The sequence below is a fragment of the Scleropages formosus genome, chromosome 9 (genome assembly GCF_900964775.1).
Source record: "Scleropages formosus chromosome 9, fSclFor1.1, whole genome shotgun sequence".
Classification (NCBI taxonomy): Eukaryota; Metazoa; Chordata; class Actinopteri; order Osteoglossiformes; family Osteoglossidae; genus Scleropages; species Scleropages formosus.
Window position 1 is genome coordinate 7,036,373 of NC_041814.1, and position 71,832 is coordinate 7,108,204.

Here is a 71,832-nt window from a genome sequence, read left to right on the forward strand (position 1 = left end):
CCCTCCCCCTCCGGCCTTACGCCCTGTGTTGCTGGGTAGGCTCTGGTTCCCCGTGACCCTGTATGGGACAAGCGGTTCTGAAAATGTGTGTGTGTGTGTGTGTGTGTGTTCTGGTACTCTGGGTGTTGTGTTTTCATTTTTTTCCCCCCCCTCAGTAACTAGAGTTAATCACCAAAAACATGGATTAACATGGTAAAATACTATCGGTTACTTGTCTGGTCTATAAATTATCCTGAAGTGTGTAATAAGCAGTATTTCTGGAAGCTTCAGCAGCAGTTACACTGGGTCTTGTACTGGGTTTGGACAAAAAGTCTGAAGAAGGATCCCGGTTTGAATCCTGCTCTAGTACAAATGAGCAACTTATTTACTCTGACCTGATACAGTGAGAATACCCTGCAGTTTACACGGGTAATTCACTGTAACGTGTAAAGTACCGAAGGATGCAACCGCTTAAATAAAGGTAAATTACTGTCTACCACTAATACGATGTTGCCTCTCCTGGTACCACATCCCTTATGCACGTAGTCTCCCCACCAGCTCCCTCATCTCGTCAAAAGAGGGCGCACGCGCCCGTCACACTTCACATTTGCACCAGGGTGCAAAAAATACATCGCAATCTATAACGCGGTATCAGTGACGAGAAGCAAACAAAAGGTATTTGGGAGGGGAAGAGGAGGGGGCCGGTGGGAGGTTGCTGCGCGTGAAGAGACGAGCGAGGAGCGGCTGGACGTCGTGCGCGCGCACTCCACCCTCGCAGCGCGTGCAGAGGAGCGGCGCTCCCGCGACCACCGGAGACGGAGAGGAGGAAGGACATCGTCAGGCTGAGCTCAGCGCGAGCGCGGACACGGGCCGAGGAAGGGCACGCGGACACAGCGGCTCGAGGGCTCCTTCAACACTGTATCAACAGACAGTGAACACAAAGCGAGCGGGCAGCGCGCAGGACACCGGCACAGACAGACAGACTGAGGACGGAGGGCTGCAATGGAGTGAGTGTACACACACGCACACAAGAATTCGCACTGGCGGTGTCCTTTTCATTTGCTTTTTTTTTTTTTTCGAAGAAAAAACGGCGACATTATGAAAATGACTGTGTGTTTGGGCGCCTCAGCATCATCATCCCGCAATGCGAATCCCGCGCGTGCCGCCCCGTCGTCTGCTCGCCTCTCTGCTCTGCAGCTGTGTGGTACAGACAGAGAGAGAGGGGAGCAGACGCAATACATAACATATACACGCGCGCGCGCGCGCACACACACACGTACGTCAGTGAGCGGAACAGATTTGCGTTTGCACGGGTTACATTTCCAGCACGCGCTCGTCGGTGTGTCAGTGCGCGTGTGGGTGTGTGTCGTGTCCCCTGTGCGAAACGCCGCACCGTTTCCAGCGTCCCGCGCGCATTGTGTAACGAGCGGGGCTGTGCGCTTGAATGTGCGCGTGAGAGCGAGACGCGCGCTAACGTGTTACTTTGCGCAGGGAAGCAAGCTGCGTGGTGTGTGTCGGTGTCACAGAACGGACACTCCGCGCGTTTTTGGGCACTTTAATCCCACGCATGCGGTGCGTGTCTGTAGTAACATGTTACGGACGTTATCTGAAGGCACGCGGAACGCGAGCGGTGTGTGTGTCATTCATTGATCGCGAGCGCTATTACTGATCGATCCGGGGCTTCCATCGTGTTGTTTGGGTTCACGGTGTGAGTGTGCTGTGTGCCCACGGGGAACGCTCTCCACGCACACACTGAAACATATTTCCAGCGAGTCTCGTGTTTTTATTTTCATTTATCATCATGATGATCTTTTTGCAGTGGGCTGAGTGTTTGACAGGGAGCAGTGAGCTGGGGACCATTCGTGTTTAGCAGCGCTGCATTTCGTGTGGGGGTGTGTGTGTGGAGGTTTCCACAGCAGGCATTTTCTGATCACCCTTCACAGCAGTGGGGCTGTTCCAACATGGCTGTGCACAAGGCTCTCCATCCACTGTGGCTCCACAGCCTCTCTCTATGTGTGTGTGTGTGTGTGTGTGTGTGTGTGTGTGTGTGTGTGTGTGTGAGAGAGAGAGAGAGAAGGAAACAGAGAATCACCACACACATCAGCGTGCGCCTCTTCTGTGCTGCTGTCCACCCTTCAGCCTGTCCTGAAGCTCCGTAGCCCAGGCGTTCCCCACGGCTGCTGAGTGCTGTTTTCTTTGCTGCAGGAATGCCATTGTGTGATGCTCGACCTCTGTTCCCCATCACAGCTGCTACATCCTGTACACACATGCACACACACCCCTGCTGCAGCCTGTGTGTTTCACACACTCTGTGACTGGCCCAATTCATTCTCTGCATTTATCTGACCAGTGTGAGTTTGTTTCCATATTTTGGTGTATCATTATATTTTTCGAGTGGGTGGTGTGGTGGACTTGACCGGGTCCTGCTCTTTGCCGGGTCTGGGGTTCGAGTCCTACTTGGGGTGCCTTGTGATGGAGTGGTGTCCCATCCTGGGTGTGTCCCCTCCCCCTCCAGCCTTATGCCCCGTGTTTCCGGATTAGGCTCCGGCACCCTGCATGGGACAAGCGGTTTCAGTCAGTTTTTCTACATTATTGTCCTTTCTAGGCGTACCTGTAATGTGGTTATTGCCTTCAGGCTCAGTGCGGTGACGGTGGCTCGATGCTGTGGTTGAACCTGTGGCTGGAACTGGAGATATTAGAGCATGAAAGGCTTTCGTTACTCATTCAAGTTGGTCATGAAGGAAAGCGTGAGAATTTAGTTCTGGAAAATAGAATGTTTAACGTTCACTGCTTGTGCAGAACCACTTTCTTTGCACATCCTAAGCCAAAGAGTCTCGATTCGGTAATTTACATCCGCAAGAGTTGTTTCACACTATGAGGTGCACACTGGGGGCAGCAGGTAGCCCAGTAGTAACTGTTGCCACCTTGAGAGGGTCCAAGGTTTGACTTCCTGGTCCTGCTGTTGTGGTCTTGATCAACTACAGTAAAACTGTATTTAAAAAAAAAAAATAAATAAATCATACCAAGTAGCTTAGTAGACAGACCTAACATTGTGAATCTCCTCGGACAGAAGTGTCCACTAAATAAATATTTGTAAATTCAGGAGGCTAGCAGTGGTTTGGCACCGGAGAGTTTTGTGCCGCGTGCAGTTTTCCGTTTTTTCATTTAGTTTGAAACTCGTTTTAAAATTACCCCTTTGTTGCGTCCGGACGGGAGTCCGACACGGACGCGCGTTGCTATTACGTCCAAACACAGACGAAATATATAATGACTTCACGTGCAGTGTGAGGTTAGACGTGTACGGTGAATATTGTAAGACACTCGGTGGAAGTGAAACAAGAAACACGAGACCAGGAAACACACACGGTGTTGGAACTACGGTGAACAGTGAAACGCTAATCTGTGAGTCTGACCGCAACCCTGAGACGTGACGAAATACCGGACAGGAACGATGGACCAGGACTGAAGAACAAGAGGCAGGAACTGACGGGACGGGCACTCGGGACTGGAACATGCACACCTAGAAAACAAACTGAGGGAACAAGAGACTACCAATCGCCAACGAAGCACAAGAGAACTGCTGATTAAGAATCCGCGACTAGTTCTGCTCCGCTGGCTCCTTTTATACCTCCATGTCCTACGAGCCTGTGAGGTGATAGGTGAGCGTTAGCTAGCGGCACTGAGTGGCGCCGCCTCTGACCAGGAGGGGCAGTGACCCCGTGGGATGTGACAGTACCCCCCCCTCCAGGGGCGGCTCCAGCCGCAGAACGCCGGCGGGTAGGCGGTCGCCCCCGCCGTCGCGGAGCAGGCCGATCTGGATGACACTCATGGAAGTCCTCAATAAGAGCTGGGTCCAAGATGTCCCGTGCTGGTACCCAAGACTGCTCCTCCGGCCCATAGCCCTCCCAGTCGACCAGATAGTACAGCGTACCCCGTCTCCGTTTGGAGTCCAGGAGGGCCCTGACGGAGTAGGCAGGAGAACCATCCACATCCAACGGTGGAGGTGGAGCAACTGCTGGGCTCTGCAGGGCGGAAACACAATGGGGCTTGAGGCGCGAAACATGAAACGTGGGACAGATACGATAACGCGAGGGCAACTGAAGACGGTAAGAAACCGGGTTGATCCTCTTCAGGATCTTGAAGGGGCCGATGAAACGGGGGGCAAGCTTCTTCGAGGGCAAATGCAGTTTGAGATCCTGGGTGGACAACCATACTCTCTGCCCTGGCTGGTACAATACAGTCCTACGCCTTTTGTCGGCCTTCTCCTTTTGGTGGGATACCACCTCCTGGAGACGGACATGTGCGGATTCCCACACCGACTCACTCTTCTTGTACCAGTCGTCCACAGCTGGCAACCCACTGGTCTCCATCGTCCACGGGAACAGCGGAGGCTGGTAACCGAGCACACACTGGAAAGGAGTTAAGTTTGTGGACGAATGGACCAGGGAGTTCTGGGCGTACTCTGCCCAGGGGAGGTATCTGCTCCAATCCGCTTGATTCTGAGCACAATAACTCCGCAGGTAACGTCCAACCTCCTGGTTGAGGCGTTCCACTTGCCCATTAGACTGTGGATGATACCCAGAGGAGAGGCTGACTGAGACTCCTAAGCGGGCAAAGAAGGCCTTCCAGACTCTTGAGGTGAACTGGGGTCCCCTGTCCGAGACGACATCCTCTGGCAGGCCATACAGCCGGAAGACATGTTGGAACAGCAGTTCCGCGGTCTCCAGGGCTGTAGGTAGACCTTTCAGAGGAATCAGTCGACAGGCCTTGGAAAAGCGATCTATGACGACCAATATGGTGGTGTTTCCATCAGAACACGGAAGATCAGTAAGGAAGTCCACCGCTATATGGGACCATGGACGGTTGGGAATCGGGAGTGGCTCTAAAAGCCCTGCTGGCAGCTGCCGTGGGACCTTGGCCTGGGCACATGTGGTGCAGGCAAGGACGAAGTCTCGTACGTCCTGTTTCATGGATGGCCACCAGAAGCGTTCAGCGAGAAGCTTCAAGGTTCGGTTGACCCCTGGGTGTCCTGTACTTGGACCATCATGGGCCCAGTGTAGGAGCTCGGACCGAACAGTGGACGGGACGTATTCTTTGTCTTGGGGCTGCTCGTTGGGACCGGGTTCTTGACGTTGGGCTGCTTGGATATCGTCCAATAAAGCCCAACGGATAGGAGCCACAAACTGCGTCGGGGACAAGATGGTGTCTGGTGGGGAGAGCTGAGGCGATACCTCGAACAAACGGGACAGGGCATCGGCCTTGCCGTTCTTGGAGCCAGGACGATAGGTCACCGTGAAACGGAACCTGGTGAAGAACATGGCCCACCGCGCCTGTCTGGAATTGAGCCTCTTTGCCTTCTGCAGATACTCCAGGTTCCGGTGATCAGTTAACACTAAGAATGGGTGCGTAGCCCCCTCTAACCAATGTCTCCACTCTTCTAAGGCCATCTTTATGGCTAAGAGCTCCCTGTTTCCTACATCATAATTCTGTTCAGTAGGCGACATCTTGTGTGAGAAATACGCACATGGATAGAGCTTCAGGGGACTTCCCTGGCGCTGTGAGAGCACTGCCCCTACCCCGGCCTCAGAAGCATCAACCTCCACAATAAAGGGCAGTTTGGGATCAGGGTGCTTCAGGATTGGGGCAGAAGTAAAACGCTGCTTTAGGTCTTCAAAGGCCTGACTCGCCTCAGGAGTCCAGGTCAGGCGCCTAGGGGCTCCTTTTAACAGCGCAGTCAACGGGGCTGCAACGGAACTGAAGTTCCTTATGAAGCGCCTATAGAAATTCGCAAAACCTAGGAACCGTTGCAGGTCCTTTACTGTCTTTGGCTGAGGCCATGACAGAACTGCCGAGACCTTCTGTGGATCCATCGTGACCCCGTTGGGTGTTAGGATGTACCCCAGGAAATCCACAGAGTGCACATGGAACTGGCACTTCTCCCCTTTCACGTACAGCTTATGTGCTGCCAGCTTTTGCAACACCTCCCTGACATGTCCAATATGCTCCTCACGGGACCGAGAAAAGATCAGGATATCATCCAGATACACTAATACTGAGCGATTAATTAGTTCTCTGAGTACTTCATTAACAAAAGCCTGGAATACGGAAGGTGCATTCGCCAGGCCAAAAGGCATGACCAGGTACTCATAATGGCCGAGGGCGGTGCTAAAGGCGGTCTTCCACTCATCCCCTTCCCTAACGCGAATCAGGTTATATGCACTCCTAAGGTCCAGTTTAGTAAAGATGGTAGCACCGGAAACCTGTTCGAGGGCCGACGTGATAAGAGGCAAGGGGTGCGGGTACTTCACAGTAATGGCATTTAGCCCCCGATAATCAATACAGGGGCGCAAACCCCCGTCCTTTTTCTCAACAAAGAAAAAGCCAGCGGAAGCTGGAGAGGTAGACGGCCGGATGAATCCGGCTTCTAGTGCCTCCGTTATATAAGCCTCCATTGCCTGATGTTCAGGTTGAGAAAGAGGGTATACCCGCCCCCTAGGGGGTGTAGTGCCCGAAAAAAGATCTATAGCACAATCCCAAGGTCTATGAGGAGGCAGTTCTGCAGCCTTGTGTTTGCTAAACACCGCCACTAGATCTGCATACTCCCTTGGAAGCTGCAGGGGAAGATCTGCATTAGGGCTCTCTATGGATGTGGAGTTACAAGACGTCTCCAGGTGTTTGGGACACTGCTGTCCCCAAGACAGCAGTTTCCCCTCACTCCAAGAGATAATAGGGTCATGGGTGCATAACCATGGATATCCCAAAATAATGGGGTTATCAGGGGACTTAATCAGATAGAACCATATCTGTTCCTTATGGAGTGGCCCTACCTGCATAGTAACGGGCTCTGTGCGCTGTTCTACACGCCCCGACCCGATTGGAGCGCCATCAATAGCTTTAATAGCCAGGGGTTTTGGGCATCGGGCACAGGGCAAGCCCCAGGACGCGGCCATATCATGATCCATGAAATTCCCTGCAGCGCCGCTGTCTACCATAGCTTCCGTCTGCTGCTGCTGGAAACCCCAGGATACTGTAACTGGTAATGTCAACAGGGAGGTATGGAGAGATACATCACTCACCAGTAAGTCGGTCCGTTGGGATCCACGGGGTGGCCGCACTGGACAGGAAACCTGAACGTGATCCGCAGCTCCACAGTAAAAGCACAAGCGTTGCAGAAAACGGCGCCTCCTTTCCTCCTCTGTCAAACGCCCGTTACTGAGTCGTATTATTCCCTGTCTGACGCACTGTTCTTCGAGCCCTGCACAGCTGACAAGGTTGCGTGCTTGAGCCGGCTCACTGTCCACAGGGCTGTAGGGCACCTGCTGCCCTGGCGGCGTCGGGGTCCGGCTGGACCTGGAGTTGCTCCGGTAATCCGGCGAGAACTCCTGAGAGAGTGGTCTTGACAATCGGGGGCTGGATGTCTTCTCCACTGGAGACCTGGAACGCACCTGAAAACTCTTGGTGCTGGGGAAGAACTGTCTCTCTGTCTTTCTGTCTGGGCTAGGGGGTGACTCTGGAGAGTAGGGCCCTGGGAACAGAGAGGCTGGACTGGAGATTGAGTATTCTGTGTAATTCTGGTTCTCACCTCTACTACCTTGCAAAGCCTCCGGGAAGGGAACGGACAGCTGCTCAGTAGCGCTGATCCCATTGGTCTGCACAGGGCTCGTGGGCTCCGCGCGAGGACCCGAGGAAGCATAAAGACGATCAAAAAGACATGTCCGCCAATCATCATGCGTTTGCGAACTGGTCGGATCGGCGCCCCGCCCACCGCGACCGAGGAGTCGTGTCAACCGCCCCAACTGATCTGTGAGGCGGCTAGCGGCATTTGCGCAAACCAGGAGCCGTTCTTGGTTCGCCTCTGTCAGATCCGCCAGCTCACGCCATTCCGCTGAAGTCATATTAGCAGGCGGATTCTTCTGTTGCGTCCGGACGGGAGTCCGACACGGACGCGCGTTGCTATTACGTCCAAACACAGACGAAATATATAATGACTTCACGTGCAGTGTGAGGTTAGACGTGTACGGTGAATATTGTAAGACACTCGGTGGAAGTGAAACAAGAAACACGAGACCAGGAAACACACACGGTGTTGGAACTACGGTGAACAGTGAAACGCTAATCTGTGAGTCTGACCGCAACCCTGAGACGTGACGAAATACCGGACAGGAACGATGGACCAGGACTGAAGAACAAGAGGCAGGAACTGACGGGACGGGCACTCGGGACTGGAACATGCACACCTAGAAAACAAACTGAGGGAACAAGAGACTACCAATCGCCAACGAAGCACAAGAGAACTGCTGATTAAGAATCCGCGACTAGTTCTGCTCCGCTGGCTCCTTTTATACCTCCATGTCCTACGAGCCTGTGAGGTGATAGGTGAGCGTTAGCTAGCGGCACTGAGTGGCGCCGCCTCTGACCAGGAGGGGCAGTGACCCCGTGGGATGTGACACCCTTCCTAATCTGTCCATGCTTTTCATTCCAAGGAGGCTCCCTTCTGAGCCTTGCTCTTAGACTCCATAAGTTGGCAAAGAGGAGAGATTCAGTCCTGTGGGGATTATTCTAAATTTATCCAAGTGTGTTCACACGTTACAAAAGCTCATGAATAATCACTGCTGCTGACGAACACTTAGACTTCTTTTTGTGGAGACCTGGGAACAGGTTAGGTTTTTCAGAACCCGTGCCAAGCAGGCTAGTCCTAATTAACGGACTAGTGTGGTCAACTAGCTCTGTGGCTGTCACTGGGGCGTAGAGATGTCTACCACGGTTTCCTTCACCACCCGCTGTCTGCTACTGGAGTCCTGGGTAGGGCAAGCTGGGCTCGACTCTGCATTGCCATGGGAACCTGGGAGAAACAGTCCCCCAGGGTACCACGTGTGACGTGCCCAGATGTGATAATGAGCGGCAGAGGTGGCAGGGCTGGAGACCTAATGGTGGCTTACATTTTCTGTGCATTGTTGTTTAATAGCTTCGCCTTTTATCATTATTTACAAGACATGTTTCTGTGTTTTCTTGATTCCTGTCTGTCTGTAAACTGGTTAGCCTTTTCTATCGTGTCGTGTGTGAGTTACGATATTTTCGGTTCTTTTACAGCAAAGGGGCGTATTTTATTGCTGTGTTAATATCTTTAGGAACTTTTGTTAGGGATAAGTGTGCTGGCGTCAACTACCACCACAAAGATTTGATAGGTGTTCTTTTTTTTTTTTTTTTTTTTTTTTACAGAATTTAACAGCTGCTAGTTTTTTTTTTTTTTTAAATCTGAAATTGTGTCCATTGGAACTAACTACATTCTTTGTTGACCAAACAGTTTTGTCTTGTTTTACATAAAAGATGCAAAGAGCACAAGACAAAAAGTTGTTGATCTCAGCATAGCTTTTATACAGCAAACAGAGCTGCTGTCTCTCGCACGGAAGTCCAGCTTTATGCTCCAAAACCTGCAGTCCAGCAAGCCAGTTTCCAAAATGCTCGATGCTAAATGTTCAACAGTCAAGTGGCAAAGATGCAAGAAAGTTAAATGAGCACGTATTGAAAGAGAATTTCAGTTGCAAAGTGTTTTGAGTGGCTAATTTAAAATATTGAAACCTTAAGGGTGACAGCAGTCGTCTTCATCAGTGTGACGTGCAACAGTTGAAAAGCCGCTTCGCTGTGGACCTTCATTGATGTGCATGAATGTCAGCTCCTGGCTCCACCGCATTTATCTCAACAGGCTTCTATTTTTATGTGTTTGTAATATCTATCTTTTCAAATGAAATATTTGTTTTATACACTATGCAAGTATGCTATTGACAGCATTAATTTCTAAATTTACACTCTGGTGAGAATCCAGACTGAACCTTTGGGATAGCGCTGCAGGTGCTTTCACAGGGGAGGATGTCTGTAGAGGACAATTAGCCCATGTTGTCACTACTGAAATCAGGATGCTGGCTGGCACCACCTTACTCCTGTTCCAGGCAGATATATTAAGGTTATTGATGTGAATTACGTCGCTGAAAATGTTCCATTTTCCAGATTAAAATAACTAAGACAGTGTCTTTGACAGCAGGAGCAGGCAGATGGATTAGAAATGAAGACATGACTCAGAGGCAGCATCTCTGGCGGCAGCAATGTTTCAGATGTGTCAACAATACCTTACCTCCATCTCCTATAAGAAGCTAATTTACTTGTAATCTGTTATGTGATGATTGAGAATAAAGAATTATGCTCTGGCGCCTAATTAATTGCATTATAATTTTGCAAGGGTAATGTCAAATCAGTTTTAAAATTCCTACCTGTAGAATAAATCCAGCAGGTTAAAATTTATTGTGAGTTAAAATTTGGTACATTTAAGACTGTTCCATTTTCAATCAAAGGACATTTATAAACATTTTTTTCACATCTGGGTTTGAAATATGTGTTTTTCTCATGTTAAGATGTTACTAATGTTTTTAACCACACATATATATATATATATATATATATATATATATATATTATATATATACACATGTCTTTATTTTTCATCGAAAATTTATTTAGCTTTGTTTTTCTCCATCTCAAATTACAATTTTAAGATTCAATTATTTACCTATTTATTTAGCTTGATAATTTATTGTATGTACCTTTCTCAAGCGTAGTCTTGCAGAAGGCGGGATTGAAACCTGGGTTCTTCAAGTGCACATTTTGGCCACAGCCTAAAACATATCTTTCATTTATGTTCTATTAAAACAATTACATTTACATTCTTCCCCCACCATACAAAGATAATGTTTTTTGAAAAACCATTCTTAAGGTGAATTCTTCTGTTAGAAACACAGTTTTTTTTTCATTACTGGGTTCCAAAGTGACATTTATTTATGTAAAATATCACCAAATCTCATTAAAATGGGCACAATTAATTTACAATTAACTTCTCAATAATTTACATCGCAAAGCCGTGTCCGCTCATTAATTTCTCCGTGATACTGCATGGCTTCCTCCATGTGCTCCTTCAGCTCTTTTGTCAGACACACCTGACAAATGCTAACAAATAAATCATACATACATATGGTACTCAGCATTTATGCAATTTAACCTTTGATACAGAAATACCATTAAAGACAAAAATAAAAGAATGCACATTAATTGAAACTCTGCAAGTAAGTTGAAATTCTTTGGACACGATGGGGGCCGTGATTATTGATTAGGGGCCGTAATTACTACAGTCATAATGAAACTAGCAAACAAGGTCTAACAGAAATTGAGATATTAATACAGCACGAGCCAAACACTTACTGCAGAGACGACCATATGATGGCATTGGTCTCAGGTCTCGGTAGCAGGGTGGTGCAGCAGACGGGGCTGCTGCTTCACAGTGTCTGGGCTATGCAATTGGGTGTAAATTTGATCTCCATTCAGCCTCTGTGGAGTTTGTGTTTTCTCCATGTATTTGCATGGGTTTGTTCTGCGTCCTCTTGTTTCCTCTCACAGCAAATGTTTCAGGTGATCTGGTGACTTGTCACTACTCTTGTAGTGAGTGTGATGTACTGCTCTGCTGTATGGAAGGGTGGATGATTGTAGTATTGGAATTTACTTCATTGTATATAGCAGAGGAAGTACAGCTGGGGGCAGCTGGTAGTGTAGTGTTTAGATTTGCTGCCTTGAGATCCAGAGGTCGTGGGTTCAGTCCCCATATCTAGTTGTGGTACCCTTGAGAAAGGTACTTACTCTTAAAAAATGCTCCATTGAAATTATCCACCTGTATAAATGGGTAAGTAATTGTAAGTCGCTGAACATTGTAAGTCTCTTTGGAGAAAAGCATCCGCTAAATGAATAAATGTACATAACATTGGGTGAAGGTGTCAGCTAAATGATACTCTTTGTACATCACTTTGGATAGTCTTCTGGAAAATGAATAAATGCAAATGTCTTGCGTCGCTCTGCTGTCTGGAAGCATGCAGAATCCATATTAAGTCCTTCATTATGACATTGCATGGTTTTAAATGGTTTGCACAGAAAACACAAAGATGAAGTCTTCAAAACTCTGCATGGTTCTCATTGTAGTTCTGCTGGACTGTGGAAGAGGGGAGACTGCCAGTGTTGTTGTCCTCTGGTCAGGAAGATTACAGCTTCCTCTATACTTTCTTTGCCTCCACACTATGGATTCCAACCGCTGCAGCTCCAAAGCATGGTTGACTTGTAAGGTTTGACAGCCAGATTGCAGGAAGTGGGTGAGGGATTGCGGCGTTATTCTGCGAAAGCGCAGTGCCTGGGTTTTCCAGCGTAACCACATTAGTTCAAAAGGCAAAACCAGTGAGATGATTGAAACCAGGCAACCTCTGTCATCACCAATAGAGTGTAACCCATGTTACTGTTCAACTAAGAATAGAATGCCTTTGGAACGCCTGCTTCCTCTCCCAGTTATTTTAGTCACTTGATTTCTTCACGGGAGGTGTTTTGCGACGAGAAGACTGCCTCTTTTTTTTTTTTGCCTGGATGTTTGCAAGATAATAGGCTTGCCCCTTTTCTCTTTTAACCATCTAACACCTACTGCGTGGTAGACTTTCACTCTTGCTTTTTGGTTTAGTAGATAGATAGAGATTACGACCATGTCCATAGGTGCACCCTTGCATTTCTCCTACTGCTGTGGTTGCTCTTCCCATGTTTAGCTTAGTTTTATTGTTGCTGGTGCTTTATTTTAGACTACTGTAAGTGTAAGCATCATCGCCATGCCTACTGTGAAGAAATCAGTGGTGTCTGTGTGCTCTTTTCCCAGTTGGTTCCTGCATGGCCGATGGCTTTCTCACCACAGGCCACAGTCTGCAATGTATTTTACCTCGATTCTATAGGCCTTTGGCTACAAGAAAAATTCCAGTGCCTTCACTGGTTCTGGTACAGCAGTTGAGAAAAAGCCTTCTGTTTAGATCCCCCTCTGACCACAGTGAGAAAGCAATGTTCCAAGCAAGTTGAGCCCTTCTGATCAGACCACACCTTAGTCCTAAGCTATGCCTGCTGCTTGTGACTAGGAGATCTCGCTGCGACATGACATAACTGGAATTGTTCCGCTGCTGGACCAAGAGCTTCTTGGCTGAGAGAGGACAGGGTATCTCGTCTGGCCGCCACATAAATGCCTACTACAAACCTGCTGGCTCCCGGGTGCCAAACGCCGTGTGACCTGTAGCGTGTAAAAAAAGCAATGAGCTGGGCGGCGAGTGCACTGGAGAAACGTAGAGGTGGCCTTTGAGGCACTCAGGCAGGTGTGGGGCTGTTGTGGATGGCTGAATCGGCTGCAAAGTTAGAAAGAGTACATTAGGGCAAACTGGAAATCCCTGAAAAAAAAAATCCATCAGACATGCTGCATCTACATGTGTAATATGACTGTGGTGCAGGAGAGTCTGAAGTTTTTTCCGGAGTTTAAGTTTTCTTCCTAGCCATAGAGTTTTATGTAAATCCTGAATGTAAAATGTGTATGGTACTTTTTAAGCCCTGAAGTCAAGAGAATGCACTCTGATAGTGCATGCAGCACAAATTGTCATATGATCATCAGTGTTTTGTACGTTGTGGTATTGGTGAACTATGCTTACAAAAGGCGCTTTCACACGAGCACCGTTCAGCCTTGAGGAAGATCAGCCCTGGGGTGTCTCCAGAGAGACTTTAGCTCTTTCTGGTTTGGCCCGATTAAAACAGGAAAGTAATGTACTATGGTGAAACTCGGTAAGGATCTGATCCCCTCCCTACTACATGTGGTGGACTCTGGCCATACAAAGACATTGACTGACTAAAGCACACAAATTATCAATATTCTTCTTGGGGTGCCTTATGCAAATTTCAGGAAAAGAAGCAGAAGACAACATGACTTCATCTGACTTGGCACACTGTATTTCCTTCTTTGCTTTGTTTTACAATGCAAACCTTTTAAATGTAAGGAACTTCCATTGTGTAAGACATACCTATTGTCCGCCCCCGCTTACCATACCAGCGTTTCAGCGTCGTTCTTAATACACTGATGCACCGCTTCTCAAGACGTGAAAACTGATCAGTTGTATGTTGGAATGTAGATACGCACAAGATACACAGATGAAAATGGATGCTAGAACAAAAAACATTAATATCGTAGGCCACGCCTTTTCTTGGCTTCCCACAACACTGTTCCATCCCGATCCATAGAGTCTCTGAGAATCAACAGGAAACATCCCAAGGGTATTTTTTTTTCTGCCTTTGGTTCTTGTTCCAGAGTATAGAGGAGGTTTGAAATGCTGCAAATTTATATATGCAATGCAGATGTATTCTTTGCAGCATTCCTGAAGCATAGTCTTACTCCAGCTGTCAAAACTATGTAGTCTGGTTTTACTCTAATGGTTGGCGACTTTTTATTTTAGATTTTTTTCATGTCTTCAAAAGAAACTACTTAGTGACACCATAATTTGTCTTAAAGGTGCTGCAGGGATAGTGTTTTTGTTGCCCTTATGTGTATGTTGTTTATTTTATTATTTTAATTAGAAAAAAAATGATACACAGTAATATTGTTAGTTATATACATAAATATAGAGCTTTGTATGAATGATAGAGTTCTTTTAGTAGTAGTACATCTGTGAATGGGTCTTTGATTTCCTAACAACAGATTCTGTGTCACACAAGGTACCGATTAGAGCAGTCGCATGGTTTGCTGTGCCTTTTTCGCTAATGCATGTGATTAGACTGTGGCTTTTGTTAGTGGTGCTTCAGCTTGTGTCTCCTAATTCTGTTGCAAAAACAGGATGAGACCAAGGAAATGCGTACGTGAGTGAAGATTCACTCGTTCCACCCAGATCACTGGACACAAAATGGCAGCAGTGCAGAGACATGGATACACACTTAATACAGTGTTTTATTAATTTTTATTTTTAAAGAATTTCTTAACTGTTTCTTTGATAGAATAAGGTTATTATAAGTCCCAAATCTGACACTTGTGTGAGGTTTTAACTGGTGTGTTTTTGATTATGTCAGTGCTCTTTGACAATAATCACGCCAACGCTCACTACTATTAATTATGTGAGTGCCCGTTTTGATTGGTTCCTTAGGATGGCGAGCCTTCTTTGTCATCACTGAGCTGATACTGCTGCCCTCAGAGAAACGGAGGAGCGGCCCAACATTGGAGCTGAGCTCAACAGCGCAACTCGACACTCATCACTGGCAGTGGTTAAAAATAATTGTTTTACCAGCATAGTACAGTTATTCATATAAATTAGGAGCAGTATTTATTATGGTTATTTTTTTAAAGAGTATGGCAGATAACCACTTGTAAGTACAAGAAACTGTCTGCATATGCAAAATTTTAGGCGAAAAGCATTCTTTGTGTTGAACTTTCAGAAAAAATGCCAGGGTGACGTCTGCACCATCCATATGCCTAGGCAGACTTTCTCAAGGGGGGACTAGTGTGTAGCCCAAAATCTAACAGTACATTCTCCTGCTGGACTCTATTAAAGGCATATGGCCAAGACACATTTTACTGTGTTTATTCTGTATTAATTCTTAAGCTCTCCCTCTTGCCACCGCAACCCAGAAGGACAAGCGGGCATGAAAATGGATGTATGGATGGATGGATAATTCTTAATTTTTTTGTAAACGTATAGGAGTCAGGCTGTTACACAGAACCATCCTTTAACCAAGTTTGCATCCATCTCACACAAATCTTTATCAACAAGCGAATAAGACCATAATGCTTCATTCAGATAAATTAAAGTAGACTTAGGGCCTACATCTGTGTCCCAGGTCAGCCATGATTTAATGTGATTAATAATTAATAGAATAACAAGGCAATCTGTATCAAATATTTATTTTGTTGCAGATGTTTTCTGAAAGATTAACTGTTGCACAGCTCTCCAAATATTATGAGGAACACATTTCCACTTGAATTTTGGCTTTTTTTTTCCCGCCCACATGGAAAATTCCACACAATCTGTCTCACACTGTATTGATTTCAAAAGACCAGGAAAAGAATTGGATTAGAAATGCAAACCTCCCATGTTAATGTTTCTTTTTTTATGATATTTAAATATTAAAACATTGTGTTACTTTTGTTACATACTAAGTATCAGTTGGCTGAAGATCATATTAACATGTTTGTTTAAATAGAATTGTGAAATTTTGCTTATTTAACACTCACTTCATCCCGTATGACCTACATTTTTTTTCAAATTTATCACTTTTTTTGTTTAAGATTTTCTGTGCTGTCATGTGCCAAGATCTCTGGTACAACAGATCAAGGTAGCAGAGATTTTTCTTTGAATCGCAATATAGTCAATTGCTGTTATTGAAAGGCAGGCTGCAGTGAACTGAGTTGATGTTTACCTTGAGGGAAGAACTGTGGAATGAACTCTGAGATGGAGGTTTTTCATTTATTTTTTCATTTATATCTGCACAGCCAAGGCTATTAGATGCCTTCAAACATTGTGTTGTTTAAATAACTCAAATGTTAAAGAGCAAAACTGAAAATCTGCGGTTTTGTCTGAATCCCAGTGTTTTCCTTTTGTCCTGCTTTTAGATAAAGCCTTCCGACCCGAGTAAATAAATATTTTACATCTACTGAAGTGTGTATATTTTTGGGGGAGTTAATAATGATCTAACTACCTCCATCTTTTCATATAAAATATATTTGGTAACTCCTTGTGAAAATGTGATTAGTTATATTTAGTTACACTCTGCTGTCAGTGTTCCACAAAATTCAAAGTGATGGAATGAGATTTTTTCAGACAGAACTGACAATTTCAGCAACATTCTTTATTCACAAAGTGAGATTTTATTTTCAGCCATGGAATGACAACTTTGCTGGTTAAGAAGTCTCAGAACTTCTCTCTTTCTCTCACCATTGACAGCGCAAGGCTTTCACATCTCTACTTCTTTTTTTTTTTTTTTTTGCTTCCTTCAGGAGCCCCTGTTACAGCCAGTGAGAATAATAGGCTCTAATAGACCGTCCAGGGTGTCGTACTCTTAGTTTAATTAGAAAACTGTATCTTCTAGTTAAGGTACTTATCTGATGTACGTTCTGCAGAATACAAAGCGGATGCTGTACTCTCCTTATTTAAACAAATGTTCCCATTATACAATTTAAAGTAAGGTTTTACTACTGTTGCAAGCTAAAAGTGTAATAAATGTGGAAAAAAGCCCAAAGACTACAGGCGAATCAAGCAATATCTTTTTTTACATGTAAACTAAGATGTGTGACAAGAAGACATTTTCAAATTTCACGTTGTAATGAGTGGCAGCTTTAAAGGCTATCAAGCGCAATTACATGCTTAAAAGAATCCGTTTCCCTTTTTCCCGTGTTTATTATAATCGTTATGGAGTCTCCCTGCTGTAGTCTCTGCGCTAAGCAGTCTGTTGTGAAACAACACTGTGTGGCAGTGACACTGTGGGCTGTGTTACTAGAGTAGTAAGAGTCAGCTGAGGGCAGCTCGTGGCATGCCAGCGGCGGGTGTCCTCTGACGGACTGATCTGTGAAACGAGCCGTGTGGTCTGCTCCAATGGTATGTCTGCGCTCTTTGCATTCTCCAACGTAAAGCAGCACCTGTGCTCGCTTCAGATTATTTTCTCATCGACCGGCTTCATCCAGTGCTCACCCTGCCCAAATAAACCAAATAAAATGTGCCTCAAACAACTGTCAAAAACAGAGCTGCCGTCTTCTACTTGAAGGGCCCATACTTGAATCCCACCCTCGTGCTGCAGTAGAAGATACTCACCTGCATTTACTCCATTAAAACGCACCCCGCTGTTCACATGGGTAGAGAACCGTAAGGGGAGTACGTCTCTTTGGAGAGAATCGCCAGCTAAATGAATGTTTAGATTTACCTTCACATTTATTTATTTAGCAGACACTTTTCTCCAAAGCAACTTCCACTGAACTCTATGTAGTGTTATCAGCCCACACACCTTATTCACCGTGGTGACTTACACTGCTAGATACACTACTTAAACTAGGTCACTCATCCATACACCAGTGGAACACACACACACTCTCTCTGTTACTCGCACACTAAACTTTATGATACAAGAATGTGTAAGAGTGGTTTGAGCGCATCTTTGCTGCTGTTACAGAATTTCTTGGACAGACTCAGTTTACGAGCAACACCTTCAGTACACCCTGAAAATGTGGAAACCCATGATCAAAATTCACTGACTCTGAGACATCATTTCAGTAGTTCAGACACGGTGATTGGAAACATCTCAGATAGTTCTAGAACTGATTCGAAGCAGTGGTGAGGTGAAGAGGAGTACTAGAAATCAGTAGAGATCACAAAATCAACTACTTCCTCCCCGAGGAGCCATTTCTTGTTTCTCGTCTTTGTTCAATTCCTTCTTTCCCAATCAGCTGGCATCGTTCACACCCATGGCCTCCGTCTCCGTCTTGCCTGTGTTGAGCAATACAGCGACACACAGCAGTGGCCACCCGCACTTCTCATGCTGCAGCCCCTTCTACATACGGACCACAGCAATGCGTGTCTTTTCTGACCACGTGGTGCTGTGAGCAGCTCCTCGCTTATGACCGTCACACTTGACCACACTCTACGATCTCATAGTAGAGCTTTGAGTGCGACGCGTCTAAGAAATGCAGGAATGCTGAACACTTACAGGGAGATTGGATGTGCTCGTTTAGTTTTCTTCACGCTTCATTATTGCCATCTCATTTCAATTTCCAGATGGTGCTTCAAAGAGGAGAACCTCAAGAAAACAGTGCGCAGAAGGCTAACTGTGATATCGGTGATGTTTTTCGAAGGGACGCTTAAATGAGCGACGTACGCTGCCGCGCCTTCTATCAGTCGCGTTGAAGGAGTCGAGGGCATTGCTGCGTGAGCGCCGTACAATGCTGAAACCTCGCAGTTGTTTGTGTTCTCTGAAATGCGCATGTGACAGTGAAGGCATGAGGCTGTGAATGCCGTGAGACATCTGATCTTCATTTTTGAGAAGTCAGAGCTTCAGAAACATGCATTGACTGTACGCCCCGCAAACAGCTGGATTTGCAAGCGCAAGTCACAGAAAACAGGCCTGCATTCTGACTGCTTGAGCAATAATGCAAGATTATGTAACTTAAAGTATGACCCACTAACCTCGAACATGGCTCTGCACTGCATGCTTACGTTCAGTCCTGCTGTCTCCACAGAGAACCAGAGATAAAATTATGACAGTGTAAGTAGAAGATAGTGTAACCTACTATACTGGGGAATTTGGGAGGGGTACTTGTGTTTCCCAGAATGCCGTGCATAGTGTCCTTGTGGCTCCATGTGGGGTGTACTGTGGTGACCGCACCCCCTAGTGTCCCTCTCACCACATGACACTAACACACTGAATTGTGTGTCACCAGGGACTCGCAACTATGTGGCCTCAAATCTGGTTTGTCACTATAGAGCAGAGAGAGGCTACAAGTTTAACATCAGACAGAGAGATCTTAGAACGCAAGACTTAATTGCAAATCTGAAGGTTTATGATTTTGTGTAAAGAAATCTGCCTTTACGTTCAATATGAATTTTGAGTGCTAGACTTTCTGAATGGTTGAAGTAAAAAAAAAAAAGAAAGGTTGCTCTTTTTCGTGTTCACATTTTTTCCATACTGGTGAATTGATAATGTTGCAGAATTTTAGTTTCCCCTGTTTGATGAATTTGACTCTAAGTAACCTCTGAGTAACCCTGCTTGACAGGTTAAAGGTTTTTGGATCACATGTCCAGAATCCTGGATACTCCGTATTTTTGCAGGTGGTGTGTGTTATGGGGCGGCTCCCAGGGGATGGGAAACACATGTTGTCCAGCCAGTGTAGCACTGAGAAGGGGTTGGGCCTTTCTGGAGTCCAAGCATTCCTGCGCTCCCTCATGGCGTACCTTCTCATCTTTCAGATGGACAGTCCGAGGAGCTGTTTTTAAGCCTGCTTTCAGATGCCAAAGGGACTGCCTTTTACCAGCAGGTTAAGTAGTCTGAATCCAAGTGGCGCGTACAAGCCGCTGGTCCTGTGACCTTTCTGCAAATGTGTGCTGGGACCTCAGTTAATTTCATTTAAATGCTAACTAGATGTTGCTTACTGCATACAGTATGTATTACTGCATATGTCAGGGGCAGTTTGTAATGTAGTGGTTAGAGCTGTTACTTTTGCTCCCAAAGGTTGCATGTTCAAATCCCACCTCCAGCTGTAGTACCGTTGAGTAAGGTACTTACCCTAAATTGCTTTAGTATAATTACCCAGCTGTAAATCATGGTAAGTAGATTAACATAGTAAGTCACTTTGGAGAAAACCGTCAGCTAAATGAATAAATGTTTTTCTTTTTTTTTTTCATTTTTGTAGTACTTTTCCTTGGTCAAGTGCACTGTTCTTAGAGGATGTTTTTCAGTAAATTCTGAAAGCCTGGTTTTTGAGGAACATCATGGTTATTTGAACCACTGTCCGTTGATCTTGGAGCAAGCTGAAGAAGTGTATGTGTTGAATGAGAAAAGTAGGGTAGAGATATTGTTAAGTTCTCTATCTTTGGGGAAAAAAATGATCATGTATATAGAATAATGGATAATGATGTGACCCTTTATAGACTTTGCTCAGCCACAGCTTTTGAACTTACCATGTGACAGTTCCCTGAAGCTTTTTCCAAGAAAGCAATGGCTGTTTTTTATTTATTTTTTAAATAAAATCATAGCATGGCTTTAAACCAAATCCTGATTAAAGGCCCGATTGTGTTGTCCTCTTGCATTGTACCATTGGCCTTTTGTCTCATCCCCTCTCGTATTTTGAGTATATGTGCCAGTTCACATGCCGGCTGAGGCTAGCGATACGTTGAATCACCACATATGCAGAAGCTGTGGATTTGATTTTGTCTTGTAATCTTCCTGCTGAATTCACTCAAGGAGAAGCTTGTAAGAGTTACTCTGTTTTACATGTACTGACTCTGATGTCAAACCTCCAGAAAATAGAAACGGGACTGAGCAATTAGTGGTGGATTACAGAAAAGCAGCCAATTCAACTTCAGCTGCTTCAGTTACGTTCATTGCATGAGCAAATATAATTTCATCAACATTTAGCAGATGTTTTCCTCCAAATCTACTTACTCTGAAAGCTATAGTGTTTAGCTGATCGTACTTCTTTTGTCCATGGTGATTTAGTTGCATATACACTGCAGCAGATTGCCTACAGTTAGTCGCTTGTTCATACACCAGAACTACACGCTCTGTCACACACTGCAGGCAATTTAGAGTTGCCAATTCATTCGAAACACATGTCTTTGGACTGTGGGAGGAAACCAGAGCATGCGGCGGAATGCCACGGACAGAACATACAAATTCCGCACAGACTGGGTAGAGATTGAACCGGCATTCTTGCGCACCACCCAAGTGCTGTGAGACAGCAGCACAATTTGCTCCGCCTTGTAAAAAATCTGCCTTATAAAAAATACTATATTTTTTTGCCCCTAAAGATCAGGTATCGACACCGAAGACACCCAGGTCCATATAAAGATCAGTTTACTCTGAATTTCTGGAAACAAAGAGAAATACATGAGTGAACATATCGTCCAGAATTTTACAAGGAGCAAATGTTATTCATAATATCTATTTACTGAGCTTTGCATAGTTTTGTTTTCAGTTCAGATTTCTGATAAATTATCAGATGAAGAAAAAAATATGTTGGTTTAGTACCAGAAACCTCTGAGACTGTTGTTTCTCTTTTCCAATCATGTTCTGTTCTCCAGAACTCCTCTGAAGAAATGAAAAGCTTCTTATAGGAAGATCATTTAGATTTTCTTTTTGGGTAGAAATGAGAAATTGGAGAAAACGTTACACATTGGGTGGGGGGGTACGATGGCGCAGCGGCGTAGTGGGTTTGGCTGGGTCCCACTCTTTGATGGGTCTGGGGTTCGAGTCCTGCTTGGGGTGCCTTACGATGGACTGGCGCCCTGCTCTGGGTGCGTCCCCTCCCCTTCCGGCCTTGCGCCCTGTGTTCTGGGTTAGGCTCCAGCTCGCCGCGACCCCACTGGGGACAGTTGGCTTCGGGCAGTGTGTGTATTACGTGTTGTTTCTTGACTTTGGTAATCAATTCCTCATCCCTGGACTCAGCCAGGGACAGAGCCGCAGATAGCCATCCAAGTTTGGAGTAAATTGTTGGGAAGTTGAGCTGAATGACTCCAGTTGTCCTTCCTGCTGATAAATGCCACAATTGCTCTAGTGGACTCTAGCCAGCAATTGTATTTTAGGACTTCTTGTTTTAATTCAGCTCTGTAGCTCGTGTCTCATGGATGGCAACGTTAACAGAGAGCCTCCCTGTTTTTAGTCAGCAGAAAATCGCTGTCCAAAGGCCAAAACACATACCAAGCATGACCCATGAGATCCTTATGTATTTTTTTTTTAACTGTAAACCACAATGTCCAACATACAGTGTCACGTCAGAGGCTTAAAACATTTTTGGAGCTCATAAAATAAAGAGTTTGATAAATAGCCCTAGAGATTTGTGTCCAGAAAAAAAAGTGTGAGTCTGGGATCCGCCAGGCACACAGTACAAATAGTTTTCAGATGTAGGCATATATGTACATATGTGTCTGCCCATGGACAGCTGAGCGATCATGTGGGGTGCATGTTGGGGTAGCGTCAGTCCGTCCTGTTCCGTCGTGGAATACAGGACACTTTTAACAGCTGTAAGAGCGGGGAATCTCTGTGAGCATGCATGTTGGGCACTGACAGACACTGTGTCCATGGGGATGAATTTGTAAATCATTAATTTTTCTGACTTGATTACAAATAGGATAACCTCATTTGCTGGATGGGCGAAGAAGTCTGGAAACGCGTCTTTTGGAAAACCTTGGCATGTTCGCGAAAGAACATTTTGAGACACGATGTCTTGCATATTTACCCCGAGTTTGAGTTTCACAATGTCTTTTGAACTCCTTGCCTTTTACTGCACTACACGACTCAATGAAAACATAACTGATGCATGAATGTGGAAACTCACACCACTTTGAGCTGTAAGGGGCAGAGGACCGTGTGCCACTTCTCACTCGTTCTCTTCCTCCCTCTCTTCCCCGGCCAGGAAGTCCGAGGCGCTGTCACAGCAGGAGAGACTCCAGGCTATAGCGGTAAGTCAGATGCTTACATCCCTTGTTAAATTCAATAAGCAAAGAGTCCCAGTCTCTCCTCTGGTGCACACACCGCTATTCTGTGTAGATAGATGTTGATTTTACTGGTCTTTGCCATCCATCCTGCTCAGTCCATGTGCAATTTAATTACACTGTTGCCTGCAGTTGTGTGGTGCGCATTCAGAAGTGCCCTGCTGACCGCAGCTTGCTACTGTCAGGTCCGGAGAATCCAAGAACGTCATTCAGTAGCGCTCCCCGCCCCCCGTCCAGTTCCAGGCCCACAAACACATGAACCAATTCCATCTGGATTCTCACTCTGAACTCTCTGAGCTTTAGATCTGAAAGCAGTCTTCTTCAGCATTGCGGACCAGAGGTTTTCACAGCATGTCGGTCGTGTTCGCCCCCCACTCCCCTCCGAGAGCCCCCTCCCTTCCTTTCCTTTGTTTCTAATCATCCCAGAGGAAAGGACCACAGGGAGGTAATGCACTCTCTAATGCATCCATCGATCCATGCACATTCACACATACAGAGTCAGTGTTTTCTCAGCCACACCCTTGTCTTCTCAGTCCAACTGCTTGGGCTTTTCATCAAGGTAGGTACCTAATGGAGCTCTTAGGGAGCCATTTGAACGTGCTCTCGTGTCTGATTTTATCTTTCACTGGCTCTCCACCTTTTGCTTTTTCCCCTCCATGTTACTCTGCACTTGTCAATGACACAAATCTGCTGACTGTCTCCATCAGTGCCCACCTGACACAACACATTTTTAATACAGGTCTCCCCACACAAGGGTTTCCATACTGAATCTGCACTTGGTCTCATTCCTTCTCATATGTTTAACGTTTTTCTTTTATCAGTTTTAAGGTCACAATACACATGAAAAGTATGCAATAAGAATGTACATTAAAGAACAAATTCTGAGGAAATGAAGAGCTCGAGATCTCTGCTGAACCTGGTCACATTTTTCCCCAAAACATCTGCATCACATTAAAGAGAAAAATGACAGGAAGACCGTTTGCAGTCGGACAAAGTATAAAGTATTAAATGTACATGCATATTTTACTTGTGGGGGGTAAGCTGCATCAGCCATTGAAATAGGTCAGTAAGCGTTTCCCTTGACACTGAAAGAAGGAACTGAACTAAAACTCTTTTTAGCAATGTGAAAGCCCCATCAATTTATTTTGCCCACATTTTTCTTATTTAGAAAACATTAGACATCTTGTTCAGTTATTTCTAAAGCAGCCTCTAAAAGACATTGAAAAGCACAGTTGTAAAGCACTGGGTTTTTAACGCTTTTGGTAGGCGTTCAGTTCAGTGCAGTAAAAGTAGTTGTATTTTCTGAACTGTTCTGCTCATTGATAGAGCAACAAGCGAATGTGATTTTAGTGAAAATTTAACTGCAAATATCATAGTAAAGCTATTATTGGAGCCCTACCGGTAATGTTTCCAGTGTTTTCTGTTTGTTTGGGGTCAGGGTTTAGGGTTCCCAGATATACTAGAATAAATGTAAAAGAGATTAAACTAAATCTTCGCATCTTTACATTAAAATAACACATACTTAAGCACCAGTAAATAGGTTTTGTTCTTAAGTTAAAGATAATCATGCGGTGTTAATGTGTGTGTTAACTTTGGAAAACCTGGAGGCCACAGATGTGCAGAAGGGTCACATGTGTTGTGTCTATGACTGACAGCAGGTTTGCTCACTGTTCTGCAGGAGAAGAGGAAGAGACAGACGGAGATCGAAAACAAAAAGAGGCAGCTGGAGGATGACCGTCGACAGCTTCAGCACCTGAAGGTAAGACCTGTCCCTCTGCGTCCAGCATTCCCAATACTTTTGTGTGCCATGTCCTCTACCGACGATGTGGTCCAGGTAGTATTTGGTAATATCTGCACTCTCTCTTACATAATGCATTATGAATGATGGCAGTCAGTTTAATGACCATGCAACTCACTGCTCTCATTTTGTACTGAAACTTTAATTTGGATTTGTTGCTTTAAAAAAAAAAAAAAAGACCATACATCATTAACGTTAATGCTTGCAGCGTTTCTCCGAAGGTGAGGGTGATTCAGCTTCCTCCAGAAGCTTGGCAATGTCCAAGGCCATCACATGTGTTCGGGGATTTGTTTTTTCCTCCACTGCATAACCTGCTAATGTGCAGATCATCTGCGATGTCCAAGGTGTGGGCACAGACGGATCCCTAGTTCTAAGTGGATAGCAGGGGCCTTGTGGGTCGAGATGAAGGAAAGGAGCAGCTGCAAGCCCTAGGTCAGATGGGTATGATTTGGGCCGCAGACTGCGCTCCCACACATGATACACGTCTGGAGGAGGGGCCAGGCCTACACTCACTACTTGTTTACCATAAGCTGACCTGCTTAAGTATACACATGTGCTAAATTTCACACTAAAGCCCTCCAGTTCAGATGGAGAGAAGAGGACAATTTACAAAATGTCCATGCAGGGGACTTTGGGCCACCCGGAAGACTGATGTGGCTGAAAAAAAATATTTTCTTAAAGCTGAACACACACACACACACACACACAGACAGAGTCTAAAACCGCTTCTCCCAAGCAGGGTTGCAGCCAACCAGAGCTTAACCCGGAAACACAGGGCACAAGGCTGGAGGGAGAGGGGACACACCCAGGACGGGGTGCCAGTCTGTTGCAAGGCACCCCAAGCAAAAGCCTCAAACCCTCAGACCTGCCAGAGAGCAGGCCCTGGCCAAACCTGCTGTGCCACCACACCCCTATGTCCCCCTAAAGCTGAACACTTAGCAAATTTTGCTACCGGATTTTGTAAACGTGTCTTTTAAGGGTGTTTAATATTTACATTATTAATGTTATGCTGATGATGGTGTGTGCACATAAGTTATGGAATTATGTAAAAGGGTTACTTTAAGTGCTACGCTCCTCCACCTCTGCCTGCTTGGTGGTCTTATGCACAAAAGGTTTTCAGTTCTGGCTGCAATGTGGTGGAAATCACTTCCCCCTCTTACTCAGAACTGCTGAATCTCTCTCTACGTTGAAGATGGGTCTCAAAACACACCTCTTTTGGACTCATTTCTCCCCTGATTTTAAGTGCATGATAAATGTGTAAATGTTTATGTTTAATAATTTTGTAATTACAAATTGTTGGAGTAATGGATACACCTTTATGGAGGTACTCCTGTGATGTGTTCCGGTTCATATGAGGGATTGTGACAAACTAGCTGTACTTTAGAATCACGTGTTTGCATCCAAGTCTCTCCTTCTGTTGATGCAATGCACTCATTGTATTTTTTCCCGGATGTACGTCGCTTTTGAGAAAAGCATCTGCTAAAAGAATAAATGTAAATGTAGAAATACACACACAGTGTGCACATGTTAGACTTAACAAGAGATGCTGCGGCAGCCTAATGCAGGGGTACCATTCTGTCGTTTTAAAATGCACGGGGAGCTACGGAGCTGCGTAAGTGGGTACTGTTAGAAACTGTAAATGCTACATGGAGGCTGTCTTGGAGAGCGGTCACCGTGGAGGCCTGGGCTCTGGACTGCTCTGGCCGAAGCAGCCTGAAAGGAGGAGCACTTGCCAGACAGAGATAAGATCCAAAAAGCCTCCTCATTAGCAGTTTCCATGGAGGTGACTGCAGACTCAGCAGAGCGCCCTGTGAAAGAGGAAGCACTCTCTCTGAATGGTCTGTGAATGCTGCCCGGTCCGGAGAGCCAGTCCACAGCCGGCTCCCAGCAGCCTGGCATTTAACTCCCCAGTAGCATTATTCTAAATCAATAGATCTTAAAACTGTGCTGCCCCACCCCTATGCAAATCCAGCACAAAGCCGGAGAAGGAATGGCCATTAGAACCGAGTGACGTGTACCTGAGCAAAGTACAAGCATGTGGGCTGAGTACAAGTTGCTGTTTGTTGTTCGTGGCTGTCTGACTAAGGGTAAAGACCTTGTTCGAGCCAAAATGGCGTCAGCGAAGCCCTTAACGGGTACCAATCGGGGCCGGGCAATCCGTGAATGTCAGCGTTTTGTTAAAACGCACTGACATTTGTGAAGTTTTCGTTTGGAAGCACGGGGGCCTCCGTCTCATAGCTGGGTTCCGTGTACCTGGGTTTCGGTACCTTATTTTGCACAGCAGTCATGAATGTGGAGCTCCGCAGCGTGGGCATATAAATCGGGAGCAGAGTATACAGATTATGGTTTCATCCTTCACGTTTACAGCCAAGGCTGTCTTGATAGGGCTCCGCGTATGCGTGCGTGTGCGTGCGTGTGGGGTTCATCTGCGTGCGTGACTCGCTGTGCCGACGATAGCTCACAATGCCCTCGACTACAAAGAGCCGTGTGTGTGTGTTTGTTGCGGGGGGGGACACCCCTGACTTCAAGCAGCCATATTTGTTTGTCCATGAGGGAAGGCGCGTGTTTACAAACGGCTGTCTTTCTCCCGCGGGTTCACCCATTGTCTCCCGTTTGAAAGCGGTGCGCCACCGCCGCAGAACAATTGATCGGACGCAGGGCTACGCGTCGTGCCCAGGGAGGGGGGTTTCTGCGGCCCAGCGGTCTACTTTCCGCCCCCATTGTGCTTTGTGTGTGTGGAAGGGTGTGAGCGTGCTGGGATGTCTAATGCCCTGTCAGTCTGCCAGTAAACGCTCCGCGCGCATCTCTCCTGAGAGTGGGAGGGAAGAGGGAGAGAGCAGAACATGAGGGGAGGGTGGTCTTTTCTCTCTGACGTACCAGAGCGGAGAGGCAGCAACGAAGGATGGGGAAAAAAATAGAATTCTCCTTTCCTCGAAGGAACAGGAAAAGAATTGCAGTTGTGTATACGTGCATATTTTTTAAAAAATGTTTTATTATCCTGGTTGTGTGGTATGTGCATGTTTTCAGACTGGTGTATTGAACAGGGTCTCCTCTCCATGGCTGGCAGCAGCCTGGTGATTTAATACATCTCTCTGCCAGCCTCCTGCCATTTTCCAGCTCACAAGGCTGAGGGTCGCCAGACAGTCTCTGGGGAGAGAAGGAATGAGACGGAGAGCTCGCTGGTGATAAGAATTAACCAGTGAGATCTCGAGGTGACTTCATCGATGGAAACGCCGTGCTTTTCTTCTAGTGAGAATATGAGCACTCAGAATATGAAAGCAGTAACATAAAGCTCAGTCCAAAGGTGATGCACATTGAGCCAAGATGACAATTAATGTGGAGTGTGACTGCTTACAAAAAACAAACAAACAAATAAATAGCAGACACATAAAGAAATACTGCATGTGGATTTTAAACTTGTAAATGAACGGTAAGTATTGTACTCTATGACATACGTTTAGATTTTTGTTTACCTATTAGCAAGGCGTGACCATGTGGGACCACTGTGGGATTTACGGAGAGAATACGGTTCTGTGTTCGATCATCACTGGACAGAGAGAATATCGGTGACCTGCATAACACTGGGTCCAGCATCATTTCCCGGGAAACATTTTACTGAGTCTGGAAGAGGGCCAGAAACACACTTTGATCAGTAAGCACGTCTGAATTTCAGGCACAGCTTTTAAAATCACTAATATCCTGCTGCACATTGGTAATGTATACAGGGCTTCAAGAGCTTTTGTGTGCGAATCTGTAGGTATGAACACATTCTGTCTTGTGAAAGTCCATGTGACTTCACCTCTTTGTTGTTTTTCTGTTTCTGTGATGTTTGCATCCGTGATCCTACATTAACTCGTTTAGCTGACGCTTTCCTCCAGAGCGACTTACAGTTATTTACACATTTATACAGCTGGGTAATTTTACTGGAGCAATTTAGAGTAAGTACCTTGCTCAAGGGTACTACAGCTGGAGGTGGGATTTGAACCTGTGACCTTTGGCTCTTACCACTACACTACCAGCTGTCCCTCCCTTGTAACAGTGCAAATTAGTGAAAGGAAACACTATGTTAAAAGGATTCTTCTTTAATATTGTGCTTCTATAGCTGATGTCAGAATTAGCTGGTTTGATTACAGGAAGACAGCTGTTTCCCGCAGGGGCTGCGTCTCTCATTTCCCCTGGAGCTTTTCCTCTGTCTGCCGCCGCATGGCTCGTGCAAGAGAGCTGCAGCACCTCCTCCTGTCTCCTGGGATTTGCCGGTCCGTGCGTATGCTGTGCTGCGCGGTGGAGCCACAGTGCCTGCTCATCTCCCTCGGCTCTTGTAGCTTCTGGGTGTTGCTGGGCGCCATGCCCAAATACGGTCGCCTTCTGTCTCACCACTCCTCTTAATGGCAGAGCCCTCGGTGCGAGGCGTGCACCAGCTGGCCTGCACAGGGACAGCCGGAACGGATGCTGAAGTGCTGTTGTTGACCCTGGGCTCTGGGGTGAGACACGTTACTCTAAACCGTGTAGGCTGCGGCTGATCTCCTGTCTTGTGCCATCGTAGCCCAGGCCAAAGGCTTCCATTTGCCTATTAAACTAAATTACTTAAACGTGGTGGTGACTGTGCCACGTAGAGTTTGTCAAGAAGTCTTTTGTCATCATCTCCAGACGAAGGGAGATGTCTGACGTGGATTTTTTGGGGAACATTTCTTTTAAAGAACCCTCAGTAAAAATGTGCAGCATATGACTAGTTTATGCCAGAGCTATTTTTTTGTGGATGTTCATGTTGAATTTTCTTGTCTGAAAAACATTGCGATTCTCTGTTAGTGTTACGTTTATTTTTTGACATCATCTAGTTTTGGTTACTAGAACAGTCCTCATTCCTCAGATGAATTGCACAAATGGTTCTGGCAGCATGGTTCCCTAAATAACTCCCTGCATCTTCCTATCCATTTCTGTATAGCCTGGGTAAGGAGGTGCATTTCAAGTTACCTGGCTATTGTAGTGTTTCTGGGATGAACCTTCACATTACTTTATTAGCTGATGCTTTTCCCCAGAGCAATTTACAGTGTTAATCTGCCTATCATTACTTACCTATTAGAGCAATTCAGGGTCAGTACCTTGTTCAAAAGTACCCCAACTGAAGGGGGGATTTGAACCTATGAACTTTGGGTCCAAAGGCAGCAGCACTAACCACTGTGCTACCAGCTGTCCCATACCTGCTGTTTTCTTTAATGTGTAACCTGGCTGCATCTCCAGAACAGATGGCGATCACCATGTTCGCGCTGCGTTTGCTCCACTCTTGCTCGTTTCTATGAGTGTATATTGTCCTGTTTAGAGAAATCCGGATGCCTAGTGTTTTTTTTTGTGCAAACACTGTTTTTAAGTTATTGGTATGTGTGTATTTAATGTATTTTTGCACCTTTTTAAGTCGAAGGCTCTGAGGGAGCGATGGCTGCTGGATGGAGCACCCTCTGCTGGCTTGGAGGAGGATGAAGCAAAGAAACAGCTTCAGGAGGATGAGGCCAAGACCAAGGGGCTGGAGGAGACGATCCTTAGGTGAGCTCAGTCAACAGAGAGAGAATGCCAGTCCATCCCTGTTGTGTCTATATAATTAGTTTCAAAGGAATCTGAACCCTTTACTTTGCAACACCAAACTGAAAAAGTCACATTTTATTGATCTGATGAAGTGTGAAAAAAGAACTCATAGAAGATAAATTATTGCAATACTTAATACTAAATATATCTGTCTTACTTTGCTAAGACTTGCAGAGAAGAAGTACCGAACTTGATCTGTTCTCCAGAAGGTAAAACAAAGTTCTGTGGGATTGTATATGAATAAATCACAACAGAATGGAAATATGCAATGGCCAGGAGCCCCCTTTCTCAATTTTCTTCTGCTGACAGCCAAAAAAGTGGCGTCAGTCTTCCATCTGGCAGCCTGCCATCAGTGAGCTCCAGTCCCCAGATCCAGTCCCTCTCAGGCAGCTGCCAGGCAGCAGCTGGGTCTCTGGTTGAAAATTGGTGCAAAACTGGTCTGTTTGGCCTGCAGTTCATGCCATGGGACTAGGAAAGAGAAGACAGGGAAAAAGATTTGTTAAACTGTGTCTTCATTGTAGTTACTGAGGTTCTTGACTTTTGTCTACGTAAAGAATACGGTGGAATGTAAATGGATGAAATGTTCCAGTCGCTCGGGATTACCATCTGCAAAGCAGCCAGACAGTACATGGGCTGTCTTTTCTGTTAGCATGGCTGAATTCAGCATTTTTCTTGTTTTTCAGTACTCCACGCTGCTTTAATGCAATTACATTGCTTTTCTTTAATTGTTGTCTTCTATTACTTGCCATAAGCCTGCATTGCATTTGAATTACGCTAAATGGGTATGAATGAGTACTGTCTTTGATTTGCTTAATGATAAATGTTCCTTCTCTTGTTGTTTCAGACTGGAGATGGAACTGGAGGAGCTGGAAAGAGGCGTGTCAGCGACCTCCACCAAAGAGAACTTGTCAGATGCTGCCAAGGAGGAGAATGCCAAAACAGGAGACAATAAAGTGAGCTCTTGCTGAGGCTGCTGCTCATTTGATGATGCTAAAAAATATCAAAGCTTTGTTGCAAACCCATACGCGATGCCATTTGTCTACCAAGTAAAAATGCAAAATATATACATGAATTTATATATGTGTAGATTGACATCTGTACTGTGTGACTGCAGTGATTCATTACTACATGACTGCTCTGGAGTAGAGCATTTTCATCAGCACTGCAGTGGTTAATTCGCTTATTTGTGCATCACCTTGCAGAGTGTGAAATGCTAACTTTAGAAATAGGCTTATCCTCAACATCAGGACTGCTCGTGAAGCAGAGAATGCTAAAAAAAAAAAGTCAGTCAAGTATCAGGGAAATCAGTGCTTCTGCTTCGGTAGCGTGGGTGACATTTTTTCATTTTTTTTTTGTTTTTCTGACACCCCCGGCAGACCAGTGCAGGGTGTGCAGCAGCAGAGTCACATCTTTAGCGAGCAGGTTTCAAATAAACAGGGATTCTTCAAATAAAGTGATCACTGTGGGGTCGCCTGTAGCTGTTTAACAGTGCTTTCTCTACATTTGAGTTTCACTCGGTCAGAATCTTTTTAACATACGGCTCAGTACGTAATTAATTTCTGAACTGTTCCGTAAAATATGAACCACAGTGACTTATTAAGGACACAGACTTCTAAGGTGAAAGTTCATCTTTGGCTTGGGGGTGGGGGGGGGGGGGGGGGGTTCAAAAGTTTCCATTAAAACATCCATACGTGTGAATGTGTAACTAGTAACGTAAGGTAGTAGGTAAGTAAGTAAGAAGTAACGATAAAACTCTTCAAAGCCAGTGTTTTATTAACACGTGAACTGAAGTCGTGTGACAGCATGTTGCTAACTTGATGCTGATGCATTATTTGTAGCATCATCACAATCAGCATGGGCTGCTGTGGGGGAATCTGTGTCAACCACTAACAGGCAGCGAGTGTGGAACAGTTGACAGGGCTTTTCTCAAAGTCTATAATGGTAGCCCAGTGTGGTACATTTCCAAAGGGTGTCTTAGCAACAGCAAGAAACCATGTCTTCCCTTTCACTTCCTCTGACAATTCCCTTTGATTGCGCCTTTTCTTAGCTTGTCAATATCTGCTTCCTCGTGTGTTCGTCTGGTGTCCTGCCCTTTCCCATTAGCAAGCTGAGGCATTCCTTGTAAAAATCAAACAAATAAGTGATGTTTTCACTGTATTCAGCAGCATTTTAAAATGTATTTTTCAGAATTAAATTGGATCAATTTCACTGTTCAACTCAAAATGTCAGGTTAAAATGATCTCATTTAAACAGTCCTTTAGCTCAGCATGGCAAGTTTGCTGAGTTCTGTGCAAGTTATGAATAATATTATGGATTGTGTTGCTTTTTTGGATTGCTTTCCGAAATATATGCTGGAGTTATGAATTTTCTTTCCTTTTCCTCTTTTTTGGTAGGCTCCTGCGGGTTCTGTCAAAGGTAAGACATGTTGAGCCAGATCTCTTCTGTCCTTATTATGACACAATGTGAGATTTGTGGACAGCACATCCTGTCAGTAAAGTGCATCAGGGAGTCACATAGGCCTGTTCACAATTATAGCTGGACGCTACTTAATGTCACTCTGTGTTGTGTCATTGTAGCTCAGCTCGCTGTTTTGCTGAAATGTGACAGGGCACACATCTGAAACATTCTTGCGATATAAATCATTTTTAGACCGTTTCAAACTATGACACTAACTCCGGATTCATTGGACTTTGGTTTGGTAATGGAGGATTGGCTGTTTTTACTGAAAAGTTGTCAGAAACCTCTTGAGATTTTGAAAAGTATGGAAAAACAGCCAATGTGATATTAGTCAATGCGAGGAAAATAATAGAAATGGAAAGTACCACTTCTAATTACAGTCTGCAATTTGAAGAACTCAACAAGATGTACAGGTAGTGGACAAAAAGATGGAACGCTGCAAAATATTGCTTGGTACATTCATTATCTCAGTAATCTGATATCTTGCGCAGCAAAAAATCATGGAATTGATGCATCAGCTATAAGACACTAAAATGGTTCTTTGTGAATCTGGAACTATTTTATCAGAAAGGTTATGTTCATCAGAACGGGGTGGCATCAGCTCGCCCAAAATATGATTCCCCCCTCCGGTGCCCCCCAACACAAAATGAGAATACTCAACGCCAATTGGATCAGAGCGCTGTCAATTGCTGCCCGATTTGCAATGCAGAATCACAGTACAACATGTCATGTTGGAGGTTGCGAGACGAGCAACGGACTCAGGTGTGGGCTCATCCTTTTATTTCACAATGGGGCAAGCGAACGAGTAGTTAGAGGTCAGGCGAAGGTCGGTCGAACTGCGAACGTTGTCCAGAGGGAATACACAAAACCGAAGTTGAAAGAACAAAGCAGAGGGATCCAAAAACCAGTGAACAGGGGCCAAACATGGGAACAGAGCACTGCGGTTTCTCTATGCCAGGTTCCACGCTTGTAGGGCTTCCGGGTTGTCCTTTTATGCTGTGCCCCCTAAATCAGATGCAGGTGTTCCAGATGCATCGGTGAGTGTGGGCGGACACCACGTTTTTCAAACAGGAGGAGAGACACAAGTCGACCATAGACCATGTCTCTGTTTATGGTATGAACACACTCAATTACATACATTTCGAAATAGGTGGACTGGGGTGTTGTCATTCTCCGCTGCAATAATATGCATAGGTGAACTCCAGAGAATAGCAACAGTAGTGAGTGATGTAGCCTACCGACCGCAGAAGGTTACCGAAGCCTCGATTTCCCTAGTAAATACGACCCTTGTGGGTATAACGGCTTCAAAAGTTCCTAAGAGTCCCATTATAATATTACGTAGTTAGTTAGCTAATGTAACTTCGGCAGAATTCTTGTGCCCCCCCGACTGGTTCTTGGTTCCTGCCATGTCATCTGAAAAATCCTGGAATCGCCCCTCCTCCAGAAGCTAAAAGGTTAAGAAGGGAATTTTCTCCAATTCACCGTTGTTTGATAGCGGTGAAAAAGGCTTTCACAGGCTCTCTCACAGTCGTTGCTGCCATTGAAGTCTGGTTATTATGAGGGGGAAAAGGTAAAGGTTAACAGGCATCTTAAATAGATCCCCCGACATATACCTTGGAATTATTATCCTGGAAATCGCCATTTAAATCTCAGAGGAAATTTTGCATCATTGGATGTTGATGACTGCTCAGAAAGATAACATGATCATACTGTCCTGCATAACTAGATCCAATAGAATAAGCATCTGCAACTATACCATCTATGCTATGTGTTCCATTTTGTCGATTATGAATGTGAGAGAAGGTTTTCCTGTTGGGAGCAGTTACTCTGTGGTGAATAATGTCTTAGGCTTATGTGGGGACATCACTGTAAACCAAATGTTCAGCAGTGGAAGTGACCCTGTAAAATCCGCTTTGGACCATTTTGGTAGTATTTTGAATACATTATGACCTGCATTTTTTTAGCAACCAGTCTGTTTGCCATAATTCTTCTGTATTGTGATGCAGTTCAGACTTGGTGCATCATGATTTTGGAATTTTCAGTTTAGCCGTTTGTAGAGTTGTTTTGCCCCCTCCCCACATTGGCTTTAAAGTGGAGATTTCATTTGACAAATTTGCTGTTTCTGCAGACTCTTTACAACAAATTTCAACAGCTGAAGTTCAACATCTGAGGCTCTCTATACTAAACCCATAGGGAAGGCTCCTTGGAAATACATGACAAGAGGTAATAGGGGCAGCAGGCAGCAAAGGGTTTAGGGCCATTGCTCTGCAGTCTGAAGGTTCCCCATTTGAACTGTGCTCCTGCTGTAGTAACCCTTGATCAAGATATTTGCCCTGAACTGATAGAATAAGAATACCCTCCTGTAAAAATAACAAATTAATTTCAATGCCGTAAGTCACCTTGTATATAAATGCGTCCCCTAAATAAAGAATGATAGTCAGAGGTGTGCTGACCTCATACTTTGCATACATGTTGTTTGGTCCTTTCCATGCATTTGTCCATTACCTGTACAGATTTTCACAATGCTTTGTGAAGTACATTAAGAAGTGTCTTGTATAGCATGTTGTATGTCCAAGGCTGGGCAATGGCAGGAAGAGAGCAATGAGAGCAATTTTTCCATGGATGGAAAATGTGGTTATGGTAGGTGTTATCCAGTAGTGGAAAGGAGAAATTTCAATGGACCGAATGAATCTTGAACTTTGCCATTGTTCCCAACTCGATGGAGTCAAGCTATGCTTCAAACCAAAATCCAAAAACCTTCACAATCTGTTGTGTGGTCTCTACCTCCTCAGTTTCCTTTCCACATATACTGGGCTACTTTTCTTTGTGTCACTCTTTCTTCCTTCCTGCCCACCCCACTTTCGTGTTCCTTGACCATTTTAGAGGTCAAAATTCACACCAGTCCTCGTCTGGACATGTCTGGAAGTTCCTCAGATATGATCAAAGCAGGTGAGTCTCTACAGCCTGTACCTTGTACAGAAGTTGTAGGATATCCTGGACTTTGAGGTCAGAGTATTTTCTTACTATAGCTGACAGTTCTTGTTGGATGATATGTATAGCTCTCTAAAGCACACTAAATTTTACATCATTACTTTGTTCAATACACAGCCAGCATTTTACAACATTAATACTACATGATTTGTAATCATATTAAAGTTTTAGTCTTTTTTGTTGAAAGGAAATAGTAGTATTTCTCCTTGTTGAAGGTATTATATATATATTACTTTAAAATGAAGGCTTCCTTTCAGTTTCTTTAGGAGAAACATACGCAGTGTTTTGCTTTATGCTTTTGCTGAGATTGAACTCCAACCTGTAGGCTACAGCAGACTTCACGGTAGAAGAGTGGGCCAGAACAGCCAAGCAAATGTATGACTTAATTCGTGAATTCAGTATAGCATCAACAGCACAACAGATTTTCATGCCATTTTTGATTCTTTCGGTACTCCTTTCTCGCCCGTCTTCTCCGTTGTAGTCATTTTACTTTCATGAGTAGCAAAGTGTTATACACAAAATAATAATTCTGCCAAGAATGCTTAAGTAGTGGTTTGTTAATGGAAATAAGTCTCTGTGGGCTGTAGTTTCATGATGGTGAAAGTTGTCATTCATAAGCTGCAGAAATAGTACTGCTAGTGACAAGTGCCAACAAAACTTGGCATACTGGAGATTTATTCATTTGGGTGTTGTATTGATGGTGACAGTATTTTTCCCTATATACTTTACCCCAATTTACAAACACAGTTGGGAGTATAAGTGTGTTCATTATTCAAGTTGTTTGTAAATCTAACCACTACATCACAATAAGAAAAAACATAGATAATACATCTTAATCCCTCAATATGTTCATGGGTTAGGTTCAATAAAAATATCACATGAAGCTATAATAAATTTAAAAAATTTACAGTTAAATGCAGACTCCCTGATTTCTCAGTCTGGAAACACAAGGCTTTGGGTAGGAACCATCATGGAAAGAATATCAGATGCAGGACTTAATTTTATAATCTTTTATTTTAATCTTTTATAAGTAAGTTAGACTTAATTGATATAGAAGTTAATTCTATGATAAAATTACTGAAAGTAAGTATATGTCTATAAATTTCAAAAATCTCTTACAATGTGTAGTGTTATTTACGCATACAAAACAGTGACATGTTATCCCATCATGTAGCTTAGATGTGTAATGGAGGAGAGCATAAGGAGAGCATATTAAAAACTCTTTGACGATAAACAATGGTCATGTGCCTCATTTGTTACACAAAGAAATTGAGGATTATGAGACAGATGCACATAAATATTTGCAGCATTTGTCAGCATCTGGCCGTTTTCAATTTGCTATTAAAAATAATAGCATAATAATAGACACATATCTCTATTTATTCACCAAAGAGTTTAACTGAAAGTCCTGGTTATAGCATTAATAAAAAATACACTGAATAAAATTAGTCTTGCAGTGCTCCATGAAACTGGCCCCACCTGCAAACAGCATAATTTAGTTTCTGTTCTGTCCGAGTGCATTTTACTGCTGGCTAATAGCAGAAAATGGAAAAGCAACCAATTTTAGTTCTGCAACGGAGAAATTTTAGAAGACGGATTGGCAAAGGCCATACTCTCAAAAATAAATACATGATCTGGGAATGTTTGCCTCATTGAAAATTCGCAACTTGAATGCGTGTAATTTGAGCTACCAGTGTTGGTGAAGCCATGGATATCAAGAAAATTTTAAGTTTGAAGCTAGTAAAATTTTTGGAAATTAGAATATTTTTAATGTATTTTAGCTTCAGTGGGGGGTGCGGTGGCGCAGTGGGTTGGGCCGCAGTCCTACTCTCCGGTGGGTCTGGGGTTCGAGTCCCGCTTGGGGTGCCTTGTGACGGACTGGCGTCCCGTCCTGGGTGCATCCCCTTCCCCCTCCGGCCTTGCGCCCTGTGTTGCCGGGTAGGCTCCGGTTCCCCGTGACCCCGTAAGGGACAAGCGGTTCTGAAAATGTGTGTGTGTGTGTGTGTGTGTATTTTAGCTTCATCTGAGGCTTACAAAAAATAATCTGTAAATAAATCAAGGGAAACGGATTAAATTAAGGGCTAATTATTAAAGGTTTTTTTATTGTTGCGAAGGAACATTCTACACACTAACAGTATCTAGAGAACTGATCAACCAGTGAGGTTATGGAAATAACGGGATTATTTTTAATGATTTTAAATTTACAATGGGGGCATGGTGGTGCAGTGGGTAGTGCTACCTCTTGTCACAGCACCTAGGGTGGTTGGGTATGGGTTTGAATCCAGCTCAGTTTGTGTGCACTTTGCATGTTCTCCCATGTCTGCATAGGTTTCCACCTACAATCCAAAGACATGCATTTCAGGTGGATTGGCATCACTAAATTGTGGGTGGGGTGGGTACCCTGTGATGGACCGGCATCTTCTCCAGGGTGCACCCTTTCCACCAAGCCTTGCACCCATTGATTCCAGGATAGGCTCTAGACTGCTGAAACCCTGACCAGGCCAGTGGTTAATGGGAGCGAATGAGGAAATTTAATGTAGTTTGAAGTTAATCGAAAATTAGGAAATAAAGTTTTTGAGAATTTTTTTTAATATCTTTGGCTGATGTTTTTACTGAACCTAATCGCAAAGTTATTTGAGTGATGTGTGCATAATTACACCTTTGCTGACTGCAGATTTGTCGTAAAAGTAACTATGATTATGAATGGACTTCTGGTTCCAACCGTGTTCATAAGTTGAGGCATCAGCGTGTCTTTTTCCCCTTTTTTGGAAAACATGTAAACTATAACTAGTTGATTTTTTCCACTCCTTTCTGGATGTGAATGTCAGACCAAAGTGAGCTGTACATTCAATATCACTGAAAGATAGCTGTCCAGAAAACATTCCCCTTAAGATCAGGTATCTCCTGGCAGTAGCCAAATGTCATATTATGAGCAATCCTCACAAAACTTGCACTCTGCCAGCAGGATAAACATGGCACACCCACTGCAGGGATACCACACCTACACCACACCTACTTACATTGGTAGCATGTTCTAAAACTTGCTCACATAGGTGCTTGAAGGATGTTGCTCTTCTAAGAGCTATTAGCTTAGATTATACAAACAGCTCAGAATGCAGCAGCTGATTCTGCAATTTCTTCTGTCATGAAACTAGAGCCCCTTGTGTGAATGCAGTTAAAAATAGCTTATACTGTACCTCCAGCCTTGTGCAACTGTTATGCATTTTGCTATTGCAGAACTGTCCTGTAAATGTCATGCGGGCTAATCAGTGAATGTAAATTGTTACAGGGTAGTTTAAATGTTTTGTAAATTTGTCTTTCTTAATTAAATGAGTAAAAACATCAGCTATAATTAAATAAATTGAAACCTCAGCTATGATAAAATAAATAATATTATGAAAATGACAGTTAATTCGTGACCCCCCTTAAAAGAAAAGGAAGAATATAAACATGTCATATACTGTACAAGGCTGTGTTTAATGTCCTTTATATGTCTTATCTAATTTTAACTTTGTCTTCCATTTTCTCTGCCCAGTATTAGTAACTTTCTTTCCGTATGCATGTGTATGTTTGTGTTTGAACTCACATTAACTTGTGTGAACATCTCAACCTTTATGCTGAGTTCACCATGCATGCATATAGACTGAGATGGTATAATAATAGAAATACACTAAACTACACAGACAAATTTGCCGTTGCCATGACAACACCAATGTTGCTAGGTTCTGCTAACCTCCTGTGCATTGTTGCTATAGCAGCAGTGGACTCATAGTTCATTCTAGTATGAAAAAGCTTCCATGTACTCCCTGTTAATATAGTTAAAAACAATTTTGCTACATCAAATAATTTTGGAAATTGTTTTGTAAAGTGTACTCTGTAATATATTGAAAGAATTCTGGGGTGAAATGTAAAGTATTTGTAAAATATAGTTCACTGTGTTTTTTTCACTCATTCATGCCCTATTGTGCTTTGAACATAATCAAATATAATCGCATAATAACATCAAAATTTGAAAAATTGTGCAGAAAGACTTACTAGTTCTAAAATGTACTTCATGACTTTTTCATGCAAAAAAATTTTACATGTAAATCCTATATAATTTGTGGACCGCACCTGAAAGAAGAGTGTGGCTGAGTGATGACAGGTAACAGAGTGAGTGCATAGGAGACTGGAGATAGGGTGTATCTGCAGGACCCTGACATCTCCTCTCCTTGATGCCTAGCCATGTACTCGGTAGAGATCACCGTTGAAAAGGACAGGCTCACAGGCGAGACTAAAGTGTTGTCCACCAGCACACTGCTGCCCAGAGACCTTACTCACCAGGGCGTCAAGGTGTATGAGGATGACCAGAAAGGTGATTTTCAAACTGGTAGCAGCAGAGAAGAACGGTGATAAAAAATCTACCAAAAGATGTTTCACTATGCTTTACGAGAAGTGAAAGGATAGATCGTAGTGCATGCAAATATGAAATATTTTTCCTTGTATAGTGTGGGCAGAATCTGTGCCTCCCTTAGCTGTTAAATACATAGGTACCATAGACAGACACACAGTGTTAAAAACATGAAGAAAAACGTGTTGAGCAATATTGAGCAATTCCAGTTGTATCTTCACACACAAGCATTAAACTTATTCTGTAGATTATGTTGTAGCAATATATCTGAATTTAGTGTGATTTGCATAGATACTAAATAAAATATTTGCACTGAAAATAAATTTGTATTGTTCGACAAAGCAGTAGTTTAATTAGAGCGGCTTAGTATTTGAAATCGCAAGTTACTTAAAATACCACTTCTCGTAAAGTGACGATAATCACTCTCTTGGCATGGCATATCGGAGCAGGGTGACCAAAAAATTTTTTTTTTTTTAAATTTTGAAGAATATTTTTTATCCAAGAATTTCTCTTGAGCAACAGCCACCGCGTTAAATGTCTCTAAAAAGGGCCAGATAGTTGATTCCTCTCCAAAGAGTTCTGTAAAGAATGTGGCTGCAGTTGGTCACCCTGTCATGTGTTTGTGAGGCTTTTTGCCACTGTGGGGACAGGCACCCCCCCTACCCCAAGCACCAACCCCTCATTTCTTGCACTTTCTGACAAGACACAATCAAGCACACAGCTTCCTCATCAATCATGTTAATAGACAATGCAGATGAAGTTGGTCTTCATGCATGTACAGAGTACAGATGCTCCTCTACTTACGATGTTTCGACTTACGATTTTTTTCAAAGTTACGATGGTACGATAGCAATACGCATTCGGTACAATCCGTACTTCAAATTTTGAATTTCGATTTGTTCCTGGGCTTGCGATATACGGTATGATACTGTCTCCCGATGCTGGGTGATGGCAGCAAGCTGCAGCATTCACTCAACCACGTTTGCAGTCTCTGTAGCGATCACGCGAACAAGTGTAAACAACCGCAACCAGTACTGTGTTGAAAGCGTTTTTTTTATTTTGTGTTTTCGCATCCCATCGTGTCTGCTAAATGCCCATGTGTGTCTCCTGCTTAAATTTGCCCAGCTGTAGGCTATGGTAAGTGTTCTGCACATGTTTAAGGTAGGCTGAACTATGATGTTCGGTAGGTGCGGTACTGTATTCTCGACTTAGGATTTTTCCACGTACGATGGGTTTACTGGAACGTAGCCCCATCATTAGTCGAGGAGCATCTGTATAGGGAGATTCATGTTGAACTTGCCAGGTCTGCATGATTCTGAAAGTTAAAAAAAAAATCTCTCATATATATATACACACACACACACACACACAGACACACAGACATATATGCTATATGTGTGTGTGTTTATATGTGTATGAATATATATATATATATATATATATATATATATATATATATATATATATATATATATATATGTATATATTAGGTGTTTGTGTGTATACAGGCTTCCCTCGCATAACAGGTGAAATTCATTCCTGAAGATCTACTGGTTTAAAGAATTGTTTAATTACTCTTCTTCATTACCATTCATTTAAAAGGGGAAAATTAGTTTGTGAGGCACAGAAGGGTGACCCTTTTTTTTTTTTTTGCAAAACATGAAAAAGCTGACTTATCATGATAGAAATTCCAAACCATGTCCAGAAACAAGTACTACTCTGAACTCCTTTAAATCCAGGCTTAAGGGTCATATAGATTACACATTTGTGTGCTAGTTTTTTCTATCCTCTTTACTTATTTGTGTTGCTTTTTCTGTCCTCTTTGCCGCTCATCATTTATCTTGCTATTATATCTCCTTTTATTTTGTTAATTTATTTTATTTTTCTTGAGTGGGTTTGAATTTAGCAAAGTCTGTGTGGAGATCGCATGTTCTCCCACAGTTTATATGAGTTCCCTATGGGTGTTCCTTTTTCCTCCGATAGACCAAAGAGCTGTGTTTCAGGTGAATTGGTAACTCTGAATTGCCCAGAATGTCTTTGTGTTAGAGAATCAGTGTGTCTGTGATCGCCTTGCCATTTACTGGTGTTCTGTGCAGAGTGAACCCTACCTCACAACCAATGCTTACAGTATAAGTTCCTAACCAGAATACTCCTGCATTGGACAAGTGATTACTGCTAATGCATAGATTATGTTTTTTTATTGTTGTAGTTTTTTTTGTAATGCTTTTATTTTGTTGTTTTATTCCTTTGCTCTTGTATGGCTATTTTCAAAATGCTGACACGTATTTTTATTATAAATTGCTTTTGAGATTAAATGCGGATGTATTTTTTATTTCAAAGCCCTTTCAGAAACTGCTTAAAAAAATCATTTCACTTTCATTAGTAAATTGTCAAATTCAGTGGTGATTATTACTAGCACACTGGAGACAATAGTCATGTTATTACTCAAAATGTATCGACTCATGACTTGTGCACTGTTACAGTATCAATTGTGCAAAATAAATGGTAACTCCAATCACATTGTCAATTGTAATGATACTACCTTTCAAGAGAATTTTAGGCATTTCATCACGTCAGATTTTAAAGTGATAAGAAAGGCTTTCCTTTGCCTTTCTGTTTAGCACAAAATTTCTACAGGGAAGTATTAGACCAAACCCCTGGCCATATCCAGCTCTTAATCAAGTACAGCATGTAGAACTATCTACCAGCTTTCACTCTCCAGCATGCAGTGTTTTCCACAAACCCACCACCTTTCCACTTCGACCTCTCCCTTGTCCAGATGGGGAGGCTCTGCAACCTCGTTATTCTGCAAATGTGAGTCCTCCAGCAGAATCTGAGCAAAGATGGAACATATAGTATGCATTTGCCCAAACACACATTTACAGTTTAATTCACTGAAACTCCTGAGAGTACTACTGAGGCACAAATAAAATTTGCTAATGAGTCTAAATTTTCATGAAAGGGGCAGTTTATTATACGAGGGAAGTGTGCGTGCATGTATATATATGCACAGGCTGGGATCTGATCAACCTTATTTGGGTTGCCTGAGTGAAAGTGTGTGTATACATATATATACACACATATATATTATATGCATGTTTCTATAGGTTTTTGTGTTTCACTGCGTTTTTTTTTCAGCAGAATTCTAGTACATTGTGCTATTAAAAATTGGGTACTTCAATAATGCTATAATTATCTTCTAGCTTGTGGCTTTTCACAGTATGGTATTACAGCTAGCAATTACAAATCCCGGTGAATGAAAATGAGGGCTTAAGTATCCAAATATAGGTCTATGTATTTTTTTTTACACTTTAATTTACAGGATAAGTTGTCAAAAAGCATGTCTTTCAAAGCACACAGTGCATTATAATTCTGGTACTCAAAACAGCCCCCCCAAACACTCACACACACACACAGAACCATGATGCAGTGCTGGGCTTTCTATCACTATCTGATACCTCCTCAGTTCCTTGCTTTGCCCGGCTTTTCTCTGCTTCCCTGTGCCGTGACTGCGCCGTGATCCCTGTTCTGCTTAATGCACACTGTCCATAAGTAGTGTGAGCTTCACCTGAGCGTGCATCTCCATCCATAATATAATGGTCTCTATAGTCAGTTTTCCACTATAACCCTGCCAGAACTTAATAATGCTCCTTGCTTTCCCAGTGTCTTTTAGTGTCTTTTGCCATGCCAACAGTGGACTTCTACTGTACTTGTGCCCCAATGTCCTATGATATAGCCTGGTCAGTTGGCCCAGCTAAGGTGGTAAGGTACATAGACACGGTGAAGGATACACATTCAGAATTTTCTATAACCGATTATTACTCTTTATTTAGCTGTCATTTGTCCAAGGTGACATTTAGCCATTTATACAGCTGGGTAATATTTTCCTGGAGCAATTCAGGGTAAGTAGTTAATCACTTGATCAAAAGTACAGAAGTATTGGCTAGGAAGGAGCTCAACAAGTTTAGAAGAGTATTCAGACTGAAAACATCGCAGTGAAATTGCAATGAACAGACACTGTCAGTATTTACAGGCTACAGTGAAGTTTTATTAAAACTTTACACATAGCTGCTTCAGAGATTATTAATCTCTTTGCAGCACAGGAGTAAAATTTTCAGCATATGTCTGTTGTAAATGGCAGCCTATGATTCTTGAAATAGCATCAAAAACAATGAAAAAACCCACAAATTGACAAAAACTGATGGACATTTCTTGTAACAAAATCTAGGTAACGATGAAGACAGTGCAATATACAGGTATGTTTACCAGTTGATGTATTTGAGGGTGATAGACAGGTGAAGTAAGTATAATTTGCATTGTACATGATTTCATAAAGCCAGAAGAGATTTTGTTTGAAGCTATTGTAATTATATGATAGCTGTTTTAATGCTATAATAATTACAGTTTTGTGAGTGTACAGCAGCTTTTCTTTTTTGTGCTTTGTCAGTGTGGCTAATGTACAGTACTTTGTGGACATTAAGGCCCTATGAGTTTAGGTTTGTAGGTTAATGTTTATGGAGCAATATAATCAATATATCTGTGTCATTTTGATGTGAGTGTTCATTGGAACCTGAATTTGACTGTTGTGTATACATTTTCTGTGTAAAGAAAAAGATTACTCCCAAACTTTTGAATTGTCACTGTTTTAACCGTGCTGTAATACAATAAGCAATTAAATATTTTGAATGATTCCTTTACGTACATATCAGACCAAGGCTTTTATACAGTATAACAAAGCAAAAAATATGCAGTTTAATAAATTTGCTAGATTGTCATCCCTGGTAACTCTATCCAACCAGTGAACAACAGGTTCAGCCTCTGTTTAACTAAAACTACTTTCCAAAGGAGCATGTTAGGTTGGGACTTACTATGGTACTGTGATGGAAATGGCACAATAATGGGACAGGACATTGTGGTGCAGGACTCCTGACAGTGGAAAAGCAAAGAGCCTTGCTGTTGAACGTGCTTCAGAGCTTAGTGCCGTCTGGCCTGTTAGTGGAGAGCTGGCTCAAGTGTCCTCAGAAGGACCCGTCCCAGTACAAGTTCCCCTTGTCCTAAGCACCACACTATGCACAGCATCTGTTTCCCTGGTTAGTAATTCTTTTTTTGGCCTCTGTCCCATCTGCAGTGGTGCATGAGGTACGTGGCGGTTCTGTGGAGAACGGGGTCCACCTTCTCAGTTCCTCGGAAGTGGATGAGCTCATCCACAAAGCTGACGAGGCCTCCATGGGCGAGGGAGGGGGCACCCCCAAAGTGGGAGCGGGAAACCCGGCAGATGCCACACAGACCCCGAAGAAGGAGATCACGGGCATTGAAGCCAAGGCAGGTGATGCGCACCCTGAGGCCGGATTGGGAGAGGCAAGTGTGGAGCACCCTGTCACCATGGTGTTCATGGGCTACCAGAGCGTGGAGGACGAGACAGAAACCAAGAAGGTTCTGGGCCTTGAGGGCACTGTGAAGGCTGAGCTGGTGGTCATTGAGGACGGTGAGAACAAAGGGCCTGTCGAAGGGGCCAAGGAAGACCAGGCTCCTCCAAATGGCAGCGCAGCTGAGCCTGTCAAGGCCCAGGAGGGTACAGGAGGGAAGGGGGAGTCTGAGGCTGGTGCAGCAGAGCTCAACACCAAGGAGAAACAGCCCTGCAAATGCTGCTCCATCATGTGAGCCTGTTCAGGTCGTCTTGGGGACATGACTTTTCCAAAACATAAACTGTCATCCACAACAAAAACATGTTCTGTATTTTAGAACAAATGTCGTTCCCCTGTTAGATTTTTTTTTCCCTTCTTTTAGAGCTTAATTTACCTTTTCCAGTTAATTTGCATCTAGAGACTATCATTGTCACAGAACAGAAGCAGTCAGAGGAGCTTAGTGCCTCTGTATTCACACTCACTTTTGGAAGCTGGGAGCAGGAACTTGTTCCTTTAACAACCCAGTGCTTAAGTTATTCAGCATTGTCCGATAATTTTTTTTATAAATTACATCTCTTATACAGTGTCATGAATTTTGTAGTCTTATCTTACCGTATGAAGGACGATAATGTCCATATATATAAATATCTATATATAAATTGTTTATTTTTAAAGATATATTTATTTGGATTTTTTTTAAAACAAACCCCTCTGGTCACAGTCTGTGCAAAAGCAAGGTATTCAGCATGCTGCGTATGCCTTGTTATCGCATTAACACTTTTTCAAAGATTCAGCAAGCCAGTGGGAACAAAATCACATGATATTGAAAATTGTGTTGTAATATTTATGACTGATAATGCTGTGAGATAACTGTTGTGGTTTTTATTTTCCAGAAAGAAAAAAAAAGTTGAATTTCAAGAATAGGCTACCTTAGAGGTATGGAGAGAACGTTTGAATGGCGTGTCAAATGGCAAAGTGAAATTGCTTGTAGTGTCTTAAAATTATTACCTGATCTAGGAGCTGGGTTTTGACTAAGACTGATTTGGCTCAAAGTTGGATTAGGTGTTTGACACATTATAGGGTTAAATGTGACATCAGCAGAGGGTTTTTAAGAAAGCTCTTGTGCGTTTTTGTACTGTAAACTGTTCTTCATGTCCTCATGGTGTCCTTACATGACCTTCTTCCATGCCTGTCATGATCACTATTCCATTCACACGAAGCCTTCTCTTTTTCTTTCTGGAACAAAAAAATCTTAGGTTATTTATTTCCATTCTCCTGCAACCAGATCAGGACTATCTTTAATAACCAGTAAATAGTAAATAATAATGGTAATAATGAATTTCAGTAATGACCTGAAATGACATGACTCATACCGAAGCTTGAGACTGAAGAAATAAATGTCATTGTGTAAGGAATGATATTTGCCTATAGTTTGCACCATTTTGGGGAAAATGGATGATGCTAGATGCCTTTTTCTTGATGCTAATTATTAACTGTAATTTTAATTATAGCAAAACATAAGTGTAAACATAGGCGATCGATCCCCAGTTAGTAAAATCAAAGCCTATGTTAGAAAAGTGTCATCAGTCTTGACTGATTCTCAGCACAGCAGACTGAAATAAGTGGTAATAGCAAGTATTGAGTGCAGTGTGATGCTGTTTTGGTGTATCAGTGCTACAGTTGTGTGGCGTATTCTCATCAGCTCAAACAGGGTACGTTCTGGGGATGTCTGCTTTTTACAGCATGGCGATCTTCGGCTCTTACCGGAACCAAACTGCGGCAACAGAGGGGAACGGCTCCGAGTTTGCTTCTGCCAGTTCCCCAGCAGAGATGTTTGTTTTAAAAACCTGAACTAGGCTGTTTGTGCTTTCCTTTAGCTGTGCACACAAGCCACGTTTGTTTGCTGGACAGATTAATGACACCAAGTCGGCTGCAGAACCCACTGTCTGTGCATCTGTGTTCTTATGGGTTTCATTGTATGTGTTGTTAAGCATGAAAGACCTGAAGCTAAAGCGGGGAGACAAACATCCTCACATTCCAGGAAGCTGTCCCAGGAGTCTCTTTCCAAGTGCTCAACTTTGCTCCAGTTTCAATGTTGCCAATCATTTTCTCTTTCGCTCTTTTCGCTATATATGATAGATGTTTTTTGCAGAGTGGCTTAACTTTGAAGAACTGTTTTATTCACACATTTCTGGTCTATTATTACTATTGTTTTGCTGCCCTAGAGAAGTAGATGCTTGGGTTTTTTTTTTTTTTTTTTAAAAAAAATTCATCTTTTTTTGCTAAATTTGGAGCTAAATTTCCCAGCTGAGCTAAAAGGTCATGTAATTATTGTCCTGTGTATTCCAAGTGGTGAGATGGGATAATGGCTGAGTCAGTTGGGCTTGTCGAGCAAATTGTCTGTGTCTTTGTGTTTGATCAATTTGCTGACAAACTCCATTGTAACTGCCAGTCCATGTGTACTTATCAAAAATAAACATTTTATTTGGGAAGCTGGCCAAATAGAAGATGGTTTCTGTTTTAATTTTAAAACATGTACAGCAACCTGTAACTGAAGTGTTTTTCTTCTTTCTTGCATAGATTTTGCTGCACTGCTATGTATCGGTCCTTTGAGTTACCGCGACTCACATTTCTATACATCCTTCTGCTCTTTGACGTCTTTGTAGAATCAGTCTTAAGGGGTGGTTTGATTATTTCTGTGAAAATAGATTTAGAAAATTATACTTTAGCCAAATGTCAGAATGGTGCTCTAAATGTATTATGAGTCCACAAAACAAAAAATGTCCAAGTATTCATATATATGCACTATTACTAATTACGTTTTAAATAAATTCGGAACTAGACCATATACCCTGGAAAGTTAACTGTTCTTTTTTTCTTGTTCCTACATGTCAAAAAAATAAAAGAACGTTATCTGTATTCGCTTTTTAAATGACAATGCTTTAAGATAAATTTGTGAGATGTGAGAAATATGACACCAAACGTGTTTTAAGAAAATGTGGTACAGACTTCGGAGCAAATACTCCTCGCTTGCTTTCGTCTCCGATCGCAGTGTGGAAATGCAGGCTGATGAGTACTAAAGCTGCACATTTGGCTGGACGTGGTGATGTGGTCCCCTGCACACCAGCGCTGCCATTGCTGCCAGTTCAGGCCACTAGTGACAGCTCAGTTCTGGCCACATCATTTTTCCATTTTTCCATAATGGACTTTCCAAACCTATGCAATAAAATGCCTACATATATGTTTACTCAGAAACAATTACTATCCTCATTTATCACTTGATGCTTCATATTTCCTGTCTTTGTATTAAAAGTGTATCCCCTTGTTGCATCTCCTCTCAAATGTAAAACCAGCCATGTTTAGTTCGCTCTTTGAAAGTCAACAGATAATGACAAATCTCCCTTATTAGAAATGAATATCGATAGCCATTTTACAGTCATGATGGTGCAGCAAAATTACACAGTGGTGCGAAGAAAGCAAAAAAAAAGCAAAATTTAGTCATGAGTCATGAGAGGAAGACAAACTGAAGCTTTAAGCTGAATGCTAAAAAAAAGCTGAAAGTGATGCTTAGTCACAGGTGTTTTTTTATCCTTGAAGGAAAACACACATAGTAAAAGTAATACATTTGATTGGGCAAGTTATACAAAAATAGTTAAAAAGAGAGTTAAATGACTTCCTCAGCAGGGACTGATATTAAACACTAGTTTCATGGACTAATGGATTTGACATGGCTGAAATCTTTTCATAAATCCATTCATAAATGTAGGAATTTCATTGGAGTATGACAATGAAGTATTGACATCTTCCATTTATAAATCCAATGACATGAGCAGCTGCCTTTTCAGTTTATGGTTCCTGTGATCCTGGGCCATTCAAATGGAAAAGTACCATGAGCTGCTCTTAAAGCATATAATTTCAATCAGCTTCTTCAGCTGAGCACATTGTTTATGTCTCCTAACTATAACTGACTGTACAAAAAGGTAAGAATGGCTGTGATCCAGTATGATTTAACTGCAGTCTCAAGGGCATCATTCGATTTCCTTTATTTGTGTGCTCACAGTCTCCACTCCCTAAATCCGCTCAGGACAAGTCTTCGATGCGTCAAAGTGCCCATTTGGAAAGCTGTCCCCTTTCAGTTTAAGACAAGTGAAGGTTCTTCAATCACCACCATTGACCTTCTCTCACCTTCAAATTGACTCTGTAGCAGGTCAGATGTTCCTCATCCGCACAAATGTCGCCCGCATGCAGTTATTGTTTATGAGGCACGAAGGCTGTTTCAGAGTTGGGGACATCACTGGAGTTACTGCGGAATATGAAATGGAGTTCAGCCATCTTCTCTTTGAACAGGCAGTGGTCCCTCATCAGCGCTGGGCCTGGCGTAGCAGCAGTGGACAGTGCAAGGCCGTTGCCTCCATATTTGCTGGCATCCGTTGCACCTACATTGCCATGGTTACCTCAGGCACCTCCGCTTAGCAACCCCCCTGCAGACACTGTACTAACATTCCAGTTCTGATGTGTTAGATGAACCCAATGCCTTGTAGTCTGGTCCAGGCCAGACCCCTTTTTGTAACTCTGCATGCTTTTTATAGTATATATCTCAAACTATAGAGTCCTTGTGAAGAAGTGTATCTCTCTCTTCCTGTAGTGGAGCCCTCTGTTTCTCCTCTTTCCTAGTCGTTGTGGTGGAGCTCAAGACATGTCGCTGCTCTTCCACTACCGCAGTTCCTCTCGCCTTGTGAGGTGTCAAGGTTTTCTTTCTTAAAGCTGACAAATGCTGTTGAGAGTGTTGGAAACAAAATAATAAAAGTGTAATGTGCTTTAAAGCAATGTCTTCCGTTTCCTTTTTGACTCTTTGCTTTTATTTTTTTTTTTAATTTTTGTTTTTTCGCTTCCGTCTAGCCGTCTCCAGACCGCATTTCCATGCGTCGGAACACTAGAGAAGGAAGAGCGCGGTCATTCGCACACTGTGAACGCTCGCCCAACTGCCCGAGCCGCCCGGGAAACATCCCGTTGCTCGTTCGTTTGCCGTAATGTCTCCTCACCGGGGTTGCGTCAAAGAGGAAGGATCAGGTTCTTTCTCCACAGTTCCGAGGGTGTCCACCTGATGGGTTTATTTTCTTTGTTTTTTTTTTTTAATTTTTCATGTAACCCATTAACTGGTCAGCAGGGCAGCTCTTTCAGCAGGCAAAATAACCTGGTATATTGTGGCTGAGAGTGGGCATTGTTGCCTTTGTGAGGAGCCTGCTGACAGCAACATTCCTGCACAATTCCCCTGCCCTCAGCACGGGTGCGGCGGCAGCCGGAAAACACAGCGGCTCAGTGACACCATCCCAGCATTGTCCCGTTAGCCCCCCATAGAGCCCGCTAATAGCGCCGTGGCTCCGGCCTTTGACTGACAGGACCAAGGGGGGTGCGGAGCAGACACATGGGGACAGAAAGAGCGGGGAGGAGTTTGGTCTGGGAACTGTCCAAGCAAGTCCAAAACACTCGTGGAACACCAGGACCCAGTGCCAGGCCTGACACGGTGGAATCCAGAAGGGTGAGCTAGCACTGGCCCCACGGTGGAAAGAACTGGGTTCGGTGCAGAACATCTGATCTGGAACAAACCACTGCACGCCTCAGGTCGGGTGTCACTGCCCATCAGCCTGGAACTGGCATCACTTTGAGCTGAATGTCGGCGATGTCCAGTTAATGTGTCCAGCGAAAGGGCGATAACATCAGCTAAACTTGATTGTCTTGGTTTTACCAGCAGAGGATATGCTGTAAGTACGCAGCCCATACGCCGAGAGACACTAAAGTGTAAAGTGTAAAGCTTCCTGTCTCAAAGTAACAATGCTGAGCAAAAAATATGAAACATCAATTTTGATGCGTTGAAACTTCAGCACGACACTAGAGACTATAAGACCTGTGTTGTTTTGGATTGTTCCAGCTCTCCACCTGTCTCTCTCTGCTACCTTTCAGAACAAACTGGACTGGACCTGGACCCAGAGGCATTCGACTGACCCCTAGCCTGCCTTGCAGCTCGTACATTTTACACACACACACACACATACACACACGCACGCACACGCACGCACACACACGCACACACACAAAACCAGGTCACGTGGCAGGATGTTCAAGTACACACCGCCATGGCAAGTCCTGTGTAACAGCATGGATCATGAGATGAAGGTAAGAGCACCTGCTGGCCACACCCAGTGTCAGATGTGTCACAGCTATTGGCAAAATGTTTTACTGATTTAAATCAGTCCTATGTGGGCGGAGTTTGAGCCTATGGCATATCATCGGAGCTTTATATTCCAAAAAAGTGAGTTTTGCCAGACTTTCATAGTCACACTCAAAGTAAACACACTAGTCATATTCCTTGCAGCTTGTATGTTTTTTGCAAACTTTCTGTGGTTGCGTATAGCTCTGAACAATTAATTTTTTCAGGCTAATTATTAAAAAGCAGGTTTGAGGTAGTAAATGAAAACCCTTGTCAGGTCTGACAAAACACTTATTGTGTGATACCATTTTCATCATGAGCGCAAGTGCTGAGTTTTGGGAAATTTCGTAGAATGTGGAACCGTTAAAGGCAGCGTTACGCACGCAGTCGCAGTAACGGCATCGTCGAGATCTTCCAGGCAGGAGCCCTTGTTTGATATTCAGCTCATGATTTTGCAACAGTGTCTATAAACAAATAAATGAGCATTTGTTCCCCCCCCCCCCCACTGTAATTTGCTCAATACTCGCGATGTGACAGAATGTATATTTCTCTCTGTGACACCTGAATCTGCTGTGGTTTCCAATGCAAACAGCAAACAGCTGCTTCTCCTTCACACTCACTGCCTGCACTCTGTGTTTCATCCATCCCTCAGCGCTGATGATTCACCAGACACAGTTAAAAGCAGGCCAGTGCAGAGTTTATTAAAGCATTTTAATATGTTTATAAAAGGATTAAACTACAGAAACATTTACTGCGGGGGATATATTTATTGATACCATCCAGTTATCTACTGTCCAAAAATTTAACTTACTAAGGCCATAAAACCCACGAAGGAATACAGTACCAAGCCTACAATAATAAATGAAGAAGACAATTCTTTGCATAAAAAAAAAAATCAAGGAATGAAAAACGAAAGGACAAATTTTTGCAAAAAAGTTTTACTGTTATTTTTGACCTATTGCGTAAAAAATTAAAATGTAAATTGGATCTAAATGACATCAGAATACATGATAGAACATTAACCAAAAATAACATAAAGATATTTTATTATTGAGGGTCATTAAAATCAGCCGCTTCCTTTTATGAATCGCCAAGGCAATAAAATTTGATGCATAGTCTCATTACAAAACCCTGTTAACTTTGTCTGAGAAAAGCTCAGAATGTCTTAAATAACTGTTAGCACACAGGATATGGGTATAAATGATGCATTTAACGTGACTTTTATTAGATACACAGATTGGACTTTGCTCTGAGTTTGCATAATAATTTTGTTGAAATATTTCAGGAAAAAGTATTTTCATTTCTTTTGGTAGACAGCAAGCATATATGCACATGGCAAATGACGAGGACAAATTACAAATGGTGTAAAATGGGGGAAAATAGTGTTTTTTTTTTTTTTACAGCTTTTCAGAAATTGTCAGACTTTGAATGTCAGATGCAGTCTGAAATGTAAAAACAGCTACAAAGATTTTGCAGTGGCAGTGGGGCTTACATGACTAGCACGTGAAATAAACCGGTGTCTTCTCAGCAGTCCTGCCGTTGTGTGGACTTGTGAAGACAAGCTGTGGCACGAGTCACGTGTCACAAGTCGGCAAGGCTGCAGAACGAGATCATGGCAGCTTGGAACGTTGAAAAATTATGGCAGATGCTTCAGTATCAAAGGGCACAGAAACTGTGAATGTGTCATAAGGATCGGACTTAAAGGTCATGTCGGCTTGAAGAAGAAGGAGAGACACCGTTACTGAAGAACTACAGCAGGATGGGCTGCAGAATTGTGATCCAATGTCAGAACTCTGGACTGTAACATGAAACAGAAGAACTTGCAGACAATTTGTACATTGAAGCATAAGCCATCAGCATAGCTCATCAGAAAGATGATCATGGTGGTGTTTCGCCAGGATGGGTATCATACTGTGCCAGAACCCCTTGTCACATCCGTTTGCAGACCCATGGAGATGCAGAAGATATGCCATCAACCTCTTTGCAGCAGAGTTAGGTGGTCAAATCCAGAGTCCTTCTTCATTATGAACCTGCTGAACATCTGAGGCTACAGATGGTCCAGTCATTGGATTTTTGGTGCATTTTCTCTGCGGTCACTCCGGTAGAAATCAGAGTTAATGCAGCGATGTGGGTCAGTGCCTCGAGAAATCATCTCCATCGTATGATGTATCATTTACATCATCGGGGAGACTGTATTTCGTGGTAACGATGCACCACCTTCCATGGCTTTTGTGTAAGCAGACGTTAGCGTCACACAGCCTGCGTGACACTGGAGAAGTGTCGGCGATCGTCAAACCTGTGAAAACTAGAAAGCATTCCCACTGAAGAAGGGTTCTCAGCCTCTTTTCTATAGCAGCACAGTTACGCAGACAAATTCCAGGTAAAAGGATGAACAGAAGCTCAGTCCATTAATAAAATGTGGTAGAGCAGGGGAGCACGTTATGGTTTTGAGTAAGTTAATGTCACAGCTGAGATGTGTCGGCGATGTAATAAATTATATTTCTTAGCAAGTAGTCGTCGAAATGTTTGATTGGAGTCTTTTTATGAGAGTATTATTGGTGAGAAATTACTCTCGCTGAACCACTTCTTTCCGGAGGTTTTCACTGTTGCAGCGTTGTTCCCTTGCTGGCATTTTATTGCTTCGCACGAATTTAAGAATATGCAAAGTGTTTCTTTTAACCAAAAAAATCTTAAAAGTCGCAGTTCAGAAAAAAGGATGGCCGGGATTCTTGAGTTTCACTTGGCTTGTTTTGGATCATTTCACGGCTGCATGAACATTTGTGATCAAGCTTGACCCACTTAGCAGAAAGGGAAGAGAGAACTTGGCAAAAGAGCCGGAATACGTGCTTCAGCCCATCATTCTTTCAGTTCAGTGCAGCAGGACGGGAAGTTTGGAAGTGACCTAAAGCCAAACAGAGGCCATTATACTCTCTTCTGCATTAGAGCCGACTTACTAGGCCTGTGTTCCGATACCCGAAACAATGACGGGCACTATGAACCCTGGCAGCACTTGCGAATTGTGGCACAGGCATATTTATTATTTGTAAAGGGCAGCCACAAATTAGGACTTTATAACAGCAGCAATTTGTTACATAAATGGTAAAATACTGTATATATAAAGAGATAACTGTGAATTCCCTGTTGACATATAATTTTCCTGATGTTAATTGGAGAAAAAACAAGTAGGAGATGGGAGAGGCATAGGTCGTAAGAGAGCTAGTGGTGTGGTGGTTAGTATTACTGCCTTTGGAATGAAAGGTTGCAGGTTTGTTTCTCCACCTGTTGCTGTAGTATATCTGAGCAAGGTATTTACTCTCAAATTACCCAGCTATATGAAAGTGCAAATACATTGGCATTGTATGTTGCTTTGGAAAAAAGCATTAGCTAAATGAATGTGAAATTGGAGGGAAAAACTCTTGAGACATTCACTCAAATAATAATGTAAATATTCCTTTTTACCACTTTGAAAAATTGAAGGTAAACTTGAAATGCAACTTAAATCACGGCTGCCTATGTATGACACTTTTGCTCGTACACAGATACCTGTTGCAGTGCTATATTGTACTGTACTGTACCGCAAATCTTGAGCAAAATTCTACATAGACTGGATGAACGTGTCACTTTCATAACTGTACCGCTAGAGGGCAGTTTGAGTGAAAATCCCATTCTCAGTCTTCTGCTCCTCTTCATATTGCCCCCCCAGCACATGACAGCTTTGCACAACAAATGTCCATTTTTACATTACAATCGAGTTTATCATAGTCACTCATATTTAAAAAAAAAAAACACTAATGATAAATAAACACTTTGATCTCAGTAATACGTACAATCGTGTATTAAAGTCAGTGCCTATGTTCTGTTTTCATAGATCCTGTGAAACGTGTCATTGGAATGTGTAGTATTACAAACAGTGTATGTGAACTGTCTTAGATTATGTGTATGTATAGTTAACTGTTTATAGTATATGTATATTTGCCCCAATTTTAGATTACCGACTTAGTAAGTTAGCTATGTAGGTCTAAAAACTGTCCTTATGTCTAGTGTTGTATGTTTATATTTATGCTTATTTACACAGCGCCGTGGTCCTGCGAGACACGACATTTCGTCCCACTGTATGTCCACACATGTAGTGGAATGACAATAAAGCTCGACTCGACTCGACTCGAACATAATTATCAAATTAGTGTATTATTATGATCAGCTCATGCTAATGTGTATGGCCCTATAACTGGTCTTCTCATTTCAGTGGTAACCGGCAACGTCAAGGTGCTTACAATTATTTACCCATGTATACAGCTGGGTAATTTTACCGGAACAATATAGGGTAAGCACCTTCCTCAAGGGTACTACAGCTGGAGGTGGGATTTGAACCTGTTTACCGCTGTGCTACCAACAGAATTCACTATGAGAATTCAAAACTGAGAACGAATACTTGTACGAATAGCAAAAGTTTGAACAAAAGGAGTAGCAAGACTTTTAAAAGCCAGACTGGTGTGAAAGCACAGACCCTCCCTCACTTCTCTTGTATGCTGACACTAGAAGGGAAACACTTTGAAAACATCCATCTATGAGTATCAGCTAATAAGGACAGCTGGTACTGTGGTGATGGGAGCTCCTGCCTTTGGACCAAAAGGTTGCAGGTTTGATTACCACCTCTGGCTGTAGTACCTGTGAGCAAGGTCTTACCCTAAATTGCTCCAGTAAAATTACCCAGCTGTGTAAATGGATAAACAGTTGTGAGTCTCTCAACAGTATGAAAAGCATCTGCTAAATGTGTAACTGAATACTGGTTTCAAAAATCACATCATGATTAAGTGTGTCTTTTGCAGTCTAATTTCCCTTTACTGGTGTACACATGTGTTGTGTTTTAACAGACTGCTTGCATTCCTTGTCAGCAGAAGCAACTCCTTAAGAAACGGGAGGTTTCCTCTCGAAAGTGGCATTTAGTGGGAGGACAGTAACAGCAACGAAATTCCATCCCCTGTCGGCTACCCTCGACACGATGCTAATTACTCGAAAGACGTTTCTTTGCCTTAACTTTAAATGCATCCCTGTAGTTACATTTACACGTATTCATTTAGCAGATGCTTTTCTCCAAAGCGACGTACATCTCAGAGACGGTTAATAAGTTAACGCAGTTATTGATGTTATATCAGCCAAGGATCCCCAGAGTCTCCTTTCTATATATACTCAAAGATGAACTCATAAAGAAGAGGTTTATGTTGCGTATTTACGTAAAATCCCTTTTCCTGACTGGATGCAAATGACTGCTTTAAGGATGTGGCCTCCTGGTCAAAACCAGCACCGTTAACGCAGTAATGATTCGCGTTGTACGTGGCATGGGCCATTTTCCTTCTTAGGGTGACAGCTATGGCCATATCTGTAACTGCTCTTTGGCTCCACCCCATGTGGGCTCATTCAATGGGTCACGCAGAAGAGCTGCTTCCTGGAAGCGGCGGTGAAGGGTACTTATCAGGAGTACACAGTCCAGTTTGAAACCCTAGTCTCACACACACACGCACACACACACGCACACACGCGCACACACACGCGCGCACACAGACATAGGACAGCCCAGGAGCCACACTATGTCATGTGCTTAGCGGTGTCGAGAGGAACAGCGTGAGTACTTTTGCTTTTCCTTCTCATTCTGCGACTTATTCTCACTCCACTTTAACCACCTGTTTATTCCGCGTTCCGATACCTGCTCTCATAGTGAGGATCTAATCTGAACAAACACAATATACAATTATTATGTCCACTCATCTTATATACTTTTCTATAGGCAAATATAAGGTTTAGCTGCCTTGGATGAAATTCCAGCACAGGCAGGAGTTCACTGCTTGTTTAAATATGATATTTTAACAGATTTTCATTCCCTTCAAAGCGATAAATAGACATTTTCAAAGAATAAACATATCTGAGCGCCACATTTGGAGCGTTATATAAGTGTCACTTGTGAAAAGCCACTTTAAAAGCATTTAACGTTAGTGTGTTTCTTAATTCGTGCTCTTCATAGAGATGATATTTGGAAATGAAATGATACATTTTCATATGCACTGAATTTGTAAAAAAAATAAAAAACTTGATGTTCTAATTGTGATTCTAATTCAGTTCATGTACGGGCAGGCAGTTAGCAGCAATGATACTGCATATAAATCAGAGGGCAAAGGTGCAAAGGTGCAAAGGTAAAGGTAAATAAAATGCATTGAGTGGAATTTTGAAAAGTTCATTTTTTACGTGCTTAGTGCTGTTTTATTGCACAGGCTGCTCTGATTTTCTCCTTAGCTGTTATGAAAGAGTGAAATGCACAAAAATGAATAAATGTCCCTTCATCTATCAACCTAATCGGTTTAAAAGGGGTTGTACTGAGGGTCAGTCTTTTCACATATATTTTACCAGTAGTTGCTTACCTTCCTTTTTAACACTGCATGTAATTAATTGAAATGTACATCGTAAAACAGACCGAATTCATTCTGGAAGAGGTGACACGGTTTCTGCATGTTCAAAATGTGCCCCTGTCACGGTTGAATTCACTCTCTCAAAGGTGCCACAACACTGCAGAGTTCAGTTTGCGTGTCATGCAAATGCTGGATCAGTGTTTTAAAAAGAAATACAACCTACTGATCTGAGACAGCAAAGTCAGAATATAAATGAAGACAGCATATCAACATTGTACGTACGCTCACGTTACCTAAACACAAGAGCTGAATTGTAGCAGGAAGCTAATTTCCTGAGTCATTATTTATATATACTGTATATAATATCTAGTTATAATTAATCATATACATATAATTTAGGACTTCATAATTTAGAATGTAATTTTGAAAGTTCTTTCCTTTATGGGGGGAGCATTGGGTTTGGCCTGGTCCTGCTCTCGGGTGGATCTGGGGTTCGAGTCCTGCTTGGGGTGCCTTGCGACGGACTGGCGTCCCGTCCTGGGTGTGTGTCCCCCCCAGCCTTGTGCCCTGCATTGCTGGGTTAGGCTCCGGCTCGCCGTTACCCTGCTCAGGACAAGCGGTTTCAGACAGTGTGCGTGATTCCTTTATGGAGAACTAAAGTGTTTTCCCCGACAAAGCTTTTGATACAGTCCTTGTCTGATATTGCTGTTTTGCTGCTACATGGATTTTACAGAAGAAGCTCCTTGTAGAAATGAGAGTCAGTCAGAGAACGCAATGGTCGATTGTGTCGAACAAATTTATGTTGTTGCCAAGAGGCTGGCAGAAATGGGTCTGAATGACCTGGGTTCTGTGTTCCTTCTTAAAGCATGGCTTGTATTCCAGAGAGAGACAGAGTTCTTTCCACCACATCAAGACCCAAACTGAGATCTGTCAGACTCAGATTTTGGGACCCTTATGAGTGGAAAAGGTAAATGGCCAGAGATGGTGAAGTGCAGCACTCTTGCTGGGGTGTAGATACTGTACTGATCTAATACCTTAAGTAAAAGTAAATTTTTAATCAGATAAAAAGGTTTTTTCACCACCTGTGACTTTTTCCCTCAAATCTACAATATTTTGTCTTGGTAGTGCTGAGCAATAGAAACAAACAGTCCTCTCTAGTTCTCAGTTTGTTGACAGGGAAGATTTAGATATTTAAAAAAAAACGTAAAATCATACAGGCGTACAAAATCCTGATTCAAAAGTAAATTTCTAAAATCATACACAGATTGGTTATCAAGCTGTTTTTCTGTTGAATAATTTTAACAATAATCTAATAAAATTTAATTTGAAAAAAACAGTCCAAAAATGTGTTCTGGGAGAATTGGTCACTCAAAATTATCCACAGGGTGTGTACATGTGGAGAGAGCGAATGTGTGTGATTGGAGTGTAGTGTCCTCTCCAGTGTGTACCCTGCCTCCTGCCTTTGCTTCTAGGATAGCCCTAGAACTATTTACAGTATATGTGTCGTATTATTTTATTATCATCCTCTACTGCAATAAAGCGCTTTTCACATAAGTGCTGTTTCCCTTTGTTTGAGCTTTAGCAGCTGCACATTTACTGTAAGTTACTTAAAATTTAATTATATCACTGCAGCAGTCTTCCTTGCAGCTCTTTTCCCATGTTATTGTCTGTGTCAATATTTTTCTGTAAAACTTTAAAATTATCTCAGAAGCTCCATCCAGTATTGATTGTACTGTTGAAGTTGTCAAAGCTTCCTGAGCTCCAATAATTTTTGTGGTTGTGTTCTGACATTTTGAAGTAAAAAATAAGAATAATGTAATATGGTAAGCAAGCTGTGGCAATGTGTGAAGTTTTATGAATGACAATAATTTGAGATTCTGTTTTACAGAAACAGTCGTCCACTTCAACAAACCATCATCGTTATATGTTACCAATGACTCAAGAAGATCAAGTAGTGAGCCATTTGATCCAGCATCCTGCTAGGCAAGCTCCTCAGTCCCCACAGGAGGGACCCTCATCCACTGGAGGAATGGAGACCGCACGCAGGAGATGGGTGATCCAACCGCTGTCCCCTAAACTGGAACCAACAGATTTAAGGAGCATTCTCGCTTCCAGCAGAGAGCAAAGTGGCCAGGAGAGGAGATGGGCCATCAACAATGAGCAAAAGCAGAATGGCTCTCTTACCTTGGTGTTCCCTCAGCACTCAGTAACTGTGACATCGCAGAAGAGTGAGCATAACCATGATGTGTTGGTCCGGACCAGTCAGGTCCAGGTGTCTGAGGGGGACAAAAGCAGGAGCTGGGATGCAAGCTGTCCCAGCAGTCCTAGTAGCGCTAGCAGCACCGAGTCCCAGAAAGGATTCTACTCCTTCGTGGATGAAGAGTCAAACCCTGAAGCAGAGAAAACAGCAGCTTGGATGGCCTCCCCGGAGAGACAGGCCAAATTGGCAACTTTGAAAGAGGAAAATGGTTTTAAGTTACAGGCCTACAGTGAAGAGAGAAAGCCAGAGAAACTGTTTCAGGACAGCAACGATGACTCGCGCTATCAGATAGAAGACGCAGAGGCTGTGGAGCGAGATGAGAGGAATGAGATGCAAGAAAGGCTGGAGATCATCCGCAGCCAGGCCCCCAGGAAGAAGCCCACTTTCACAGAGCAGTTGGGTGCACTTGAAAGCGTGGACCTGAGCAACTCCTCGCAAATGTTGGAAGGGCTTAGTCTCTGTTATAGCCCCTCAAGTGCAGAGAAAAGCCACACGGGGGCTGAGCCTTCCACCACTGACACGGAAAGGATCAGCTTCAATGCAGCACGGCAGCAATTCCTGAGCATGGAACAGAGTACGTCCAACTCTTTCCTTCAAAGTAGCCAGCAGCTTCCCTCATCTAAAAGCCAGGAAAAACCCTTCCAAGCAGATGGAAAGTTGGTTACGTCAAGGAAAGGTACTTGTGACAACCCTCCTGGAGGTCAGCCGATAAGTCCATCCTTTGACCTTGATTTAGTGCAAAATAAATTGTTTGGAAGCAAAAGGGTGACTGTGTACACCTCTGAAGAAAAAACAAACATGAATCAAAGCTGCCTCCCTGACAACCTCAACTCTGAGTCGCTGTATTCTCCAAGTGAACAATGTATCCTTCATAGTGATGACTCCAACAAAGTTTTGGGGCAGGAAGAAACTGGTAGTGGGCCTTCATCCCTGGGTATGACAGAGACACCCATTGAGAGAGAGATACGCGTTGCCCAGGAGAGGGAGGAGAGTTTGCGGCGAGAACGAGGCATAAAGCAGACTGATACAAAGGAGATGGTGGAAATTAAGACCAAGCCTTTATTCTCCCTGGCAGGCCCCTTTGCAGTGCCGCTCAAGGCAAAGGAGAAAAACAGAGTGAGTTTCTTCATCCAGCGGGAGATTCAGATGGAGAGCCAGAGGGAGGTGGACCTTCAGAACCAGGGCAAAGTGCCAGGTCTTTATGACCGTGGGACACCCCAGGAGCTCGAGGACCGAAAGAGGGTCTTTGAGCAGCAAAGAGATCTGGTTCCAGTGATGCCCAACAAGACAAGTGTCCCAGGAAAACAGGCTGATGTTATGCAGGCCGAAACAGGAGCTGAAGACATCACCAGGACTTCACAGACTGCTGTACTAGAAGAAAAAGAAAAGAGCAGTATGTCAGCAGAAGAAGAAGTCTTGCCTCCTTGCTGTCCTCACAGGCACCCTGATGAGAAGGCTCTACAGCTCTTCAATACCGGGACCATCTTAGAAACCATTTCCACGAAGGAGGGAAATCCACACACTCCACAAGACCTGTTCTCCCTGACCAGGGAAGATAACATCATCGCTACAGATGGTGCAGGAAACAGAGTCGCAACTTCCTGGACCCCAGCTGTTGCGAGGACTGCAAACACAAATGCGGTAAACTCAGGCGATGTCCCCTCTTGGCAGGAAGCAAACAAAGGATCAACTTCAGCAAGAGGCAATAATTCTGCAAGGTTTACCCCTTTTCCTTATACCCCTCTCTCCACACCTACTGGTTCACCTTCACTGAGCAGCAGGCCAATCTTACGTCAGACTGGGCACCACGAGAGGTTCAACCTGAGGCCCCGCAAGGTCCATACCCCTGAGGCGATCCGCAGAGAAATTGAGCAAGACCTGAAGCGAGAGGAAGAGCTCAGGATGATGCGGGAGACCAGTGTTCTTTCTACATCTCAAGATGTCCAAGATAGGGTGAATCAGCAAGAACTTTCTACAGATGATGTAGAGAATGAGACCCCGCAACCTGTTTTAAAAAGTGAGACCCCTAAAGTTCTGGTGTTGAAGGAGGAAACCGAAGAAATGAAGGAACAAGTCACCCGCGAGGAGACAAGCAAGCAAGCAAGCGACCTGTCCTTCTCCTTGGAATCAGACACTGTTGATCATCAGCAAAGAGCACCAACCACCTCCAAGGGGCCAGGTAAAAGGTCACAGTACCTCTACATCGCCCAAGTGCCTCCTTTAATAAATTATTCCTCTGTGATATTATGACATATCTGCCAGACAAGATCACGTACACATAGCTGGGGTTCAGCTTCCTCCTCCTTTCACTGTATTTGGATACTGAACAATTGCATCCTAATTCTCCTATTAGGCAGCATTTCATTTTAAATATGATGCATATGCTTCTCTTGTGGGGTGGAGTGGTGCAGTGGGTTGGACTGGGTCCTCTTCTCTGGTGGGTCTGGGGTTCAAGTCCCATTTGGGGTGCCTTGTGGTGGACTGGCGTCCTGTCCTAGGTGTGTCCCCTCCCCCTCTGGCCTTATGCCCTGAGTTGCCGTGTAGGCTCCGTGACCCCGTATGGGACAAGCAGTTCTGCATGTGTGTGTGTGCGCGTGCGCTTCTCTTGTAGACAGTTACTAGGCCTTCAGGGAGTGAATGAAATTTGTTTTTTGAACTTTAGTCATGTCATGTGAGCCACAAGTGAAGCTTGCTGTATTGTTGTTAATTATTGAAAGAGAAGACTGTCATTCTTTGGGGCAGCTAAAATAAAACTAAGTGACAAAATTCTTAACCGCAGGAACCGAAGCAACAGTTTAATATCTTACCCGGTATGATTTCCGAGCTTTGGTTTTATGGCATGCTCAGGTCGCAGTGGCAGAACAATACTGCTGCCTGCTGGAAAGTTTGCTGTATCGCTGAGCATTTCAGTCCCTTTGGGGATATTGTGGACTTGTCATGTGAAATGATTCACAACCTTTTTAAAAAAAAACACATTTCCGCCAGTATGCTTTCTAGGCTCTGGAAGCTGAGTACGTCACCCGTACTTATTTTCAGTCATGGTGTGTGACGCGTTCATGTTTTACTAAGTGATGCTTTAATGACTGTACACCATGGTAAATCATGTGATGATGTATTGAACTTTCTTACCGTCGCTGATTATATACGAACGTGTGTTGGGTGTGAGAACGGTGCATATCGATTTATGAAGTATATTTGAAATATCGACTGTCGGTTGGGTTTTCACAGAAAAGGTGACCGACTGGAGCACCCCAGTTCCAAGTCCTCGCCTGGTTCCCGGCTTCCCCTCTGTCTCCATTGTCACAGCCCAGCCCTGGAGCTCCCCACGGCTCAACTCCTCCACCTTGACCCAGTTCGCCGCCCTGAAGCCGCAGACCGTGAGGTCAGAGACCGGGGTCTCCCGAGCTCAGAAGGGTCTCACTGAAACCCTGCTGGATGACTTTGAAGAGAGGCGCGTCAGAATGAAAATAGGAGAGAATGCGGTGAGTGAGGCGGGAAACGTTTGTTGGTTTTTCTCTGCTCCTTAACTTTTGTGCATTGACTTGCACACCTCATCTGATGAGGTAACATTTAACATGCTTTTGTTTCACACCATCAGATTATCATCTGAGATGTATTTTTCATTGCAGTGCCAGGTGAAACATATCAAAATTAAGACTAAAACGCTTTCTCCTGGAGAAAAATTCAAAATTCTCTTTTGCTTCCTCTTTGAAATGAAATAGCCATTTCATAAAAGTCTTATGCAAGAACATTCTTGTAACATATCTAAAAACAGACACTATTTACTGATAGAACTGTCAGCAACTGATATTCTCTTTTATTGACTTTCAGTATTTGCTTCCCCAAGTCAGGGTCACCGTGGTCCGGAGTCTATCCCAGAAGCACAGGGCACCAGACTAGTTAAGGGTACACCCTGGATGGGACCAATGACATTCTGAGGTTTTTTTTTTCTTCTTATTTTTTTGTCTCTTAGTATGCTGGAATCCAGCCAAGTGATGATGTGAACAATGAGGTAGGAGGTTTTCTTCAGCTCGAGACATGTGGCGCTCTGAGCAATCTCCCTGCTCTCTGTGCCTTAAATTTGCAGAAACCGGTCTGTGAGCCCATGTGACCCATCCTGCCAACTCACTGTCTAACCCCACGCTATTGCAGCCCCAGAAGCCTATCTGTTTCGCAGCACTCCTCTCATGTCCTGATTTGCTCTCCCACTGAAGGTTCTGGAGGCCACTCGAGTCACCAGGCACAAAAGCACGCGGGCTCTCCAGTGGGAGGCAGGTGTGTTTGCCAACAAGGGAGAGGACTGAGTCGCTCGCTGCTAAGTGGCTGTCATCACAGCAAGCAGAAGAGGAAAACGCATCTCACTGCCCTCAGTACTGCTCTTAGACATCTTCACCCTCTCCATTCTTGCCACCTTCATCTCTTTGACCCACCTTTTGTCCACATGTTACTGAAAGCCTCTCTATGAATGCACCAGTTCATCAGCGCTCTCTCAGCACATCAGGACCTGGAAAACATTTGAATTAATTCCAGCTTCAACCAGTTTCTCTTATGGGAAGTTACAAAGATAACCGCCTCAATACTTATTTATTTTAATCTTTCACTTCCTGATAGTGGCAGCATCATCTAAGAACTGGTCTCACAAACACGGGAGCAATTTAATCAGTTGTACAAGCTGATAACACAGATGTGTGTTTTGACCATCCACTGACTGATCATTAGATTGGAGAATCTGGATTTTATAGAATGATAGTCAACTTGTACAGGAGTTTCATAATGCGTGAAGTGAAGTGTAGTCAAGCAAATCTATGAAAAAAAAAAAACTTTTAAAGAAGTCTTTAACGTATTACGAGTAACAAGCCACCTAGAAAGGCGGAGTTTTCTGTGTTACTTCATTCAACATGCCAACAAAATCCAGTCCATTTAAAAGGTTTGTGATGGTACAGACATGTTTTAATTCTTAGTGTAATTGCAATGGTGTGTGTTTTATTGGTTTGTATCAGCAGCAGCATTTTTATGAAGGTCTTTTGGTCATGGTCTACCTGGAATGCCAGAGAGGAGGGATAAGGATGTGTGAAACACTGCCCCTAGAGGCAAAGTGAGCTTGAGCTTTAAAATATAATAAATGTAAGATATACCCATATAAAAAATATAGTATAGTACTTATACACCTTTCAGTGATTAATATAAGTAGAGTCTGGACTTGAAATGTACTTAAAGGTAATTAACGAAATAAGCAGTGCGAAGAGGCAATCTAATGATTTACAGTCATTTAGTCCATGCACTTAGATTTGAAACAGAATGTTTCACCCGTTGTGGTAAAAATGCTTTGGCTGTGGCATATAAATCACTTATGGCTTAAATTTCACTTCCTTTTTGGTTACTACAAAAAGGTTAGGAAGTGTCTTGTAATATACTGTTTAATAGAGAAACTTGAGAATTTGTAAGTACATTGTGTTTAGGAAATACAAAGGGATAATTTGATATAGAGCATATTCTTTTGAAATGAATGTTCTTCAGGAGATCAGAACACCCTTCAGAGGTATGTTCTTTGGTTCATTTTTGTGACTTAAGTCATATCCTGAAGCACTAAATAATAGAAAAATACTGTTTGCTAATTTTAATTACCACTTTCTTTTTTTGTAGGAGAGGTAAATAAATGTACAGTATGTCAGTTTGACTAATGAATCCTTTGGATTTTTGCTATTTTTCTCAGGTTGCCAACACATTATCAATTTAATGCTGTTCAGTTTTGATTTCATGTGTCTGGTTCACAGTGCTTGAAAATGCTGCAAAATGCTCATGTTAAATTTAATTTTAGAGCATTTTTACAATATTGTTTATTAGAGAAAACCATAAATTCAAGAATCTTCTCTCTTTTTGTTTTCAGGCAGTCAGTACAGTTCAGATGGTATTACTTTTGCATTTCACCAGAAAGGGTGTAATGATTAAGGTTATTTATAATTATGTTGAAATGATGCATATTGCTTACATATACTATAAACATGAAGTTTTTATACAGAGACTGCAAATATTCTAGTTTATTAATTTGAATGTGTAACACTTTTTGATGCTTTGATATTTTTTTAATTGTAATAATAAAATAAATTTATTTCACCAGTTTATATCTATCTATTTGCTATCTATAATAACATTTATGTTATGCAGAAAAATGTGTTTGCTAATTGAGAATTAAATGCACGAGGTCATTATTGAAAGAGAACGAATTGATTCAACCTCAGTACTGCTTCACTTACAAGCCTGGAAAACCCTAAATATAACATTATTGCTTGACCTACCAATCTTTAAAAAAAAAAACCCTTGATAAAAATACTCCACGTATATTGCACTGAAGGGAACCTTTTCAAAACGTTTGCTGATGCAGTTTTAACCTTGTTTACTTGTCTTTTGCTGTTTAAAATGTTGCTATGTGTTCAAGTCATCACACAGGTTTATTTAGCCGATACTTTTCTCCAAAACAATTTACAACATTAAGGTTACAATTATTTACCCATTCATACAGCTAGATGATTTCATTAGAATAATTAAGGGTAAGTACCTTGCTCAAGGGTATTAGAGTAAGAGGTGGGGATCAAACCTGCAACTTTTAAATTTAAAGGCAGTAGTGCTAACCACTATGCTACCAGCTCTCTTGATGCATGGGTGCGTCTGTCCGTCCATCCGTCATACAAACAGTATAACATCACCAGTGCCACAGTGGTTCTCAATTTTTCATTGACAGGTGAATAAAATTAAGCCACCATCTTAGAGTGTGGTGCTCCAGGTCATGCGCTCACAAAGAAACCATTTGTCCAAAAGTTTTGGCAAGTTAGTCAAGTGTTAAAGAAAAAAAAATCTGTACAAAAGATTTACAGCCGCAACTAAATATGCAGAACTCAAAATTCATAAGGTAATGCACCGGGAGGGGCATTAACAGGGAGCTCATTCTAGTAACCCCAGGGTAGTTTTTTCAAAGCTTTCTTTTGTGATCGAGCGGATATAAAAATAGAACCTTGCTGAATCAGCCGAGTGGGTAACTGAGAATTCCCCCACCGTTCTTCCAGCGCATGCAAGCGACATGTTCCGAGCTCTTAGATCCATTTCATAACTATTGCTTTCAGAATTTGTGTCCATCTCATGTGGCTACAGGTCCACAACATGCTCATTCCACCCCCATCAAAGCCACTGCTGTGGTTTCCCCACCTCTCATTTCTTACACTTTCAGTTTGCCCCCTTCTGACTTCTGCATATACTCTCCCTGTTCCTTTTTTTCCTTAACGCTAAGTGCCAACAACAGGAGGATGTTCAGACCAGTTCTAACAAGCGACACTGAGATGGTGCCTCGCTGTTAGCCGTACGAGAGCGACAATCGCTAAGTCATCCGGGTACGTACACTTTCACTCACCTCTCTAGCAGTAAAAGGAGCGGATGGTTCCAGAAAGCTCAGATGAAGTAGAACAGATCAGAAAAAGTGTTCAAAACTGTGGTAAACGGCAGCGGTTGTGCAATGGGACTGATATTGATTTTGTGTTCAAAATTCCCATGCCAACAAGCTACGTGTACACAAGTTTCTAGTTCTCTCGAGCTTTATCATAAAAGCCATTATTTTGACACCCGATACTGGAACATGTGACAAAGCATCGGTGTATTTTCCTGTACTGTACATTCAAGTAAAAAATACCTGTTATTATATGAAGTTTGAAAAGTAAAAATTAGCTTTGAAATTTAACCGATTCACCGTAGGAATGTCCAAATAGGGCAAGGATTTGTGGTTATCATTCCTGTGCCGAGACATTATGTGCATAAGACTGGTATTAGAGTAATGGATTATTTCGATATAGTTTAGAATTCTTACATAGTAGAACTAGTACAGTAAACAGGGTAGGACAGGGTAGTAACTTCTGGATACCTCCCTGTGTCAAATAGCAGCAATGGGGGCTTTCCTGACCCTGGTGGAGCCAGTAGTGGTGATTAACACTGTGGGAAGCTCCTTCTTCAGTGTGGCCCTGACACTGGCCGTCTACAATCGCACCCTGGAGCAGACGTCGGGTCACAGTGACCAAGCTCAAGCGCAGTCCTCCCACTTCTTCCTGATCCACAACACTCTGGCCTGCTTGCTGTCTCTGGTTTCCACCGTGCCGCTGGGGAGGCTCTCAGACCGCCTGGGGCCGCGCGTCTTGCTGACGGTGCCGCAGGTCGGATCCGTGTTGAGCAAGTGCTTCCTGCTGCTCTTCCTCCTATTCCAGCTGCCCCTGGGAGTTCTGTATGCAGGGGCGGCAGTATACGGCCTCAGCGGCGGATCCCCGGCCTACTGGGGAGGGGTGGTGTCCCTGGCTGCCCTCAGCTCAGGCCAGGGTGAGCGCAGCCTCAAGCTCAACATTGTCGACTTCTGCAGCGGAGTGGCAGGTGTGGTTGGAGGGCTGGTCGCTGGTTACATCTACCGTGTGGGACAGTCCGGTGTTGCTCTCACCCTCACCAGTGTGGGGCTGTGTTTCGCTGGTCTCCTCTACTCCACCTTCCTTCTCTCCTACCCCGTACCCTCAGTCACCCAGAGGCACAGGCTGCCTCAGGGTGCGAGGCTGCAGGATCGCAAAGCCGTGGTGCTACTCTTCTCAGCACTCATGCTCTTCCTGCTGGGCATGAGCGGTGCGGAGAACGTGTTGTGCCTCTTCGTGCTGAAGCCACCCCTCAGCTGGGACTCGGTGTGGTCCGGCTACGGCAGGGCCGCCACCGACGCCATGTACCTCAGCAGCTTCCTGGGTGTGCTGCTGCTCTCCCGTCCGCTGGGGGACGTGGCCCTCATTCTGCTGGGCATCGTGTCCAACTGCACTGGCATGGCCATCATGGCATTCGCCACACAGAGCTGGATCTACTTCCTGGGTGCGTCTACCTCTCTCTCGTAGACACGTACACACATAGTCCTCTGTTGGAAAGTCAGCGCACTTTGCTTGATAACAGCTGGTTGTATTGCATGTCGCACTTGCAGCTCGAGGAATAATGATGTTCGCCTGCATTCCAATGCCCACACTCAGAGCACAGCTGTCCAAGATTCTGGATGCTCAGATGTATGGTAAGACCATGAGAAATTCAATCTGTAACATCATGTCTTTCATTTCATTCTTCATTGAATGAGAAGTAATTTCATATTGCCGTAATACTGTCATTAGATGTGGTGTCTTTCTTGAGGCTTCGTATTTGTTTTGTGCATCAAATGAAGACGTCCTGTTTGACAAATACACACTAATTGTAAAATCAGTCCAAATAAAACCAGTTTCTATTGCCGGGGTCAAGTTCTTCCCTGGCCATGCCACTCATACCTGCCACTTTACTGGCACTGCGCACGACCCCCACTATTCACCTTGTAGTTGGTGATAGCTCCACATTGCCATTTCGGGCTGAGTCAAATCAGGTTTCGTGAGTCACCTGGCCAGATGACACTCTCCACCCCCAGGCTTGGTTTTAGGGGCAGGGTACACTCAGTTTTTGTATGTGGGGGCCTTTATAGACCATTCTTCATCTAGGCTCTCCACCCTGACCTGTTCGCCAAACAAACTCCAACCAGGAACACCAGACTCCAGTTCTGAAGATCAGCGGGACACAAGTCCCACCACCATGCCAGGGTGATGGACCATTGAAGAAGGGGGCGCAGCTACCCCTAGTAGAGGAGTTCAAGCATCTCAGGGTCTTGTTCATGAGTGATGGAAGAGGAGAGCGGGAGACTGAAAGATAGATCGGTGCAGTGCCAGTAGTTTTGTACCCATCTGTGTTGGTGAAGCAGGATCTGAGTCTTTGTACAAAGGTTACAGTTTACCACTCAGTCTACATCCCCATCCTCACTTATGGTCATGAACTTTAGGGTAATGACCGAAAGAGCAAGTCCATGAATACAAATGGCTGAAATGAGATTTCACCACTGGTTTGCTTGGCTCACTCTCTGTGACAGGGTGAGAAGGTCACTAGTCTGGGAGAGCCTTGGAATAGAGTTGCTGATCCTCCAGATTGAGAGACTGAGGTGGTTAGTGGCATGTTTTAAGGATGCCCCCTTGCCTACCATGGGAGTTTTTCTGGGCACGTCCCACTCGGAGGAGACCCCAGGGCAGACCCAGGACACGCTGGGAAGACTATACCTCACGGCTGGTGTGGGAACACTTAGGGATCCCCCAAGAGGAGCTTGAGAGTTTGGCTGGGAATATGAAGGTTTAGGCCCACCTGCTTGGCCTGCTACCATAGCAACCCTCCCCAGGACAGGTGGAAAGAAATCTGACCAACTGATTGACTGACTGGCTGTCTGTTTAAACAAGTGATCTTGTCTTGTGTGGAATTTCCATATGTTTAGATGAATGATGAACAAAAGGCACCACATTTTTGTGTCTTCTCCATATTAGATAACTGTGGGTAACCAAAGGTAATAAACTACTGTCTTCATTTGACCAAATCAAAATTTTGAAGCCAAAAAAATCTGCCATCAAGACCAAAACAAGTAAAGCAAGAAATCCTGCGTAGACCTCTGACCATGGGCGTGTTTGTTTGTTCAGGACGTGTGTTTGGCATGCTGCAGTCAGCCCTGGCCATCACGGAGGTTGTGTCTGTCGTGCTCTTCACCTCCATTTACCCCCTGACCCTAGACTGGTACAGTGGATTCTGCTTCCTCCTCTCCTGTGCTATCAGCTACCTAAGTGCTCTGCCTATTCTGTGAGTATGACTTCCAAACAGCGTATTTTATTTCAGTATTTATTGGAAGTTCGTACTCACTTACATACATTTAAAGTCGACTTTAAATTTCTAAAACTGTAATAACATAAAGTTCTGTTCAGAATGGTCAGTGATGAATTTTCAGACGTACAGACATTTTCAGACAGTTTAGTTATTTATTCTTAAATTTGCTTTCTCTACTTATTTTCCCCGGGGGGTGCGGTGGCGCAGTGGGTTGGACCACGGTCCTGCTGTCCGGTGGGTCTGGGGTTCGAGTCCCGCTTGGGGTGCCTTGCGACGGACTGGCGTCCTGTCCTGGGTGTGTCCCCTCCCCCTCTGGCCTTACGCCCTGTGTTGCCGGGTAGGCTCCGGTTCCCCCGTGACCCCGTATGGGACAAGCGGTTCTGAAAGTGTAGGGGGTGCGGTGGCGCAGTGGGTTGGACCGCAGTCCTGCTCTCCGGTGCGTCTGGGGTTCGAATCCTGCTTGGGGTGCCTTGCGGCGGACTGGCGTCCCGTCCTGGGTGTGTCCCCTTCCCCCTCCGGCCTTACGCCCTGTGTTGCCGGGTAGGCTCCGGTTCCCCGTGACCCCGTATGGGACAAGCGGCTCTGAAAATGTGTGT

The 71,832-nt window shown here is 43.5% G+C and overlaps 3 protein-coding genes across 4 annotated transcripts in view; all 3 read left to right on the forward strand.

The window, feature by feature from the left end:
* The first annotated feature begins 604 nt into the window (after positions 1 to 604).
* On the forward strand, positions 605 to 46,211 carry palm1a (paralemmin 1a). Of its 2 annotated transcripts, XM_018745915.1 has the most exons (9): positions 605 to 986; positions 22,958 to 23,003; positions 24,715 to 24,795; positions 30,245 to 30,372; positions 31,256 to 31,364; positions 32,805 to 32,826; positions 35,752 to 35,817; positions 40,082 to 40,213; positions 45,378 to 46,211. In XM_018745915.1, exons 1-9 carry the CDS (start codon positions 982 to 984, stop codon positions 45,908 to 45,910), a joined length of 1,122 nt encoding a protein of 373 aa, XP_018601431.1. In that variant the 5' UTR covers positions 605 to 981; the 3' UTR covers positions 45,911 to 46,211. The 2 variants fall into 2 exon arrangements, with proteins under 2 accessions (XP_018601431.1, XP_018601430.1); XM_018745914.1 differs by lacking the exons at positions 35,752 to 35,817; positions 40,082 to 40,213.
* Positions 46,212 to 57,405: 11,194 nt separating this feature from the next.
* Positions 57,406 to 65,924, forward strand: misp (mitotic spindle positioning). The gene is made up of 5 exons (XM_018745800.1): positions 57,406 to 57,484; positions 60,152 to 62,702; positions 63,752 to 64,005; positions 64,497 to 64,535; positions 64,738 to 65,924. The coding sequence occupies exons 2-5, from the start codon at positions 60,188 to 60,190 to the stop codon at positions 64,825 to 64,827; spliced, it is 2,898 nt and encodes a 965-aa protein (XP_018601316.1). The 5' UTR covers positions 57,406 to 57,484; positions 60,152 to 60,187; the 3' UTR covers positions 64,828 to 65,924.
* A 2,472-nt stretch (positions 65,925 to 68,396) lies between these two features.
* Positions 68,397 to 71,832, forward strand: part of LOC108930533 (thymic stromal cotransporter homolog) — a 7,235-nt gene continuing 3,799 nt past the window's right edge. The window contains exons 1-3 of the mRNA XM_029254789.1: positions 68,397 to 69,400; positions 69,507 to 69,590; positions 71,056 to 71,212. Coding sequence (XP_029110622.1) covers positions 68,452 to 69,400; positions 69,507 to 69,590; positions 71,056 to 71,212 — 1,190 coding nt within the window. The 5' untranslated portion in view covers positions 68,397 to 68,451. The remainder of the gene's footprint in view (positions 69,401 to 69,506; positions 69,591 to 71,055; positions 71,213 to 71,832) is intronic.

Bases quoted from the DNA above. Each gene is read 5' to 3' on its own strand.
- palm1a (XM_018745915.1), top strand. The intron at 23,004-24,714 runs GTAAGTCAGATG...ACTGTTCTGCAG, and splicing joins AGAGACTCCAGGCTATAGCG to GAGAAGAGGAAGAGACAGAC. The intron at 35,818-40,081 runs GTGAGTCTCTAC...CTTGATGCCTAG, and splicing joins CTCAGATATGATCAAAGCAG to CCATGTACTCGGTAGAGATC.
- misp (XM_018745800.1), top strand. From the start codon at position 60,188: ATGTTACCAATGACTCAAGAAGATCAAGTAGTGAGCCATTTGATCCAG. The intron at 64,006-64,496 runs GTGAGTGAGGCG...TTTGTCTCTTAG, and splicing joins TGAAAATAGGAGAGAATGCG to TATGCTGGAATCCAGCCAAG. The intron at 64,536-64,737 runs GTAGGAGGTTTT...CTCCCACTGAAG, and splicing joins GTGATGATGTGAACAATGAG to GTTCTGGAGGCCACTCGAGT.